We start from the raw sequence: 71750 nt of genomic DNA, 5'->3' as shown, positions 1-71750 counted from the left end.
GAGTAAAGCCAAAGGCAGCATTAATGTGGTGGCTTTAACAAGTTAGCTCTCAACACAGTTTTTGTTTGTTACGGATCAAGTTGACAAGATTGTAATGCCGTTCTCCAATCACTGTTTTGTGATATTCCTCTCCCTTCTGTTTCTCCTTTTCATCTTCTCTCTTAGTTCAGTTTGCCTTTGAGGTTTCAAGGTTCAGGACTGATGGATGAACATTAGACATACAGTTTGACAGCTCTTCCTTTTTCATGAATTTAAACTACTTGCTAAACAAGTCAGTCCCAGCTCTGGGCAGCTGTTTTGACTGTGTGAGTAAGGATTTCTGTTGCTGGTTTTGCTGTTTTAAATATTAAGGGTAGTAATGGGGAAGGAAAGTCTGGCTCTTTAAAGAGAGAATGCCATGCCGCAGGATTCTCAGTCTGTTCTACTTAAACAGTGAGTGGCTGCTTCAGGAAAAAAAGATTGCACCATTTCACAATAGTCAATGGCTGCTAGTGCTTGGCAAACTGAATCCTAGCTTTGGGTGATAGCCTGCTGCTGTAATATGTGGCTTTTCTCATGAAAATGTCAAGTTTTCTATAATTCATTTATAGTGGGATACTGTCAGCTACTTCTGCAGGCTGTAACTCTCCCTCTGCCATCATTAATACATTACCACAAAGTATAATGAAGAAATCTCTGTCTGAAGACACTGATAGTGCAGTCTTCACCTGCCTTGCTGGTCAAATAAGCAACATCCTGGTTAATACTTTAAATTTCGTCTGTCTCTTCATGGGCACTGACAGTGCACATGTACATACTTCAGGGAGTTAAGTGACGTTCCTGGACGCTGTAGGAAGGATTTCCTTTCCTCTTTGCTCATACTGCTTCCTCTTATATTTCCGTGTATCACCACAAAAGTAAGCATACATTCTGCTGAAAATTGGTGGTTTCCTGTATGTGTGATGAATATGGATATTCAGGTTAGCTGTTAAATGACTTATTTCTATCACTAGTGCCTCTAAATTCTCGAGATACAGTGCAGCATCACAGCAAGAATGAATGTTTAGGCCTGCTGGTTTTGCCTAGTCTGGCAAATCCAGGACTTCATAGGTGGTGTTTGAATATGAGAGAATCCCAAATGAGCTGATGCTTGTCCTTTTATAACGCACTACTGATGTAAGGAGTATGGAAATCAGATAAATACTACAATATCATCACTGTAAGGGATTTTTCTGTATTGTTTAAAGCTGCCAAATGAGTTTCTGCTGCCTCCTTTGAAGCCCCAGATGTGTTTGTGTGGGGGAAGGAAGATACATTGCTAAAACAAGCCATGTTCTTCTCTCAGCTGTCGAGCAGCTGTTGGGGAGTTCTTGCATCTAAGTGCTAGAGAAGCCCTGAAGTTATTTGAGATTGAAGGGGTGAGAAAACAGCACTAAAGCAGTTTTGCGTACCCAGTTACTCATCCTCATGAATACTGTTGTGGCAGGAGAGGGATTCTGACTTGCTACAAAGGGATTTTAAATCTAAAAATTGGTCTGTATCTTTGATGCCAAGCTCAATGTATTTTTGGGCTTGGTGCAAATATTTGCAGTTACTTACTCACATGACCTAATGAGAAATGATGATGAGCTTTGGGGAAAGATGGGGAATAAGGGAAAGTTGCTCTGGGGACAGAAGCGTTGGAAGTAGTTTGTTAAGATAATTAAATAATCTGTTGGGCAAATTACTTGAGACTCTTTAGAGACAGAAATTGAATTTCCTTTCTGTTGGGAGCTAGAATAATCTAGTGAGGAAAGACTTAATTCTATTTTTATCTTTTACTCAAGAAATATTTGACTATAAAAGTTTTGTCCACTATCCCAAACCATTTGAAACTGATCATTTGATGTGGGAAACATGGCTTTTTTTTTTTTTAAAACCTCTAGACAGGTTGGATGGAGGGTGTGATCCACAGTGGGAAAAGTCTGCAGGAGAAAAGGTGGGGGTTTTTTGTTTGTTTTTAAGAACCAGATGCTACTATCTATTTGGAAGAAGTTCCAATCCTTTGTTACAGTAGCTCAGCTTTAGTGATCAGCAAGGGGAGTTGATACAGCTAGAGGAATAGTGCAGTTATTAAGAAAAAGGACTGGTAAAGTTTGAAGAAAAATGACTGATCTCTCAGTAGAACGTATGTTTTTGTCCATGTTGTTTCGAAGCTGAGGATGTCTGCATGTTTATGTTAACACTGGATCTCCTTGTCCTTGGAATGAAATTGCCTCATCAGCCAAGCCCCTTAGGGGATTGAAAGTCTACCCAAGACGTCATCCTCTTTTAAAAGAGGAAAAAACTGCCAGTTTGAGTGTCTCTGACCCCTTCCTCCCCCTCCCTTTTACTTACAGAGCATCAAGGGGCGGACCTTACTTCTGCAAACTACACATCTTGCATTCTCCTTTGAGTATTCATTTTTCTCCTAGCAGTAATTTGATTCTGGGCTGTTCTAACTTGCCTGTAGTGAATAAGCAGAGAACTGCATGTTGAAAGACTTGAGTTTTCTCAGTAGGCACAGTTTTCATCATATAAGGATGAGAATTTCATGCAAGTTTTGAACGAGATTAAAATTGAGAGATCTTGAATTTTTTTTAAAACATATCTCTATCTAGCTATCTGTCTATCTGTATATAAAGAAAGGTCTTTAAAGGATTGTAACTGTTGAGAAAAGGATCAACATGACACTGCTGGAACCAGAAATGCAGATGACAACACTCCAATCAGGTATCACCCCGAACATATCCCCTGGGTAAATTTTGCTAGTGAATCATGTGCGCTGAACTGTGTAAGGAGAACCAGGAGGCTATGTGGCTTTGAGTAAAGACAAATTAGAGAGCTGTGGTAACTTCATGTGCAGGTTACAGATGGATACTAGTTGCATGTTAAATACTGATCGCTTTAGAGCTTCATCAGAGATAAAATTACCTTTCTGTTCTTCATTTGTTGGTCCTTGGTATTAAATTCAAGTGCCTCATGAAGATTAGAAAATCCCAGTCAAACCTAGGACTTGTTCTAAATAAATTTCCCCTGTTTAGCTTTTGTCTGTTTCATGAGGTTTTATTGTTAATTATTTTTCTATGAAAAATATTCTTGATACTTTGGAGAGATTTTAAATTGTGTATTTTGTGAAAAAATACTTCTGCTTTGAAACTTCCCAGTATTTGTTTTATATCTTGAAGGACTGTTTCCTTGAGAATGAAAATGGTATTGTGTTTATATGTTTTTGTGCTAAATACTATAGTCTTTTTGTGATCCTGCGCTTACCTGTTAGATACATAGAGAGTTGCATTTCTGACATGTAAGACATGCTAGAGTGAGAATTATCTGTTAATGACAGTATGATGTACTTCTGTAGAACATTTTTATCTGAGGCTTTAGAACATTCTGTAGTCATGAAACTTAACAAATATGTATAGATACAAATGTCTTCTGTTCTATGGATGGGAACAGAGACTATAACCTTGGTAAGATCCGACAGCAAACTAGCAGTAGCCTAGGAGTTTGGGTTTGCATTTGTGTACTCTTAATCTCTTGTACAGTGTTGCCTGAAAAGCAGCACATAGGTAATGCCAAAAGTGTTAGGACAGACTTCTTCCTGAAAGTTAAATGCTTTTTATTTTCCTTAAGTAGTGACTTGGAAAGAAACAAGTAAACTAATGACTTCATAGTTTAATATATGTTTTTTTTCAGAAATTGCTATATTGATTTCCCCAACTGAGAGTCTTATGTTTTGTAAAATATCTGTGAAGATTGTGTATAGTCTATGAAGATCCTGCATGAACTTTATTTCATAGTTCTGACATATGGTTGTATTCTCTGTTGTTTAGAGAACCAAAGTACTTTTTTTCACCTCCTGTTGTAGATAGGGAAGGCAAGAGAGCTGTTATGGCAGGGCTACATCTTACATGGCATACATAGTTTCTGTCTCAATGCAGAAAGGTGTTTGGACACAATACATCCTTCCTCTAGTCATACTTTTGCAGTCTGTGAATTTTGGAGACAGGATTTAGACATTAGCAAGGTGTTTAGTATTGAACAGGATATGTATGCCAAGACAGTATCTAATCTGTTGTAAAGAAATTGTTTTTTTCTGGATCTGACAGTTGTTAGGTAAAGGCCTGAAGAAGTTGTTTACCTCAATGCGCTTTGTTTCCGATAGGTTTTCTAATCATGCTAATTTTTTTTGCAGACGAGGAAGAGCCACGGAATTTACATTTCAGGGTTCTTGTAACTGAATTTTTGCATGATATTCTGGGGAGACTTACAGAATAAAGTAAAATGTATTAAAATTAGGGAAACAGCCTTCATATTACTTTTGTCAAAACTTTATTTGTGGCTGTGTTTCTCATTTCTTGCAAATTATGAAAACTCCTGAGGCTTGCATTTAATTCCTGGGGTGAGAGTCTCTTCCACTAAAGACTACTGGTATGTAGCTTTTGCTTAAGTCAGCTAACCCTAGTCCTAGATTATGCAGTGGTGTTCTGCAATGTTGAGGCAATTTCCTGGCAAACTGAGCTTACCTAATGAGAGATACAGATTTATTGCACCTCTTCCATCAGTGGCAGCTCTCTTTTCTCTTGGATCAACCACTGCTGGAAAAATATTAAGCAAGAAGCAGGCAAATGTTTATGTAAACGGATTCACAAGATTGGCGGGGAAATTAAGTATGACAACAGGATGGAACCATGTGCATAGTAAGTTTTAAAGATCAGTCTTTAATGGCAGTGTATTACAAATGTCTAGATAAGGCAAATGGCTACTTGAGGCTGAGACCAAATTGCTCAACATTTTTTAGAAAAAGAGGAAAAACAATACTTAGTGACTTCAGCTGCTGTTGATTGCTACTGTTATTTAGCTTAGTGAGGTAATTAAGTTCTGTTGGGCAAACTACTTGAAACTTGTTAGAGACTGAAGTTGGATGTCCTTTCTGTTGCAAGCTAGAATCACCTAATGAGAAAACACTTAACTTCTCAAGGCTTCTTGGTCCCTCTCTTCATCTCCAGAAACCCTACTGGAAAGACAGAAGCTGGAAACAGTTGTCCCAGTCAACTCATCAAGATTTCTGAACAAACACTGAAGAATTAGGAGAATTATGGCCTAAGCTGGGTAAATAAATTTTCCTGATAGGCCTTACACAGCTTGCACTCCATAGACATAAACGTTCTTGAAGCATGCAGGTCATAAGACTGTGCTTATTTAATGCTTGGGTACAATGGGAGTCCACTCAAGAAGCTGTAGTTGACACAGGAAATAATGTTTGTATTCCATGTTGTTGGGAACATAAAAAGCAACACCTTTGATTCTAAATATGATAAAACATTCTTAGGATGTAAGAGAAAGAACTGAGGGGGAGACTACAGCTTTCTTCTGAGAGCAGAATAGCTTACGCAGGGAGGGACTGTTTCTTCAGAACAAAACATAAGTGAAGCAGGAACAGTATGACTAGCGAGGTGCATGTTGTATTAACCAGAAAAAATTAATCACACCTGTTAAACCAAAAAAGGGAAGAGTAAAAAATCAATACAAGTAATTAGAGCTGGGGAAGAAAAAGTGAAACTGAAAATCAGGCTGAAAAGACATTTTAAAAAGGCAGTAGACCCAGAAAAAAATGTGAAAATAAGAGCAGAAACTTAACTGCTGTATTTGACATCTCATTGGACTACTGAATTTGAATACTGTGGTATTACTGACCCGGTCATTCAAAAAGTGGTCATACACAAGTGAGGCAAAATTCTACATTAATGTTCAAGAATACAGGTTTGGAAACAGCCCTGTGCTGGTTTGTGTGTTTTCCTTCTGTTGAAAATGAAGCTGATGTGCAGGTCTATACGAAGTTTTTAGCAGTGGGAGCTCCCTCAGTAGTGTTTTTCTTCAAGAGTCACTTGGTCCTTTTTGCTGCCTTGACTCTCTCAGCATCTGACTATTTGTTTTCTTTATATGTATTTGCTGAGTCCAAAAGCTTGCTGTTTTCTTCCATTTATCTACTTCAAACTAATCTCCCTGTGTAGCCTCTTCTTCTGTTCCCCTGAAGCCTTTGTGTTATTCATGTCACTACCTAATTATCCCATATGGATTTCTTGCAAATTCTTTTGCTGTTAGTCACTGTTCAATCAAGATATGGACCAAATAGTTTGTTGATATGACCTGGGTTTGTTCTGTAACAGACTGTTTGGCCCGCTGAAAGAATGAGTCATGAATATTACTTTATTTTTTTCTTTTTTTATTAAGAGAGAAGAATGCTAGAAGAATACTTTTTTTGACACAATCTACAATCCAGTAACACTTAAAACTGGTTTTGAACATATGAGGGACTTGTGCAAGTTAGGGAAATCTCAGAAGTCTTGGGTGTGCTTCTGGACTCTATATGCAAATTTTCTGCTTAAATGGCAAATGCGAACTTTCAAAGACAATTTCACTTTCATTTTTATTTTAGTTATTATTGCTCACAAGTTTCTTTTTTTGACTTCTAGCAGGTGGCTGGGCAGAAATGTGTGTGGAGTACAATTCAGAGGTGCAATCAGCCAGGCAGATAAACCCTAAATTTCAGATCATATTTTGCAGACATTTTGCATGGATGGGTAAGAGTTATGGCCACTTAGGGTCACTTAGAGTCTAACATTGCATTGCCAAATTAATGGATGTTAGCACTCGGCCAAATGGTTACTCTTGTTAATAAATTCTATTTTGCCTCAATATTACTCTACTTAAAACCTTCTTCATTTACTGTTCTGGGTAGCATTGGTTTGTTTCTGTGCACTACACTGTGGTTTGCACTGTCTTATATGTTGCATGTTAATAATTGTCTCTGTGTAATCTTAATGTTTTTCTGTGAGTATACTGAAAAAAAAATGAAGATCTCTCCAACATAGTGATCTATTGGATAGCATATTTAGGTTTTGATATGTTGTTCCAGTGACCTGCTGAAAAACATCTTAAAATCTATTAGAGATCAAGCCAGATATGCAAACCAGAAGCAGGTTGTTCTAAACTGTTAGAAGTGCGGTTTAAATGAACAAGAGGGCTTTTTCCATGCATCTTTAGAGAACAAAAGAAGTCTTGTTTTGAAGTCAGTGCTGTAAATGAGCACAGAAATAATTCAGTTCTCTATGGTAGATAAAACTTGACTTCTCTGGTCTATTTTGCTTTGTATCCAGCTCATTCTGAAAAAGGAACAATCGTTTCAGATGAAAATTTAGTGTCATCTTGAATCAAATGTAAAACTTCACTCATTTTCAGTGGAAAAGTTGCATTTTTGAGGTGCTTTAGCAGATCAGGGATATATTAAACTAATTTTAGGACAAATGGATGCTGATCCCATTTATATTTCTTTCAAAACACAGCTCCCAGGCTCTTTATCTTCCATCTTTAAAGGATTTAAGTTGAAGTGCTTTAGGGATGTCAGTTGCTAAACTACTTTTAATGGGAAGAAAGGGCCCAGCATGTCTGTGTATTCATAGAAGGGAGGCATCCCCCTCTTCAGCTCTTTCAGGAGTGGCAAATGAGAGAGCTGCAGTTTTGTGGTTGGTTTTCTCTTTTTCCTGTTTTAAATAAAATTTAAATTCAGTGCTGGCATTTGTTACTCATAAGAATAACGTCTCATTCATGCACTAAAATGCCTTCTAACTTCATATTGTCTTTTTCAAGCACCTGTTAGAATTTTTTTCCTTATTGTTTTCATTTCCTAGTAAGAGGTTTTTCTAGTTGCAAGTTTTTTCTTCTAGTTTTTGGCATTTCATTTTGTTTGAATAGTAGAACTTAAAATACTGTTTATTTTTTTCTTTTTCTTCTCCCTTCCCGTCCCCTCCACCCCCCTTCCTCCCCCAACTTGGAATTTCAAGATTGCAATGAGTTGTTCAGTCAACACAATCAGGATTTTGGTTTTGGATGGAGGGTGGAGGTGAGGGGAAAACATGCCTAGCTTTATAGTTTGCATCATCAGCACTTTAAAAATAGAACTTCTGATTTCAGTTTGGAATCTATGGCATTTGGAAATGTAACCTTTTGTATCTAGGTAGCAAGTTCCCGGGGAGTGTAAAGAGTTCCCTGGTTGCTGGTACAGTTCCCTGAGGTGTGTATATTCTGAGTAGTGATAAAATGACTCTTCACTGGCTTTTAACCAGAATCCTGCATGTGATCCAGACTGAACAAAGCTATGTGAGCTTCATCGTCATCATGCAGTGGGAATTCTTTCCGAAGCAGCAAATGGGACGTTCCTGAAGTCAGCTTTAAATATGGAAATTTTTATGCCAGAGCTACTAACTGCATGAAGTTCTGAGTTGGCTGTTACAAGACATGGAGTGAGGAGTGCACAACTGTGAGCTGCACATTACTGAGTTATGCCATTCATGAATGATTTTAACATAACCTTTTGCTACCTTTTATCCCTCTGATTAACTCTTGAGCAATCAAAAAATCACTGTGGTGTTGTGTGAGCCAAACTAGAGTTAAAGGATTGTACTGAAACAAAATATATAAACTATGCTTTTTTTTTTTTTTGGTTGAGAATGACAGCGTACAGTAAAGACTACTCATTAGAATCACTCAGTTGAGCAGTACCTATTTCTGCTGATAACTTTAAACAAGAAACTGCTGGAAATCTATTATGGAAATCTGTTAAAACCTGAAGTAAGTATTTGTTGAAGTATTAAATTACCTTTTAAAATAGTAAATTTTTTCTCTGTCTGCTTTTAAGAGACTCTCTTCATTCATTTTATGCAGTGGGTGTTGCACTACAGGTTGCAAAAGAGGAAGTATGAAAAAAACCACCCAGACAGCTTTTTGTATTTATCTATTTTGTGACCTAAGATGAACTTGCAAGGGTGCACACAGATTGCATTTGTTCTAAAACAGCAAAGATGTGGTAGACGCAAAACAATTTTTGTCAACTGCTTTGTTTCTTAACTTTTCTTATGGAACCAGCTTACATTAAAATGTAACTATTGAGAAATAACTTTAAGGGAGGGATGTGAGTGTGCATTTTAACCAGTTTCCAGTCTACATATTAAGATTGTCATCATTATACTGCATTTTTTCGTATTATTCACCAATTGCTATTAAAAACTAAATTATTAAATTGCATGTAAACTCATGTCAGGTTTTATATGCTTTAACTTTAATCAAAGCAGAGTCTTTCTTGCTGTGAAATTAATGCATTATAATGGGCCTTATTTATTTTTTGTTATGATATTGTGTAAATTACCCATTCATTTACATGACGAATATGAATCAGTCTTTCTTTAGGAACATAGTTCAAGTGCATGAGCAAAATTAAGTGAAAAAGAATTATTTAAATCAGCTGCTTATTTGGTGTCTTTAGGTACAATTGTATAAAAATTCCTTAATGATTATTTATATAGGCTCAGATCAATCATTGTTATTTTTGTGGCTCAGTCTGATCATCGTCTTTGTGGCCTGCCACTAATTTAGGTTCTGGATTAATATCTGAGCGTGTGTTATGCTGAGTTACACCACGCATGTTTTGCGTAAAGGGATACAGTGCAGACACACATCCGTTCTCTCTTCCAGTTACCTGGTTGCTCCTTGCTATCCACTGTTTGACAGATTTAAGAGATGACTAATGTTTAACAAAACACTCAACTTTCCATTCCTGTGTGATAGCAGAAATTTAGGGCTTAGAATCAGGATTTTTTTTTTTTATGGGATCTATGTCCAGTCTACATGTTGATTATAGCATTAAAATATGAATTTCTTATATCTAAGTGTCAATATGAATCAGTCTGTAATGTATGCCCAGAGCTGTATAGCTCAGTGATGGGGATCAGAGGTGACTGTTAAGATTTTGGGAATTTTGCTGCTGCTGCTGATTGATGTTATGTGGAAACTGACACAGATAAATTTTAATACTTGCCATCTGCTTTTATCAGTCTCAAATGACTTATGCAGCATGCACACACAAAAAACCCCAAACCGAACAAAACTGAAACAAAAAACCCGACAAAGAGACAAACCCGAAAACCTGAGGAAACCTATAGCTTCGTGTGGCATCTGGCTGCTCCTTGCTGCTGAGCTGATGCACCTCAGTTCAGCCTTACAGCACCCTCTGCTGTTCTGACCTTAGGGTTCTTCCAAGAAAAGACTGACACTTGTTTGCAGTTGTCTTTTCAAATGGAGAAACGTCAGCTGGTTATCTTCAGGTGGTCTGAACTTTTTTTTTCATTTGTGACTAAGGAAACATGAGCCTTACTTTATGGAGGTCAAACTAGAATCTTTGTCTTAATGGATGAAATATTGCCTCCTTCTTCCCTCAATTTCTTTGCCAATAGCATTTTACTAATAGAATCAATATAGGAAAGTAGTTTAATTACATTGGCACAGCTCCCTTTTGTGATTAATCTTAGCATGGTTTAAGAATGTTGTATAATTTAGCAATAGTTTAAGTAGGTAAGGAGTCATGAAGAAACAGAACTGGGATTACCCTTCAGGGTCACAGAGCCCACTCCCCTGCTGTTGCAAGTAATCAGGCCATATACTCCCCTTCATAATTTTATTGAGCACCATTTCAAAAAGTGTTAGATTTCTCACTTGCCAGCAACTTATACTGGAAAGCTGTCCTAGAATTTCTCTCTTTGGTTAAAAATCTTCTAGTTTCCCATATTAAATGAGCATGTGTGTCAGTGTCTTGTAGTCCAAATAGCTTTTTGTTGTTAAACTGATGCAAACCTTAATGTAGGTGAAATATTTTCACTAGAAGAAGCTGCATCCACTTACAATATCCTTAAGTATGCAAGTGCTAAAGTAGTGTCTGCTAATGTGACCTGCTGAATACTTTTTTGTATCTTGCTATGATACTTATTTTAAATCATATCTTTTAAGTAATGTTAATGATACTTCCTACGCATTATGCACAGCATTGGAATCCCAACAGGTTAGGGGCCTATTTAATTATCTAGTGTGAGAATTAGGTTGAGAATTGTATTTATGGTTCTTTGTAGTCTTTTCCATTTTCTTTGCCCTGATTGTTTTTTCTCAGAAGCGAGTGTATCCCAAATAAAGACTCTGCAGCTTCCAGCTGGCTTGATCAGCCTGTAATGATAACTGACCTTTATGAGATTTTTTTTTTTTTTGCCTTTTAAAAAGATTTTTTTCAGCTGGAGATACTCTGGTTGAAGCTGGTTTTCCTTGTCTATGTCTTTCAGTATTTGAGATTTGGCTTTTGTGTTCACTGATGACAACTCAAAATAAATATTTTAGAAATCAATTGAGTAGTTTTGAGTTACTAAAGTTAACTGTCTGACACTGAGGTACTACTAGTTAAAAATTACAGCTCCCACAACTTTTGGTTAAGCTCTTCAGAAAGTACCTTGAGCTTGACTTACTGTAAAACACTCCCAAGGCTTAGGGCCTTCAATGTTCTTTCACTAAAAGCTGAAACAAACAGAAAACACTTTGCAGCACGCCTTTGCTGACCCCATGTTACCTCACAGTAAGCAGGAACAAGATCCAGATTAGTAGGCTCCTTATGGAGAAACTTCTATTGCTAATCTTATCTTGAAAATCCAGAGACTAACATGTGAGTGTCTGAAACAGTGTAGTGTATGAAACGTGGTCTCAGGCAGAATAATTTCAGCCCATTTAAAGGTCAAAGCATCTTTAAGTTTAAGCTAGAAAGTTACCAGCAACCTAAATGGACCAGAAAAGAATAACAATTTTAAACAAAAATGTATTCTGCAGAAGTTGGTTTTTTTTTAAAAATTATTTTATTTTTATTTCCATATAACTTTAGATGTACTACACACAATCTCATTTCTGGTTTTTGTTGTCATTGTTTGGTTGGTTTTTTTCCTTCTTTTCTATTCTTATGCTTTGTTTTCTTTCTTGTACTGGGCTTTTGCATTATGGTGGCAGACTAGGTGACTGCTTATAATAAGAGAGTGCTCCACTCCCAGTCTTCCTCAGAGAGAGGCACTCACTGTTTGCTGTGGTTGTTGATTTAGTGCCTGGGAAGAATGAGGTTTTTTGGAACATTTCCTCATCACTCTCTCGCTAAGGGAGCCTGCGTCATTGAGAAATGTTTAACCTTCTGGCCCTGAAGCGGGACTGGAAACTTTGCTGCAAAATCTAGAAGCTAAAACTGGATCTTGAAAATGTTATTTATGAGAATTACTCTTTCCTTTGATTTAATTAGGACAGGAGATTGCAGAAATTGATTTAGAGGTTTGAATAGTTAATGTGGAGAGTGAGCAGGAGGGAGAAATTAGTTCTTTAGTGGAGAATGGTGAGTAAATGGTTTAGGGGAGGAGAAGGGAAGAGTTGGGGGCAGAAAACGGAAAAGTGTGGGAGGACTGCATGAGGAAAGGATGTCTTAAGATCATAATTCTGGCATTGTCAAATGCTTAAGTAGTTCTCTCTGTAATTTGTGTAAGGAGGTTGCTGTGCATAATTTTATTCATAGAACGTGATGGTTTCAAGATACTGATAGCAGAAGCACAGCCTGAAAAAGCATCACAGAACAGGAGTTTTCAGACTTAACTTTGAAGCATGAGTTGGTTGTGGAGAGCTAGGGGCCTAAACTGTGGTGGAAGCTCTTATTTCTAGAGGTTTGAGCTAATAATTGATACTGCCTCTCCCATCTGGACCATGGGGCTTCTTCGAAGACTTGTGCAGAATTTCCAAATGTCTGGTTAGCCTGCTGGAACTACACTCCAGTAACAGAGAGGGCAGAGAAGACATTCAGAAATCCCAGACATTTCTGCAGCATAATCATAATAAATCTGACATATCTTGAAAATGTTACACTTTTGCAAATCAAATATATAGTGTGCTTGTAGTACAAAGAGTAATCCCGGTATGTCCACAGAGTGTTGGATTTATTGTACGTGCTTTGGCAATCTACTCAGCATGTGCTTGTATGTTTATCTTCAGGATATTCGAAACAGAAATGTGGCAGCTCTGTCTCTTGGGGTCCAACCTCTTTATGGTAAAGAGATTGAAACTAAAATGAAGAAGTTTGACTCAAGGACGAAATAACAGAAAACTGTTTGAACTGACCCAATGATTTGTCGTGACCAATGGAAGGGAGGGGACTGTAATTCTCTTCACTTCTGTTTTTCATCATTAGCAGCTCAGTGCACCTGCTGCTTAGCCCCAGCTAGCTTAGATGTCAATTGGACAATTGGACTTTTTTATGAGTAGTTGAATTCACTTTTGAAAATAAAGCCATTAAAATAAAAAGTTTTCTGCTGGATCAGTGAGCTGAATTAACTCACTGAACTTTCTTATGAAACCTAGAGCCATCAAAAAGAAGGAATGATGAGAAGTGGAGCAAGATGCTAGATTATTTCATCTGGCTGGGGTAACATCACTCAAACTGTACTGAATAGTGAAACTGAGTAAGGTAGAACAGAAACAATTTCAACTCTGAAGTTATCAGTAGGATGAGAAAACTGATGAACACTAGATCATCAAACCAGTAAACAGTGGCAATGGCTGGGCAGTAAGTCTAGGAGAGAGAAAAGATCAGGCAGCAAGGAAGAGTATGCAGTGTGTTATAGACTCATAATTAAGAAATGTATGAAATTAGAAGTGGGTGATTTTTTTAGGAGAATATTAAAAATTTCCCCAGTATGAGGTTTGTTATCTTAGATTTATTTTGTTGTCATTTTGTTTTTACTCTGAGATTGTTACGTATCTATGAATGGACCAGCAAGCCACTGGAAAAAGGGTGGTTACACACCTATCACAGAATGGTTGAGGTTGGAATGGATCTCTGGAAGTCATCTTCTCCCACCCTCCTGGTCAGTCAGGGCCACCTAGAGCCAGTTGCCTAGGACTATGCCCAGATGGCTTTTGAATATTTACGAAGATGGAGACTCCACAACCTCCCTGAGAAACCTGTGCCAGTGCTCAGTCACCCTCACAGTAAAAAAAAAAGTGTTTTGTGATGTTCAGAGGGAACCTCCTGTGTTTCAGTTTGTGCCCATTGTCTCTGGTCTTATTCCTAGACACCATTGAGAAGAGCCTGGCTCTGTCTTCTTTGTACCCTTCCTTCAGGTATTTATATACATTGATAAGATCCTCTCTGAGCCTTCTCTTCTCCAGGCTGAACAGACCCAGCTCTCTCAGCCTTTCCTCATAGGAGAGATGCTCCAGTCCCTTCATCATCTTTATGGCCTTTCACTGGACTCTCTCCAGTATGCCCCTGTCTCTCTTGTACTGGGAGCCCAGAACTGGGCACAGCACTCCAGGTGTGGCCTCACCAGTGCTGAGTAGAGGGGAAGGATCAGCTCCTTTTACCTGCTGGGAACATTCCTCCTAATGCAGCCCAGGATACCGTTAGCCTTCCTTGCCCCAAGGATGCATTGCTGGCTTGTGTTCTACCAGGATTCCCAGGCGCTTTTCGGCCAAGCTGCTTTCCAGCCACTCGTCCCCCAGCATGTGCTGGTGCACCCTCTGGGCCCAGCTGTTCACTGTCCATCCATCTCACCGTCTCCTCATCCAGCACATACTTCCATCATCTTCTGTATGAGGATCTTACAGGAGACAGTGTCAAAAACATCACTAATTCAGGGTAGATGATACCCACTTCTCTCTTCTCTTCTACCATGTCTATCTTTCCATGTTGTAGTGCAAACCTGAAGACAGTTTTCCCCAATAGCTGTCTTGCTCAAGCAAAAATATTTTCTGATAGGAGAGAATTGTGAATTTATAGTATATTCTGGACTCACTATAACATGGTTGCCAAAAGTAAGCATATGGCAGTGTCTGTACTGTTAAAGTTGTTTTTGTTCTAAAGAGTTTGTTTGTAAGTGACTTCTGTTAAGCCAGCTGTTAGACGTATTGGGAGTGAGCATCCAGGCCCCGTCAGATTGTAAGAATTGGCAGGCATATAGAACCATTGCTTTTTCAGTCGCATGTTTGTTTATTCAATCTGATCATCAACCTGTTTGCTTTTATGCTGTCCCACTTTAATTGTCCCTGTCTTGTGTCTGGATTCATAACATAGATTTGGTAGCCAAGGAAGGATGCTAGGATTTCTAATTCCAGTTCTGACACATAGGCTCTGTGTTACATGCAAATCCCTCTACTTGTTTTAGTCCAGTTTGCCAAGCCAAAAGGTTTTTAATAGAATTGAATTGTCTAGAATCGATAAATACGAGGTTCTTACTTTGGTAATTCATACCAAAGTATCGAAAGAAGATCTTAAAGGGATGCCAGACAGCTGAGGAAAGATAGTGACCAAAGAGGCTTCTGTGCATGTTGTTTCAGGTGAGCTAACAGATTTAGGAGGATGGAAGCAGAACAGAAAGCTGAGGCCCGAATCAGAACGTAATGTTCAGTTATAAGCACTTAGGCTACGTGCCTTTCAATGCTTTTAAGCCAGTTGGGGATTAAAACTCATAAAATTTGGCAGGCGTTGCTGAGGCAACAGGAGAAGATATACCCTCCCAGTTACTCGCCTTTTCTCTTTCATGTCATGGCTGGGATTACCAGAACTGTTGGATCTGAGATCAAATTTGTTTTAAAAGTAATCATCCACCTTGGAAAGGAGGCCCGTGTCTTTGCTCCCCCCACCCCCTCGCTTTCTTTTGGGTAACCACATAGGTCAGATCAAACCATGTGCAGTATTTTATTGTACTTTCTCTACCTCTCAAATCTTTTCTGCCTTAAACTTTTGCCAGTGATGGTAGTATCACGGGCACTTAAAAAACTACAGTCTCACCTATGTGGAATGGTCTTTGGGGCAGAGATTGGAACATAGCTAAATGCAGGCTAAATTCAGGATGTAAAGCCACAGTGTTATATTTTGTGGCAATTCTCTGTATATGTGACACTGAGATACCAAACAGTAAAAGTAAGGTAGCTGACCCTGGTTTTCACTGCAGGCTCTGTCTGCAGAATTACTGTTTCTTGCTTGAGCCTTGTTTTTGGTGAACTTTTTTTCATCTAGAAACAGTTCTTTTAAATACTTGAAAAATTAGATTTCTCATTAAGTGCATGAATATTTTAGGCCAAATCAGGTTCTTTGGGAAAAACACTATGTCTTGGTTTATTCCTGTGAATATTGTGACCAAATCACCGGGGAGAGGTACAAATGATGGGTGAACTGGGAGAAGTTGTACATTTCACACCAAGAGTCTGTCCTCTGTTATAGCCTTGAACAGCTCCAAGAAAAAGAAACCTTTTATTTTGTTAATGCAGAATACAATTTACTTAAAAATGTAGTCTATGAAGAAGGAAAGGTCTGAAATGTCTGCACGTATGGAGGGGCCATGAGTCCACATTAGGCCCTGGAAGCCCTTTCCAGGGTCAGTGCAGTCTGCTCCATGAGAATAAATGACTGTGTGCCTCGATGTTGTCTTAGAGTTATTTTATGTTGTAGCTGAAGAATAAAACTCTAATGTGCTATATGTTTTTATATCAGACACATAAATTCAGTTGTTGATGCTGCTGTGAAAGCTTGAGATTGGCATCTACCCAGGGGATGAGCTGAGAGTTTCGGCACAAAAGGAGGAGTTTGAGCATTTGACATTGGATGTGATTTATAGATCTTTAGCAATGCAAGCACTGAACTTTATGCTCTAAGGACAAAATAATTTTCTATCTCAAATAATCCTGACAATAGTTATTTTTTACTGTGGGGCGGGATGAGCATCTGTGACAATGGAAAATGAGACTAGCACTTTCAGCAGCAGCTAACCACTGAATTGGCTCAGAAGTATCATAAAACTTCCTCTCCTATTTTACCTCCTCCGAGCCTCCACTGCTACCTAACAGTAACAAAGCACTTGAACCATTTTTAGAGAAAAAGTTAACAGTGGAAAAACCCCTACATCTAAAATTATTAACACACATTAAAGGAATGGGATAGTTTATGGTCTTTTTAGAATTATACCTTCATTAGTGCATAGTTGTTTCAAGTTGGGAAGTAGTCTTCTGCAACCATAAAGGGTAAATAGACATTTTAATAATAATCTAGATTCTGGGATTGCAATTCTGTATCAGATTAACCAAGGATAATTGTCATATTGAGCCTCAACAATGTTGTTATTGCCCATGTAGCTGATGTGTTTGGGGAAGGAACAGTAGCATTCTGGTCAAAAGTCATAATCCTGTAGTGAGGGTTAACCTAGTTATTCTGCTAGTATAAACTGCAAAGCAAATGAACTAATCCTTTCACAAGTAGTGCATGAACATTGAGTACAGCCTGGCTGTTTCCTTTCTTGCTTATGTAGTTTAAAAATAGACTGTATTTTCCAAGTGTTTGCAGGTAGCCCTTTTGTGCAGCAGGAGGGTTTGATAGAGAAGGAACCTTTTATTGCCAGAAGCTGAAAGGATGTGGGAGGGAGAAGTGCGAGATATCTTCGGCTCAGCAACCACAGGAATTAGTGACATAACTTCTCAAACTCTTAGACATGCCTTAACATGAGGGGAGGGGTATCTGTCTCCTGTCCTTTCCCAGTTTTTCCCTCCTAAAAAGAAATTGCTGTTTTAACACAAATTCAAATCTCCTTTGTTTCCACTCTGTCCTGCTCACTACCCTCATTGGTCTGGCAGCCAGAACTTACTCTTTTTTTCTGCTCTCAAGACTAAAACCAAATGTTTTCAGTTTTTCTGTTTTCACTTGTTCATAGTGGTTTAAATTAAAGCCTGGAATATCTGCAAGAGGAAATGTTTTGAAAAGTCTGGTCTCTTGTGCTCAATGTTTTTCACTGGGCATAGTGTATACTTACTCACTTGTCAGTCTTCCTGCGATCTCTGGATGGTCCTGCCTGTGTGTGGTGGAAGTGCCCATCTGCATGTGAGGTTAAAGTTATTTGGGGTGCATGTCGGTGAATTAGCAGACCTAACTCTTAGGTAGGAAGGCTGGTAACTTTGTTGAATCTCGGGTGACTGTCTGTGGCTTGAAACCTTTGACTCTTTTAAACAGGTAAACTATTGGTATTAGGTAAGAGCAGGGAACTATTACTGTTACCTTAAGTAGTTGTTTTAGAGCAAGCTGGGTAATAGCTGAATTAAAGGAATATACAGGAATTCTGTTGCAATTCCAACTGGAGCAGCTCTCAGTGAAGCTCCTCCACTGGAGATACCCACCCACCCCACATTTGAGATGCCGTACTTGATGTGTGAGCTCTCACTGTGAAGCTCGTTGGCTTAGCAAAGGTAATTTGAGCTAATCTTTCTAACTTTGCACTGGAACAGAGTGAGAGCATTCATATAACTGGTTCTGGGGGCTCAGCAGGGGGTAGTAACTTGAAGAAGGGCTAGTAACTTTGAACTATAAAGAGGTATGTGACAGTGTTTGCATCTATCCAGAATTTATCAACCAAAATGGTAAAAATAACAAATAAAATGTGTTTGAGTATGTGTTTTTAATTTACTTGCTTGTTTTTGTTGGGTTCATATACACAGTTGACTGCAGTTGTTTGGGAACTAAACATAAAACTTCTTTCTCTCAATCCCTCTGCTGTCCTCCTGCCCTCTACCATGAAGTTTTCTGTTGTGGACAGAGTCCTTCCACTACATTAGCCAGAGAAATCCACCTACTAGTTATATTTCTTCTCTTGGATAGAAATCTCTACATAGGCAATACCATTTTGTAGTCAAGGAGTGTATGTGCAGCTTTCTAGAGGACAGCATTGACAGAACTGTTGCCAGTGATTTTCAAAAGAAAATCCAACTAAAAAAAAAAAGTTAATTTAACCAACTTGTCTTTGAAAGTTGCACCGCTTTCTTTGGCTGTGTAGACAACACGTTCTGAGCAGGTGTAACACTCCCATGCGGTAATATTAGGAGCATGTGCTGTATAATACTTTTGTTTTGGTATGATCTAGAGTAGGGTAGACTTCTGGACTATTTCCTTCTCTTTATCACCCCCGGGCTTCCTCCGTACAACAAGTCCTGGAGGGAGGGAGGAGGAGAAGCATGGACCACAAGGGAACTAACATCTCTTGCTTCCCCTCCTCTCTCTCCTTCCCCTCTTTTCTGCCCTTGCAGCAATACTGCCACAGTCTCTTTGCAGGTGACCTTTGGGCAGCAACAGTGACCAAGTGAGTTCTTGGTTTGGGAAGGGAGAGGTGGGAAAAACAAAGCTTTCAGCTTCCTTCTTCAGCCTCTCCTTCCTCCTCAGGTCTTCAGAGCCTGGGAAAGAGCCTCTGAGGTGTGACCCTGTGTTAGTGGGAGGGCCATGGGGCATCGCCCTGCTGTCTCTCCACACCTCACTTACAATATTTACTTGCCTTGCTGGTTGGAAACTGCTTATCTGTGGAGTTAATCGAATGCAGATCAGTATTGCATTCCTTGGGCTGAACTAATTCTTCTCACTCCTGTGTTTTGCAGATAGGGATCGTGGATTTCGTGCGTGTTTTCAGGGAAAGGCAAACTGACATCTTGGCTAAATCCCAAGGAATGGGGTGGGTGGCAGAGTTTATATATGTGCTGGGGGTTGATTTGGCTCAAGCTCTGTGTAAAGTTCACTTTGGCAGCTGAAAGATGCAGAGAGAAGCACTTTCAGAATTAGAGACAGTGAGGTAATGAGAAAGTGACATAGGAAAGGAAGTAGGGGGGGGGGGGTTTTGGTGGGGGGGATGGGAGGGCTCAAAATGTGCCTTGACATCATCTGATAGGTTTTCCAGCCTGTGCAGCAGCTATTTTTATGCTTTCAACTCACAGTATTTACAGCTCAATGACAGCCAACTTGCCAAAAGCGGGGGTGGTGGTATATCCCAGAGTGGGTTGGGGGACTGAAGAGCCACTCAAAAGCTGCAGCAAAGGTCCAGGTTCCCAGGCATGCATGCTGCTGTTCCCTTTTTTTCATCTGCATGATAGTTTACCTTTGGCTACCTGTCATGTCTAGGAGTTTTCTGAATGCTGACTGGCAGCACTAGCTGTCACCAGCTAGTTGAAAAGATCAGAGTATGTACACTTCAGGCTCTTCCTGAGAACTGGAGAAGCAAGAATGTACAGTGCTCCCGGCTTGGTGTTTCTGCTTCTTCCTGAAGGTCACTGTTGGTGGGAGGCAGGATCCTGGGAATATCCAAAGCAAACTCACATTACATAAATGTGATCCTTAGCTGAGAAGAACTAAGCGACACAAGTGTCAGTGTGAAGTCTGTATTTATTTTGAAGTATAAAGTGAATAGAGTCATAAGACATTGAAGCTTTGGACTGATGTAGGCCCAGCGTTCTATTTTTTTTCCAGCTTTTGTCTGCTTGCTAGAAATATCAGAGACAACTCTTCAAATATAGTGGGCTAATAATTCTTTCTAAGGGTTAATCTGGTTTAGACCTTGACTGAGGTCTGTCTCATGTTGCCTGAGTGTGCATAGAATGCAGCTGTTTGCCAATTTTTAGCAGCACGGTGTTTGGATTTCATCACTAAATTGTGTGCATGCAGATCCTTGCAGGCATTGTGTTGTCTGAGAACATTATTACTGGGGGAAGGAAGATGGAGAGTCTGCTGCAGGGAGGACTGGAGGTGAAAGGAGGAAAAAAAGCACATTTTAAGTTGTTGTGAGTGCATTGTCAGGAAATTTTCTGTCTGCTCATTAATTTGAATTTCTAGAATACATTACTTTTGGGGGATATAACTAATGATGCAGTTTTGTGTTACAGTTATGCTAATCCAAAGTTTAGCCTGTGTCAAGACTGCTGTAGTCTCTTCCCAGCTGGGTTCACCAACCATGAGCTCTGGTGCTCATCCCACCTGTTGGTAATGCTGTTAGTAGGTTGAATCAGGTCACTAAGATACCCGATGACTATCAGAGCTGGTTTTAAGGAGGCTAACATTCTTCTAGCACAGAATGGGAATTTGAAAAAGCTGCTGCTTATATGCTGTCTTGGCTTTTGAGGATAGAAAAATAAAAGAAGAGAAAGTTAATGAATTTTTTCAAAATAGTGAGTAATGCTAACTGGCATTGAAATACAAGTATTGTGTTCTGTGTCCACCAGGCCTCAGAACTAGCAGCAGGATCTGTGCAAGCCATATGTGCACCTGATGTGACTTTTTATTTTTGTGTGAGGGTATAAAGAGTAATGCAGCATCTTGAGGAAGAATACATTCCCATACCCCGTATCTCATTTCACACTTGAAAGTCAAAGGATGTAAGGCTCAACAGATGTCTCATGGACAGTTTATGAAAGTCTGGCCTGATGTTTTCCAAACCAGAAATCTACCTAGGGCAAATACCTAGGTCCTGTTGGTAAAGGTGATCTTTCTGCCAATGGCACTGCTGCCAATTCCAGAGTAACAGTTGTGCATGACACTAAATGTTGGACACGTATCGGTTTATCCTACTTTTCTGGAGTGGTGAAGCAACTTGAAACTTTTGTTGGAAATCCTACCTCTGCCATGAAATGGACCCTCCCTTCTACCCTGTTGATTTCCAAAGTAACTGTCAAAGTTGCTCATCAGGCCTTACTTGTTCTTACAGTGCATTGACGTTTCTGTCCGTGTGATCATTGATCAGACTTTTGGATCTCTTACTAGTACATCAGGATCCAATAAAACAAATTAAAATTTTGTTTAACTTTTTGATGCTCATCAACATCTGGCAGTAGCGTCACTGTTTCATACAAGACAGGCTGCTCTTGGTCTTGTCTTATGTATCAGAATCCATATTTTGCAAGGAGGTACCCCACAAGTGCTTGCTTGTGTGTTGAAGATACCCTCCAGTCCTCAGAGTTTGTCTTCTTACAGCATGGAGGACGTTATCCAAGTCCTTTTTGGAGTGTTCTGGCTCATCTTTTTCTGTTTTGGGTAATTGCTCCTTCTTTCAGAACACTGAATAACACCGTAGGACAAATTTGATACTGTAGGACAAAGTTTTAGAATATCTTGCTCAGGAAAGAAAAGATTTGTCTTCCTACCATTGAGCCACCCAGGTATTTTACTTTTCAAGCTGTTTTCTACATGGGAAGAAAGGTATATCTGCATATATATCTGCAGCTCTGGAAGAATACACTGAGAGGATCAAATCTCTATCAGGTTGGAGTTGTCAATTATAGCAGTAGAGAATTAGTTATATTATCAGATTGCCAAAACTGGCAATATATTTCGTGTGTTCTTAGCTGTTTGGTGCCTCTCTTCTTTCAGTTCTTAAAGTTTTCTTCATCAGAACTCAGGCAGCTTAGGGCTGTTTTGGCAACACCTGGGTATCTCTGAGTCAGCTGGATAGAGCTACCAGCTCACATTTCCCAGGCCTTGTACACTGTAGTGAGCTGCTAGCTCAGAGGCCCTGGTTGGCAAAGCAATGGCAATCTTTGGCCTCTGTGGCTGGATCTTGTCAGTTCCACCATCCACATGGTGTATGGCTTGCCAGAAGAAGTAGGACTCAGTCTGGCGCAGGATAATTGCTCTTTTGTTACTAGAGTACTTACGGGACCTGTCTGCACAGAGTGTCAGGCCTGATTCAACGTACAGTTGTGTGTTGCTGCTGAAAGGGGAGGTCTGGGCAGTGTGCTTCTTTCTGCCCTCCTTCGTCCTGCCTTAGCACCCTTGTGGTCTGCCAGGTCAGCTTCCCGAGGCAGCTCGCCGCAGTGTCACGCAAAAGCAGGCTCATCTATTTACGCAGTAATTTGACCTTATTGGCCAAAGTTCATTGTGAAACTGAACCTTTACCTGACTTTTACAAATCCTAAGTTTAAAGATGAGAGTTTTTGTTGAGTATACGTTGGTAATTTAGGAATAATGTGATTATGGAGCTTTATATTATCACAAAAGGTATTTTTTTACCCACAGGAACTTTAAAGTTTGGATTCTTTTCTCAGTGAAGCTTGAACATTTCAAAGTACAAAGAGTACTGTTGAAGATACTCAGAAATGTCATTGATGCCATCTAGCATCATTATTTAGTAAACATGTAAAATTCTGTATATTAGTTTTTCATTTGTAACTTAAAAATATGTTAGATTGTTTTGTTTGTCTAGTGCAGCTTACAGCAGAGCTCGTCATACTTTTAAAATTTGGTTGAACAGCAGTTTTCTTAGATGTTAGCTTCATTATTAGAGACTTTTTTTTTTCCCTCTGGTTGTTATTCCATCCTTGCTTTATAAAATAGCCTGGATGCCTCTCAAACTATTTGGAAATGAGAAATTTTTGTCTCGATTGGGGGAGAGGGGGGGAGCAGGCAGAGAATATGAAATGGGGACTATGACTATTCCAATAGTGTTTATACTATTCACCTTCTTATTTTTGTAATGTCCATGTGGCTATCTTTGCTTCAGGCTTGTAGGATGACACTGATTGCTATTAACCGTTTTTTTTTTCCTGGAAAGATACCAGAATACTATTTATACTATTTTTTTAGGCATGTGTATTCATTGGACAGCTTTTTTTTTTTTTTTTTTTTTTTTTTTTTTTTTTTTTTTTTTTTTTTTCTCAGACTTCATTGCGCCTTTTATGATGCATGCTTAGCAAGACTGAAAACGAGCAAAGCCATCATCTGTACTATTGAGAGTATCTTCTGGCTGTTGCTCGAATGGTGTGTTTTTCCCTGGCCACTTCCAATTCCAGTACCATGCTGGGTAGTATGTACAACCAAAGTTTGTCAACCATATGGCATCTGTTCATGATGCACATTAAATAAGCTCCAGGTGAGATGACTGCCTCCATACAAGCATAGATTCTGAAGTTTTAGCACTTGCAGTAGAGGGTTATTGATTGGGGGCTGCTGATTATCTTCAGGTAGATGTTTCTGCTAGGCTGGAGAAAGGATTTAAGGTAAGAGGCGAGAATGTGTGCTTGTACAGAAGTAGCTTGCTGCTACTTATGTGTGGTCTCAGACTAAATGCATATGAGAACTCAGTTTCCTGGATTATCAGTTTCACTTCCTTCACAGCTAAAATTCCATTTCTAATAGTTTAAACAAGAAGGGACAAAAAGCCGTGTGGCTCCTGCTCTGGGAGCCGTGGTGTTCTCCTAGCTGTGTGCACGGCGTGCTTACAGTTGGGAGGTGCAGGGGGAGAGAGGGCAGTGCTCAATCACATGATACTGCCTGTCTGGCAGGTGTCTGTGGTGTGAGTAGAGAAACCAACTGTTCACTATTTTGGGTGAATGAGGTTGGCTGTTACTGCGAGTGGCCCCACGAAGAAGTCCACGCATCTGTTGATAAGCACTGCCCTGCATACTGGGATCCTGAATGCTTATAGCCGCTTGCTGAAACCGTGAAGTTTCTGTCCGAGCTTTGAGATAGTAGGAAGAAAGGTTTTGCCAAGAGCCTTGCTGATTTTAATCTTTAGATGTTGGCTGTCAGGATTTGTCTGTGCCTCGAGTACCTCTCTGTTCCTATGCAATCACAGCCTTGGAATCGAGCAGTAAACTGATTTTTTTTTTTCCACTCTCCCACTTGGTGCAGTGACCGAAACCTAGTAGAGAGGGATTGCAGTTGGGCCTCTTGTGAGGATTAAGCACCCTTTCCACTAGCCTGGGACGCCTCCTGTGTTACAGAATCTGCCTTCAGGTCCAGGGATTTCCTCTAATATGTTGGATAAAGCCAAGACACTCCAGCCTGCCTATGTCGGGATTGTGCCGCTTGCAGAGACTGTGTCAAAGCAAGGGAAGACCTGTTCAAGCACATATCAGGATTCATACCACAGCTTACGAGAAGGTTAGCAGGCTCTGCTTTCTTTGTTGTAGGCACTGTGTAATTGGTTTATGGGTTGTTTTATTTTCTTTTTTTTTTTTATTCCCCTCTTGCATATTGAATCTGCCTGCTTTTTATTTTCTGGGCAGTAGTCCAGATTTTGGGTTTCCCAGTGACTCCTATGACCTGTTGTCCCTGAGGGCGCTCATAAGTACGACACAGGACGAAGTTGGAACTCTGTATGTAGTGACTTACAGTGCCTGGACCTTGGGACAATTTCTCTTGTGTTTGGAAGTTTTAATTTCAGGGTTTAAATTTATTCCTCTCCTCTATGTCTATAAGGCTCTCATGGGACACATTTTAAGGCTGTTTTATTAGAAGTGTAAAGGCTTGTTCTGGAGCAGCAGCTGTGCCTTGAAGGAGATGAGAGAGTATCATGTTTTAAGTTTCAGTATGTTGTTGTTTGGAGAGTATGGAAGGAGAGGGGTGCGTATATCTAAATGTGATAATGGTATTCTCCTGCAAATATATGTGATTTTTTTGAGGAGTTTGACAATTCTGAAAGGTTATGTAGAAAGAGGTCAAATTTCAGGGAATGATACCTACAAGGAAAGAAGATGATCTAGAAGAATTGAGAAAGATTGAGAAGATGAAAACAGACAGTGATCCATTCATAGTGTGCAGCATAATGAATAGCAGGAAACAGGAACAAGGAAAAGATTACAGGGAAGAATGGCAGAACATAACAAAATGCCAATGGCAAACATAACAAGATTTATGTTTTACTAGATCCTTCTGGCTGCAGGTGAAATTTCAATAGGAACTTGCAGGAGTGAACAAAGATGTTAAGCACAGTGGCCTCAGAAAAAAGGGGATGACTGCTTTTGAGAGCAAGTAAAGTGACCTGAGAAGAGCAGAAAATTACTTTTCAGTGACATTTTGTACAGAAAAGTAAAGGTTGGTAGGAGTTGAGGAGAAAAAGCCAGATAGAATAAGGTCATGTTTGCTGTGGAAAGATGGCCAGTGTGTGGAAGACTATTTTAGCAGTTGCATTTAGAGGAATTTTCTCTCATATGCAGCTCTAGGCCTGCTGAGTCTGACAAACAAAACTCTTTTCTGCTCCCTGTTGTCACTCCCCTTACCAAGTCTCTTTAACAGTTATCAAGAGTTAGCTTGTTATTAGATATTTAAAATATTACTATTTTTGTTGCTTGTTTTCATTGGAATACTCTTTGTCAAACAAATGTGGAAAAGGAAAAGAAAGCTGAAGTCAGGGACCTCAAATTCAAGTTTGGGAGTCATAAATCCATTAGTATAGGCAGTATTCCCAGATTACTTTGTCTGCCCTGGAGGCAAAGAACTGCAGCACATAAATTTTAGGAGAAAAAAAAAACCAAACCAAAATAAAGAAGCGAGAACTTGCAGCTGTCTTGTATTTGCAAGGCATTGATTTTCACAGAAAGTGAACACTCTGCATTTGGATATGCCAGGATACATCTTTCATCTGGTCACAAAATATCACAGGCTCTACAGTGGGATAACATGTAGAACGAGGAAAATGCAATTCTGTAGCACTTTAATCAATATGAAAATGTTTGCTGCTGTCTCAAGTTTAAGTGAATTAAGGTAATTGAATTATTGTGTAATTCTGATTATTTATAAAGCTGTGTTGACTCTGCAAAGTCTAGCAATATCATCAGCCTACTCCGTGTAATTTATGGTACTCTAATATCATACGTGTTGAGGAAAGTTACTTTCTACCAGCTACCAAACAGGAAGGGTAGGGAAGAGAAATAAATGCTGCCTGCTTCTTTCATGTCAGAAGAGAAAAGAGTAAGTCCTTAGCTTTGCTGCTGCTCTGTTCAAGTCTCCTGCAGTCTCAGGATGCATGTTGTATTTATGCTGTAGCATGCACTGTATTTTGCAGAGCCAAATCGTAGAGGCAGTGGAGAAGCAGATGCACTAATGTGTAAACCCTCATGGAAGCTCTGGAAGTCCAGAATTAGCATTGAGCTGAAACTATCACAGCTATTGTACCTTACTTAGTTTGGTCCCTCTGAAAATGGGACAGCTTAGTTTTGTTATCACCTAGGACAGAAAATTCATGCACTCCTCTTCCTCTTTACCACACACAGATGAATGGCTGCCAGTCTGCTTTCTCCTTTTTATAAAGCCAGGCAAATAAGGGGTATCTGTATTATGCTGACAATGCTCATACCTGTTCTTTCAATGAATCTCATGGGAAGCAGTTATCTGGAATAGACTTCATTTTGTTTCCTTGCCTCTGGAAAACAGATGGTCTCCTAAATCTGATTTTTTTTTTTTTTGAATTGGGATTGCCATTGAAGTTTGGGAACTGCTGGTCCTTTCCACACAGAAATGGATTTGACATGGGGAAGTCAAAGAACATATGCTTGTATTTTTCAAAGTATGTGTTGGGGCAGTTATTTGTAAAATTCCTAGAATTCAAGAATCCATAAACATGTTTTCTATTCAAGAATGCCTTGGAATTATTTAGCTTTCAAATACCAGAGCCCAGTTTGCAGTTCCTAGACCAGTTAACACAACAGTGTGGTAGCCCCTCATGGAAGACAGGAAGAGGGAATTGCAAACTTCAGAAAATTTCAGAAAGCTACTGAAAACCTGGTTGGCATTTATGTGAGTGTAGCTTAGAATTAAGTACTTCCAAAAGTAAATTCCAGCTTTTCCACCTCTGTGCAACATCTTTCATTCGTTGCTATTAAACTAAAGACTTAGAAGAAGCGTTAGGCAACCCTTCCCTTCAAAAATGTTCAGTGTGACTCTGGGGCTGCCAGTGAAACTCACCTGTCTTTTTCCAAGATTTGTGCTCCAGGGCCCAGACACATGAACAAGTTCTTGCATGCCATCTGATCTGCAGTAACTGTGTGCACATTCTTGGTCCACAGCAAATGTGAGGTAATTTGAGTTAGCTGAGCCTTTGATTAAACTATTAATATCTGTTCAGTACTTTGAAGAGATCAGGAGCCATGCAAGTGCTTGTTAACATATGGCTTTCTCCACAAGTGATCTGGCCGTTATTGTCGTCACACCTCCAGGCATCTGAAGGTAAAGCTGGTGGGTGGCTGTACCGCACCCAGTAGAGGGCAGAAGAACCTGCACGTGTAGACTTGGAAGCTCTCGGCACCAAGGAGATCCCCAGCAAGAGGGCAGCCCCTAGGTCTGAGGCATCTCACAGGAATGCAGGGCGACCTTTTTCTGTAAAGGCTGATCTGCACCTTCCTAGTTCAGAGTAGACCTGAAGATGCTGTGAGAGATGTCAAAGTGAGGCCTCATGCACATGTGTGGGTAAGGAACATCAGAAACCAGTCACAAAATGCAACAGGCACATCTCTGAATTATGTCCAGATACGTCCCACAATTCAGAATTATTTATGCAAATAGTGCTCTGGCACAGAAAAACATAGGAAATGTGTTGACCATGCGGGGAGCTAACCTGCTGTCATTTCTTATGACAAACCCAGAGGCACGCCATACACACAGACGTACGTACTTAGACTCCCTGTAGCCTCGTGCTGCAACTGCCCTTTGCAAATGTGTGGCACAGTGATGGTGACTATGCTTAAAAGGTAAGAGGTGCAGTGAAGATAAGATGATGATATATTAATGTGAGGTAGCTTGAAGCTGGCATTAAGATGACATTTAAATTTATTTTTGCTTAATTCTCAGTGTGCCTCATTAGATTGCGAAGACTCCAGGTGTTTCAGGGTAATTGTTAACTTTATGACACGAGTGGGAAGCTTAGGGAAAGGGTTAACACTGAATGACTGGGGTTTTTATAAGTCAGTTGTTATCAGTGGAAGGAGAGTTGTAGCATTATCCCTGGAGTTGAATTCACTTATTTTTTTGGTCCTGCTGCCCTAATGTGTTTTTGATTTTTTTGGATATGACATGTTTTCCCTTCTTGGAGTTTACTGAACTATTCCTGTCAGTGTAATGATCCCCAGCTGTTGCTTTAGCCCTAGCTATTTTCATGCTGGGAATGGGAAGAGGAGGAGGAGAGGGACAGAGGCTAGCTTGTTTACCACACTGTGATCTACTTCATTTGTCAAAAAACAGCTACTGTAATACTTTCTTTAGCACAAAATAATACTAAAAGGAAAGAGTTGTAGACTTGGACCTGCAAGAGCAAGGAGATGTAAGGACTCAACACATGCACAAACAAAAAGAATCGAAACTGGGTGTGGTGCACTAAGTGCAGCTGTCAATAGCATTTATGCAGACAATGCTTTGAACTAGTAATGGTCCCAAGTAAAATTTGCACTAAGTGCTTTCCTGCCATATCAACTGAATTTTCTTCACAGCTCAACTGAGCTTTGTATTCAACAGTAGTGGTGCTAGGGTATTAATAATCCCAGCAACTGGAAAACATGTTAATAAAGTTTGAAAAAACTTGTGTGGCTTTGGAATTATTCAGTATTTGATAATTTTTTTTTTATTTTTTTTATTTTTTTTTTTTTAAGAAAATACCTGTATCTGTACTTTTAAATAGCAAATGACTGGTGCTTAGACTTTCTGGGAGCTTTTGAAAAGCAGATGCTTTTTTTGATAACAGAACTATGATACTTAAACTCAGATTGCCTGTTTTGCATCCAGAAACAACTTCTGCAGTTAACATTCTTGTTCAGAGTCCTTGCCAGACAGATGTCACTGTGACTCTCCTGCCCAAAGAAGATAAAGGTCAGTGGCAGTTGTGGTTTCTGGTGGTGTTTTTGGAACCACATCAGGCTGCCTGTGTAAATCCTATCTCGGTACTTTTGTAATCTATAAGATCTGTCAGTAGTCACCTCAGATTTTTCAGCATTCTGTCACACCTGCAAGTCATTGATCAACAACTTAATGAATATCTATACCAAAAATATCTGTCTGCTTAGATCTTTCCTTTCGTGCTCCAACTCCTATCTATCCAGTCTTTTCTGAGCATTGAATTACTGATCTTGTCACCTGCTGCATCAATAAATTTCAATCCAAAATGTTAAAGCAGCATATTTCTTGGCAAGAACCTCTGCAGCCTATGGTAGAAAATGGGATATGGGCCCTGGCGTAGGTTAAGTTTATCAAACGAAAACATGCAGTGAGCCTATGGGGCAAATTGTGGTCCTTTTTCTTGCAGGAGGCCTGTAAGCAGATACATAATCTGCTGAATGGCATTAACATAGAGTAGAACTCATGGTTTTCTTTCTCTTACTTGGGCTAGTGGAGTTAGATACAATATTTTTCCCTGGCAGTTTATAGAATTTCTTAATTTACTAAAATTTTACTCTCCAAACTAAGAGCAGACCTGCAGAAGCTGAAGTACATTGCAGTATGATGACTACTAATAAGAACTACAAAATGTTTGTGGCTCATCAGTGTATGCAGGAGTTTTCCCCCAGTGTTCAGTGAGATGGGTAGAAGAACTGTGCAGGTGACATACTGTCAGAGTTTGTTGTGTATATAATATAGTAAGCATTCTTCCGAGAAAACAAAGATTTGAATTTTCTAGTCTGCAGTTCTGCCATCTAAAGTTAGACTAAGCCTGATGAAGCTAGCAAGAAATGTGTCAGAGGTCAGTAACAAGGAAGAGGACATACTGCTTTGAGACATGGATTCTTTCCAAAACTGACAGTGAGAATTGGTGAGATCCAGTCTTTCTGGACAATATCATTTTAATATAGCCTTTCAGAAGCAAGCAGCTGTAAAGAAAATCTTTTGTAAAAAAAATAGCTACTTAAAATTTTCCAGCAGAAGTGTTCATAATGGATTGTTCTCCACCTTAGGGACAGGGATCACCTGTTGCAGCCTTGCTTATAAAGACCTCATTTTGTGGTCTACATCCCCAAAGGGGCAGCTCATGGAGCTGTAGAGTCTGAGGGCCTGTCACCATTCTGAGAGTATTTCCCATAACGTCTGCTGCACCCTACCAGCTGACACATTTAACATATTTTTGGTAACCTTCACCTCTGCAACACTTGTCATTGCACAAAAATTGTGCTGCCCCCCACTGGATTGTTTGGGGGGAACTGAGTGATGCCCCCTGAGTGACAGAAGGAAGAGATCCACTTTTGACTTTCTCTGCGTGGATTTTCCCCAGCTTCATGCTGCTACGTGCTTCTCTAGTATTAAATGCATGGAGACCTTAGCTGTGTTTTTGGTAGGAATTGAATGTGGCAGTAGCTGTGTTCTTTGGTTACTCATCTCTGCAAATTTCACAGCAGTGCTGGAAGATGGGATGTACAGACTCTTTGCGTAATTTAGTCAGCCGGCATGTAACCTGTCCCTGCAAACAGTTGTGGGTTTTCTTTCTTATTTTGGTGAATGCTCTTTGTGATGCTCTTTTGATGCTCTTTCTTCACTTTCACTTTTCTGCAGTTTCATGCCTTTTTCTGCATTATACTTATGTGTCAAAGTCCTTCTAAGCCTCCTTGCAGCTCACATGCTTTTCCGTCCTCCAGTTGCAAATTCTCCCTTTTCAGAAGTGGAAGATTACATTTTAGAAGTAGATGCTACACTGGTAGTACCTTTGTGCCTCACTGAGAGACTGTTTTGCTGCTGCTAATAATAGCTGTCACATTTACTTCAGGCAGTTTAGAACGAGGATTGTGTCTTCAGGACTGACGTGTGACCGTGACTCTAACTACAGCAGCTGCAAACACTGTCACCACGTAGCTACCTCCCCTGCCTCTTTGCTGGAAGGAGCAAGAGAAAGAAAACCTGTCTGCCCTTCACTTGCTTTTGTTCAGTATATTAGCAAAAGCCCTCCTCTGTTAGAATCTTCCACTGTGTATAATGAGTGTGGGAGTACCTGCTGCTGGTGGCGATCTCCTCTTGTGCCCTTCAGTAGAGGACTGAACCAGCAGTAAAATTTTAAACATGTGCAGAATTCGTCCACCAGTCTGAAGTCAGTGGTCATGCAGGCCATTCTGGACTGCTGAGGTTTTTTAGTTTGCTGATTGACCTGTTACACAGAATTATATTATTTATATATTTATAGCTGTGATAGCACTTAAGAACCACATTAAGCCTCATAGCCGGATTTGTTTTCAATGCTGTGGCTCTTCCCTTGTGGAACAACCCAAGAAAGTTGGTCCTGGAGATCTGTAGTCTAGAGTTTTGAAAGAAAGTACATATCCAAAGAAAAAGGAAATAAAAAGTTGTAGATAGATGCTGTACGATCGCGGTTTAAAGAGTCTGGGGGATCTGATGTGCTTTTTATGTGTAACGTAAATTTGAGTGATCAGCTTCCATACTGGGCTACTGTGAAGGAACTGATTTCTCATGTAGAGGGATATGATGGCTTTAGCTGAATCTTGTAACTGTTTTACAAGTAGAATCAGAATTGTAATAGAATTTGTACTTAAACTGTAAAGAAAGTGTCAGTCTGTTGCAGTACAAAGGCTGGGATTTTTATTTGAACCTCAAATGCCATGATGTGACATGTGTTCTTTGCAGTCTTTGAGAAAGCAGCAAAGATGTTTCTCATTACCATGAATTAAAGAAATATGATAATTCCTTGTAGCATCCACCTGAAGTTCTTGCTAAAAGAGGGTGCTGGGGCTTGGACAAAAGCTGGGGAATGCTAGCCATGTAGGGAATGCTGAGTCTTTATTTTGCATGTAATATGCATGTTGGGGAAAACCACTTTTGTTCCATGTCCCGTGGAATAACTGTCAGCACAATCAACCAACCGAAGCTGGGAGATGCTCAAGCTAGCTAATTTAAAATTTTAAGGGCCAGCTTTCTGAGTTCTATGTAACTAGTTAATTGCTTCTTCTAAAGAACTGCTGGTTTTGTATTTAAATTTGCATACTTCAAAGTCCTTTTTCTGCCACTTGTGGAAAAAACACATTTGCTCTCATTTGCATTTGGTTTCAGTAAGCGGAACTTCTTGAGGCGGTTAAGAATCTGAAATGGTCTTGGAAATACAGAATTCTTCCACATTTAAGTGGAAAACCCAGAAACACAGCTCATATGTCGAGGTGTCCCAGCTTGTGCCACAGAAGTTCTGTGGTATCTTGACCATGAGATGATTTCTGTCAAGGGAGCTTTTAACTTCTATCTATAGAGGGTGCCCTGTGGCAGAAGGAAGGCTGAATCATTGGACCAGCATCACAGTAGTTGAGAAATGTTTGAGGAAGTTTTTGGCCATGATCTGAGAGGCTGTTAGTACCCTGGAGCACTGTGCTGTAGCAGAAATTGCGGTATGGGAGGTGAGCTATGAAGGAAAAATGTTAGACCATGTCTCTTATTGCTGAAAGAGGCGTGGAAGGATTTCCTCATCAATTTTAGTATAATCAATCATGTGTTTTATGGATGTGCCTTGGCACTGTCTCAAGACTTTTGATTTTTTCTGCTTATTAGAAACACATGAAAACATATTATCCCTTGAACCCAGAGTTTTAAATAAAATGGTTCAGATTCTGATGTATCTCCAAAAAACGTTTTTTTTCTTTTTTCTTCTGTATAATTTTTCAGAAAAAATATGAACAACTCATCTTTACAGAAAACAAAAAGGTTGTAGTTCTTTTTTCTTATAAGCAGAGATACCTCTATCTTTCCAAGAAGAAAATTAAGAGTTCAAACTTGTTTTTCTCTTGTGTAGCTTGCCTTTTGTGTTGTCACATTAGTAGACAGTTGTGCATCTGATTGGCAGGATATATCCACCCATTCCGTCTTTTTCCTTCATTTGTCCCCACCTGCCACATCCTATTAAATTATCTTGGAGAATTTATTTCTAGGGTCTTCTTTGCAAGGTGGTTAAGGGCAATGTTAGTTCCTCCTTGATAATTGTTTTGTGGAAACACATACATCAGTATAGACTGTGACTCAAGTTTACACAGGGAGTTGGGAAATTCTCTGTTTTTCCCCCCCTCAAGGTTTCTCTTCCAGCTGTAGACAGCAAAAGTGGATATAAAGATGGCATCAACAAGCACTGATTACAGATAATATTTACTGTCTTATGATGGTGGTGTGTCAATTTTAGGTAGACCTTTCCACCTAGGTATTTTGTTAGAGGTCAGTCATCTTGTTGAATCATGTATGGAAGCCAGATTCCATGATATGGATATATGCCTAGTTATTCACATGCTAAGTTTTCACCTAACCAGTATTACTGGGACAAAATGATTTTATATGAGTCAGTACCCTGCTCAGAAAGCAAACCAACTTTTCTCATTAAGAAGCCTGTTGCACATTTTTACATATTGCATCTTAGTGAGTATGTTACCAGGTTGCATGTATTTTAGGTTAATTTCTTCAAGTCCTATTTTAACAGTTTCAGCAAGTGCTGAAATGGACTATTAGGTGTACCAAGATTTTATTGTAAGAGTGGGCTTCTATGTGTTCAATAGAAAGACTTAATGTACTAATAGCAATACATTTATCTAATTTTTAAATTTTAGTATTAAAGAACACAAAGCTGACATTGCACTAAAAAGTAGCAATTATTAAAATGGCATTAAACCCCCCTAAATTTTACATGTTTAGTGGAAATGGCAGGAGTTAAATAATGAAGGAAGAATGTAAAGGTAAATGCTGTAAAATGCACAACAACTGCAAGTCTTTATTTTAAATAAACATAAAAAGAACCCTGAAAAATTCAGCCTAACTTTCATAGTAATGATCAAGTTTGCATATATTTAGAGTATTACATTATTTGCATATACATGAGTGGCACCCACAAAATAAACATGTTCAGTTGTGTGCAATATTGAGGACTGAAATTGTAAACAGATAAGACTATGAACTGGTTCTTCCTTTTGCATCTGTACATTTTACCACCCCAGAATGCCAACACTGACTTGAGCCTTTGAGAACCATGGACAGGAGGAACTATTCTCTGGAGGTTAGATCCTATTATGTTGTGATACTTGGACCATGCTACTGCTTTTGTTTGTTTTGTAATGCTATGTCCTAACAAAACTAAAATTGCTGTAAACAGTGGCTTTATCTTCTAAGAACAGTATTTAACTAAAATTCCTTTGATTTCCCCATTGTATCACATTTGATATGAAGCCTCAAAAATGACTTGCTGTGGTAGGTGCTTGTTCCGTGCTCACGGTGTGAGCCAGCAACCTTGCAGTAATATGTGAGGATGGAAAACAATCCTTTTGCTTTTGAGTGTGTATTTACTTCTGATTCCATATTCTTTGGGGACCGGTTTGTTTTGTAGGTTGAAATCTTTGATTCTGCTAAATTAAGCATATCAAAGAATCCGTATTTGTCTGTGTCCACTAACAGAGCCATTTAATGCCTCACAACATTGACTCATTAAAAGAGAGTACATGCAAGTATTTCATCGTACTTTGAAAACATTTTAAAAAAATTATTCTTGTTTCATGTTTCTCTTCCAACAGCATCCTCCCAACAAAAAGGGACTATTGCCTTGTATCTGGTTTTTTTTTTGTTTGTTTCTAGTAGCCAAAACTAGTCTTCCGGAACACAGTCATAAAGACAATGCTTTTAATATGTCAGCAGCCATGTGTAAGCTGTATGCCATGTCAATGATTTTCTATGACCCAAGAACATTTTGAGCTGTAGAAGCTTTGAAGAGTGTCATTTTATCAAGAAACAAGTCCTTCTCACCCTGAAGGTGACAGTTAATTTTCTCTCTTCCTCCTCTTTTTGTGTTCTTAAGTGAACAGTCACTCCTTTTTCTGTACTTTTCAGCTGTTTTTAAAACCTTCTGGGCATTTGAGACCCTGAAGGCTTTTGGAAGTGCTGGTCTGGAAAAAAACAACCCTAGTTTTGTGACCCACATTACATCCTTGGATTATTACTAGCACATCTACTGTGAAACATTTTGAAAGTTGTTACTTTGGAGGTGAAGGATCATGATCTATATCAAGTACTCCTGGTCTCACCTGTACAAAATTTTAATGCTTTCAAAAGCTTACTAAGAGTATAAGAAAGAAAAGGTGGTTGTGAAAAAAGTTTCAAGTCCTCTATACTAGATCTACCTTTGATGCAGCTGTATGGCTTTTTTGGTTGAACCTTCTGTTTGGCTTTGTGCCTACAATCGTCTCTTGGACAAGCACAGCTAGGTAAGGAGTTCATCAGTGTTCCCTAAACTGATATGAGACACCTGCCCATCTAAGCATGTTGTGGCAGAACATGCTGATTTATGCAGTGCTGTTAAGATATCCACTTTCATCATTCATGTGACCTGCAGTAGGGAACTGCTACTTTCTTGTTCAGGATCTGCTTCACAGACCCTCCTCTTTGGTTGTAGGGAGAGTGATCCCAATCCTACTTCTCACAAAGAGAAGACCACAGCATGAAAATAAATAAATATCTTTTGCCTCTAGTGTGAAAAGTTCTTGTGATAGTTTAAGAGACCAAAACAATTTCTCTTTCTATTCTTTACCCTCCCAAACTCCATTTTCTCCATAGTATGGTTGCTAAGGAAGAGATTAGGAAACTGCCTGCATTTTAATAGCAGCCGTTGTTGCTGCAGTAGAGAAAAGAGGTAGTGGAATGTGAGATAGTATCAAATAGTAAAGAAATAAACTTCTGCTTAACTGTCCCTTTGCCCAGGCTTACTCCAAGCTATTCTTTAAAATGCATTGAGATGAATAGACCTGTATGGCTGCTATTCTCAACAACAGTGAATGCTTGCAAATTGTGAGGATCAACAGTCTATCTGCTGCTTCTCCTTCACCCCACAGAGGGACATGAATTTTTGGCATCCTCTTCCTAGGATAGCAAACTGTCATATAATCCCTGCAGTTTGAGTGTCATTTACAGTCTGCTTCACTTAAATGCTTCTCTGTTAACTGCACAGTCTGCTTAAATGCAAAGCCAGTGTGTATTCCCCATCAGCAGTTAGTGGATTAAAATGCTGTTAGGCTCAGAAAATTGCCTTTAAAAAAGGCCCGAAAAGTTGGCTTTTCTTTGTTGGTAACCCCCATTCTAGCACATTCTGTGTGATGTGGGGGGTTTTGACAACAGGACCAGAACAACACAGCTCTCGAGAAAAAAAAAAAAAAGTCATCCACCTCAGCAATTTGAGTTTTCAGAATTAATTTTGACCATTGTATACTCACTCATTGCTCACAAACTATCATAGCTGAATTTTTCTTACAGCTTCTTGCGGATACTGCAAAAAATTTGGTAATACTAACCACCCTTTGCTGCTTCTGTACAGAAAGGTGTTGCAACTGGAGTTTAGCTGCTCTTACTGGTGTATAAACCAGAATCTAATCTGGTTTCCCATCGGAACATGAAAGAGCTAATGCAAGCCAACATTAGTTTTGTAAGCAGGCACAGCTGGAAAATGCTCAGAGACCATTTTTGTTGTGAGGGAAAGGTTTTCTCACCACGTCTCCAAGGGACTGAATTCAGTCATAAGTGTAGGATAAAACCTCCACTGAAAACAACAGCTGATGTTCTGCACATTCCAAAACTGAATTTGGTATTGGCTATTGGTCAAGTGTGACTATTGATTCAGAAACTAGGAAAAAAATTCTCAATGTATTTAGAACAGCTGATGCTGACTGAGTGGTAAGTGAGAAAGGTGGCTTCACCCTTGAAAGCAGTAGTTACATGGCACTGTGATATTTACGTTAGAGGCCCCAGTTGTGTACAAACAGCTGTGATGATTTTGTTCAGCAAATATCCCATGTTGTCAAAGTAATCTTTTATGGTTGCATATTATAATTAAGTTGCTTGCATATAGGCTGTTGGTTTAATGTAACAGTGCTGTACCCATTGTACTGAAAAACAGCAGGGGCTGCAAATGGCTCAGTGCTGTGTTTCCTTAGGCTGTGGTCTCTGACCCCTCACAAAGTAAACCCAGTCAGACCTCCTCAGTGCTAGGCCAGTGAAAACTCTCCTAAAAAATCTTTGTCACTACTAAAAGGTAGAAGTGTTGATGAACTAACTGGCAGGTTTCCATCCCAGTTTATGCTGTATTAATGCTTTCTTGTGAGTTAAGTGGACACTGTAGCACAGGGTTTTAAAATGGGGTGTGCAGAGGTGCTGAACAGCATACAAATAAATGACCATGAATCCTTATGAGCATTAAAGTGCATCGTTTGCTTTTTATTGCTTTTCCTTATGCTTGCACTTTCCTCAGCGTAGATAATGAAGTTAGGCTAATTTCACTTTTCTTTGGTAGTTTCTGAGTTTTCTAATTGCGTGGCTTATTGATTGGGCTGCAGGGATGAATTTTTCTATCTGGCACACTGCTCTCACGGAATTTACAAAATCAATAAATCACGTCTGTGAGCATCATACAGCCTATCTAGTTCATATGCGGTTTATGTCTTGCACTCTTCCTTTTGGCACGAGTGTCCTCGCCTGAATTCCAGGGAGTTCTGCCTCCCTCAGCCCCGCTATGGGGTTTGGATTGGCTATAGCAGCCTTCCTCCCTTGCTGCTCTGTGCTACTGCTCGTGCTGTCTGTTGTAATCTACCATATGGCTGTGCTTAATCATTACCTTGGTTGGGCGACCTTGAGTATCACTTGGGATTCCTTAGAAGAAAAGGCTTTGTAGAAATGTGAATGCAGAGCCCCTTTAGCAGTAAGTCTGTGTTCAACATAGCATGCACAGGGCCTCACCACATGCTGCAGTTCAGAGCTGTGTGCTTCTCTTCACTAGTTTTCAAAAACCAGGAAATGCAGAATATTTTTTTAATTTGTTGTCGTAAACGTGTTCTGGTATGTGACATAGTCTCTAAAATGAGCTTTTTTTTTTCTCTTGAGACGCTGAGAGGCGGAGGCTGCAGTCTAGGTTCTGTAGTAGTTCTAACCACACTGTTAAAACACGAAGTGTGGTTTAGAAATGGAAAGGTTTTCAGGTATGTATGTGTAAGGGCAGGCATGCTGTTGCAGATTTAGATGATGAGGTGCAAAAAACACCTTAGCTCAACATAAATATTTGTTCTTGCTGCTGCTTACTACTAATGCACCTCTGTACTACAACTAGAGTTTTAAGTGTCCTGAAAGTGCCCTGAAAGTCTGCATATGGGTGCAGCCTCTGTATATCGGGCATATACTGCTCACGAGCCATGAGTAAGCAGGAGTAAGCTCTGGTCTTGGAATATGCCTGTGGGTTCCCTGTTAAGGCAGTTCTATGGTAAGACAAACAAAAAATAATCATGACTTGCTGTATTTCACTAACAGTGTAATTCTGTTGATAGTAGCTGTATTGCAATGTTATTTGTCTCTTAGTACGCCGCTGTCCCCCCGCCCCTCCATCAAATTCTTCCCTACCCTCCCTTCCTTTTAAACTGCTGGCAGCAGTCCTCTATACCAGCTCTCAGATTCTCTGAAGTGTTTTACTCATTCTTGGAACAGTTTGTTAGAAATATAAAAACCTTGTTTGAACTTTATTTCAGAATTTTTCATACTTGTGAAATAAATGATAACCATTTTCAGGTGGGAAAGTCAGACAAGCATGCAAAGCCCATCAAATGTTGCATAGGTACTGACACGAGTTGAGAGAACTGGATAGAAGGGTACCAGTATGGAACTTATTTTCTAGCCAGCAGAGAGATCTCTCCTTTATATGACCTGATTTATTCCTAATTTGAAAATTAATTTAAAGAGTAAGTAGAAGGATAAAGGAAACAGAAGGTTGTTGGTTTGTGATTGAAAGACTTAACACTCCAATCTGTCTTTGAGTAACTTTGAATTTTGTATTTCTCTGGTCATTCTAGACCTTTGGCTGAGCTCCATGTACAACAGCCTTGGATTGGCTCTTGGGACATCTGTTAATCTATATATAGGATTCACACACTTGCACACGTAAACAGGTGATCTCCTAAATATATGAAATGGTGTTGGGAACTCCAAGTACTTATTTAAGCCAAAATGAATTCAGGAGTGAACTGAAGTAATCCTTTTTGCCCTCCTCCCAGCCACAAAAATAAACTGTATTGGAAAAAAAAGTGCATTATGTGCTGATTATGACTTGTGCTTAATATGTATTTATATACATTCATGAATCCCAGGAATTACTTCGTGCCTATTAAAAGTATCCTGAAAATGACCTTTTTCCTATTCTCCAGTCTAGTCCTCTTGACAGTTGCTGGTTTCTTTGTTGTGAAGGGACGTAGTGTTTAAAAATAAAAGGTGCATATAATGGGTAGAGAACAAGGGTAGTAGATGGTAACTGATATAGAAATAAGATGTATTTTGAAGATTGATAAGGGAAGCTGAAGTCAGGAAGGGAATTTTAAGTCATTTGATGGAGTCTGTAGCTGTCTCAGGGAGACTTCAGAAGAGCAAAAGGCCAATAATATTTTGCATCACTACTGAAAAAGGGTGAGTAAAGAGTGGCTAAAATGGTATCAGTTTCCAGGAAGAAACTATGGAAAAATTTGATAAAGAATTTAGATGGTATAAGAATAGCAATATAATCACACTATTCAGCTTTTCAGTTTGTGAAAACAGGTCTGTTCAAATGCTATTTTGTTGTTTGGATACGTGAAATTTGGTTGCTAGGGGTTTTGTCTGAGTGTAATAGACTTTTATAAGGTCTTAAACTTATTAGTATGGTATATTTTGGTTTTAAAAAGTATCTTTGAATTTAATGAAGTAGTGCTTAAGTGGATTAAGAACTGACTGTAGTCAAAGAAAGCAGAAAAGCATTTCTAGTTGGGATCAGCCTGGTGTTGTCTGGAAACAGATGCAAGATGGTAATGGTTTAGATCTTTTGGGCAAACTGAGACAGTTGGTAAAGATGTGCATAAATACAGATGAGGGCTGAGTTATGCACCAAGGAGCAAAAATGCTAGCCACACCCTGTGTGGGAGAGTTTTTTGATGAAAATGCCTGACTCTGGGAGGTGAAAGGTAAATAGTAGGTGTACTTGGTAATGGGAGGGAAAGTAGATGGTCTTAGCAAGTAAATAGCAAAGTGTCAAAAAGAGCTAATGTACATTGCTAGCTCTGTAAGTGAGAAGACATGAGTATTAATGAGATTGGCTGCACTTAAAGCTGTGGAGATAGACCTGATGGTATAGGTCTGTGCCTTGCCTCTGTACTTTTAGTGACATGTGCTAATTTAAGGTATGGAAATGAGTCCCTGAAATGGCTCACTAGTGGAAATAATGCCACATAGTGAGAGATTTAATGTGCTGTTACCTAATAGGGCTGAAATCACTTAGTGGCATACTGCTGCTGGAAGCATGAAGTCTCACTCCCACCTTATGTTAGTGTTAGCAAATACCTGGCTATACTGTTGCTTCCTCAACTCACTAATGAGAAAACTGTTCCTGTTTCAGTTGGGCTGTGGACTCTGTCATATCAGTGAGTCCCGCCACCAGTCAGGAGAGCATGAGAGATGATGTGAAGAGTGAAAGATTGTACTCCATTGCAGCAAGCTGTTAGATCAAGTGCTTATGTAGATGTGTCATCACTTGACTCGGGTTTTGATCACCTCAAAACAAATCCAGCAAATTAAAAGCTTTGTGAACAGGCCAGCCATGAGACTGTGTTAGCCTTTGCGCTTGCACAGAGTAGGAGTGTGATTGCATGCTGGGTGGGAGGAAGAGTCTGGGACTGCCACTTCTGTTTCCAGTTTCATGGCCAAATGAAGGGCCTGTTCCTTCCCCTCTGTATTCCCTCCTCCTCATGCTGGCTCTTGGATGATCCCCCACAGAATTAGCATGGTGCTCTGTATGCCCTCCCTTCCTCTCTCTCTTCCCTGTACTAAAGGAAGTAGTTTCCTGTCCAGGGTGCATATATTAAGAAATCTTAGTTTGGTTTAAGAAAGAGAAGAGAGGTAACTTAGTTGCACACTGTGTACAGAAGTACCTCCACAGGTAGGAAATATATTCTCACTGTCATAAACCTGTTAAAGAAAGGTACATCAAGAGCCAAGGGAGTGGAAGCTAGACAAATCCAAGTGAAAATTTAAGTGTGCATTTAAGTGAGGTTGATGAGCCACTGTGCAAACAACTCAGGAAGAGATGGATCTCTTGTTGAAGAGGTGAATCTCTTGTTCACTTCATATGAAGACAAGAACCCTTATTAGAAAATGGATCTCAGTCAAATGCAAACTGTAAATAGGAGGTTGAAAGAAAGAGGTGAAATGTGATAATGTGTGTAAGTAGGTAAAGTGGTATCTATCTTCTTAAATTTTTTGACCCCTACTTTAGGGAGTGCACAGTATAAATTTGGATATAATGCGTGAAATGAAAGTATTGGACAAGAAAATTCATGAGAACGGAAATAAAGGGTTATATGTTTAGTAGGACTGTAGAGTAGTCTGGTTGTCTGGTGATTCTGCTACGCTTGTGTGGACTTCTCTTATGTGGACTATACAATGGACATAAGCTTGACAGAGAAATTGAAATGAAATCAGGGAAGATGCCATGCCATTCATTCAATTATATTTTATGTTGAGTATACTTAGGAGCTTGGGTTTGATTGCAAACAGGATTCAGTATCTATTGATGTTTGCTGGGGTTGTCCTAAATTGAAGTGTGTGTGCGCACGCGTGCATGCATGCACATTTGTGTATGCGCACACATATGTGATTTATCTTCATTGGTTTTGTAATGTCCCTTTCATATGGAAGCTATCTTTTACTGTTTGTAAAAACCATCTCTAGAATGTTGCTTTAAATGTGTAGTTTAAAGGGAAACCGCTGTTACAATATAAATGCTGAAATTATTACTATTCCAGAGATTTACATTAAAAAAAATTGCATTTCATACAGGTAATGCATATGTTCTATTACTCTAAAATAAACAGAAAAAATTCTAGTGATAAGGGATTCCTTTAGCTATGGAGCAAGGACACTTCTAGATATAGCCATGATCTTTCACTTTCATGAGATGTTTCTGAAGGTGAATTTCTGATTTGAGCAAGGAAATCAGCCTTGTAATTTAGAGTAATGACCAATAATTTTGTCATATCAATTTAATCTACACATGGTAATTAGAGTTTTCAGGAGTCATTAGCAGCTGGGATGTCACTCTGTGTTTATTGAAGGACTGTCAACCACTGTTTCTCTTTGTTTGTTTTTGAATATTAATGGTTTGGAAAGAAGTTGGTGCTCTAGAAAGAATTGAGAAACAAGGCTGGCTTTGCGGATTTTTATCACCCTGCCAAGACCCTGCGCAACTTCCTCTCCGTGTTGCCCACAGCAGAATACGGAAACCTGACTGCTGAAGGCCACTTCTGCAATTGCAGTGGTGCAGGGGAGCAGGGTGGGAGGGAGGGAGGTCTTTTGTTCTGCTGTTCGCTAGCGCCTTGGCATCCAAAGAAGAAAGCAAGATGCATTTGAAAATGTCTCTTCTGTTGTTTCTCACACTGATGGGTTTCCTTCTCTTCCCTCTCTTTGCTGTCGTGCAGTGCTGCAGTTGAAGCTCCAGCAGCGACGCACACGGGAGGAGCTGGTGAGCCAAGGGATCATGCCGCGTAAGTATCACTTAAAATTTTTGTCTTGGTGTTTTTATGCATATTTTTGAGTGGAGAATGGTTTCACATATGATCAGATTCTCTGTTTCTGGATGAAAAACATCATCTAAAGAGCCCCACCCTGTCCCACCCAACATGGTCCTTCTGAAATCTTGGTACGCTGAGGTATGGGGCCACCTCTAAAATGGAGGAAGAGAGTAACGGCTCCATGCATAACTGTAGTCCAAAACAAAGTTTATATTTTATCAAGTGGAGTCTTCTGGAGAACATGCTATGCTAGAAGTGCTTTATATACTTCACACATGCTGGTAATCACTCTACTAACAGGCTTCCTGCCTCTGCAGTTTCTGTTCTTGTTTGTCAGCTCCCCAGACCTCTGAGGCAGTTGTAACTTTGTATGTACATATTCTATAAACAGAGTGAAAACAAGCAGTGCGTACAAGATGTTAACCAGCACGGGGCCATGTTTTATGTTTGTAGCTAGAAAACATAGCTAGAAAGAGCCCTGTGGGCATCAGCCAGTCAGTAGTCCCCTTCCTGCAGTGAAGGGGAAAATCTGCAGAGCCAGAGGACTTTTATTTGTCTGGGTGGACACACAGGGTATACCCTAATGCCAATTTAATAATTTCACTATCAGGTTAGTGTTGGAGAAGGTGTTTTTTGGTTTTGTTACCCCTCTTCCCCTCAAAATGCAGAAAGATATCTGACAAATAGTTTTGTCATGCTTTGGTACCTCTGAACTAGATGACTTATAGGTAACAGCTTGAAGCAAGACCAAAGAGCAAGTGTTTTATTTTTGAGGCCATCTCAGTTTCACTTAACAGCTTTAGTAAAAGGCAGTGGATCAGGTCTATGTTTTCTTCTTTCAAAAACTTTTCCCCCTCCTCCATTTCACAAACCTTATTTGAAGACAGTGTAGTAATGAGGAGTTTCTCGTTCCTTCTATTTCTGGGGTGCACACTGTAATATGACACAGGGATGCGACTTAGACTTTGCTAAAGGCGTAAGGTTAGGCTGTCAGCTCTCTCTCTGACTGAAGAGAACCTGTCAGCAGCACTCTGTCAGCTGAAGTGGCTCTCTGGAAGGTAGTGACATGTTCAAGATGTTTCTGGGACCCCTACTTAAAATTCTATTACCAAATCAAAAAGGGAAGATTTTCCTATCTTCTTATTTTTACTTGGAGAACTCGTGTACGTGCTTCTACAAAATATACTTACTTGCTTTTTGATGAAAGACTAGTATCCCAGTGACTGTGCCCTTTTATTAATACTTCCCAAAAGAAAATGTCCTGACTTCTTTGTGGTCTCCTGCTTTAGGTGGATATGTATGCAAATACTGTATTAAATTTTGTTCAGTACTGGCTTTCCTCAAAGTGTGGCTGGCCAAACTTGTGATTCCTGGGAAGAATCTGTTTTACAGTCTCTTTGAAAATGAGGCCCTTGCAAGTAATTTAAGTAAGGTACTCAGAGTAATTAGTCAGTTTTAAATTTGCTTAAAATGCAGCCTAAATAACTAGACTTTGCAAACTTGTGCCCTTCATTGCTTCATTTATGTCTCTTACATGTGAGTTTTGTGACAGACCAAAGAAGAATGCTCAGTGAAATACCATTGTGAAAATATTGGCAACACATGAAAAGGTCCTTTCTGGAATGGAGAAAAAACACTTTAGTAGATGTGTGCTAAACATGATTTGAAATTTGTTCCCTCCAAGTCATGGTACCATTTACTGTGGTGGTTTAACCTACAGTAGGACCATGAGGTCCTGCAGTCACCCCGCCCCCCGGTGAGATGGGAAGGGAGTCACAGCAAAGGGAGCACAGGATTAGGAATGAAGGACAGGGACGGCTCCCTCACCAGTTATGGTCATGGGCAAAACAGACTCAATTGGGGAAGAAAAATCAATGTAATTTGTTGCTGTTCATCTGAGTAGATGTAACAACCACATCTTACAACGCCTTCCCCCACCCCTCCCTTCTTCCTGGGTTCAAATCACTTGGTTCCCAATTTCTCTACTTTCCCCCTACCCAACGGGACAGGGAATGGGGGTTCAGTCAGTACACCATTGCCACTCTTCCTGGCATGGAAGTCCAGTAATAAGACATTCCAACATGAGCTTCCCATGGAGTCACGGACCTCTTTGGGCTCAGCTCCCGGCTCCGGCATGGGAACATCCACGGGCTGCAGACAAGCCTCTGGTCCAGTGCCCTTCCTCACCCCCTGGCTCTGGCATTGAGTGACTCTTGTGGTCTCAGTTCAGTCACACTTGCCCTCAGGCTCAGCTTCTTTGCACCAGCATGGATTCCTCCATGGCCTACATGTGGGTATCTGCTCCACCATTGAACTTCCATGGGCTGCCGGGGCCTCCTTTGCTTTCTCCTAATCCATGAGTGCTGAACTGGGTGTCTGAGGTTCTCTGTCCTCCTTCCTCCTGGCAACAAAGCTCTCTCTCCTTTGTTTTGGCCGATGGTCACCTTTTGTTTAGGTGGCCTCTTCTCCAGCTTCACTCCACCTTCTTCTTTTCAAGACAGTCCTGCCCCTCACAGATATGGATTCGCAGAGGTGTTTCTGTATTGCTGACTGGTTCAGCCTGGGCTGGGGGGGTACACCTTGGAGCCACGGGAGCTTTCCGCTCTCAGCACAAGGTAGCCCATTTCCCCACTACCAAAAATGACACCCCCACTCCCCAAACGCAACACACTTGCCCATACGTGCCAACTGGAAATAACCATACATAGAGAAATGTTTAAAACATTATTTGCATGGGCCATTTTTAATGAGAAGATCAGAGGTGAGATAAATTGTGATACTTAAAGCAAAAGTCCCATTTTTAACTGAGAAGTACAGAGGGGCTGTGTTCCTCTTAAAGGCGTCTCAGAGCCATGACAGCTTTGCTTCTACTTTCAGCAGTTCAGAACAGACATTTTTACTTACTACTGGGAATGTGCAGATATCCTCTATTCTTTCATCTCTCTGCCCTGTAGCTCCTGTCTGTGACAACATTTAGGTACTTAATCTTGTTCCTCTGTCATCTACTACTAAACATGGCTGTACTGGGCCCTGTGTTTCCCTCTTGAGTTTGTTAGTCAGGAACCAAGCCCCACACAACCCTTTATGATGTTTAACAAAAATGTAGAAGTGGGAATCCGGAGGATGGTTTGATGCTGCATTAAATGAGCTGGAGCGCTCTTTCCTGTGTGAAATGCTGGTTGGCTTCTAGACTTTATTTCCCACCTGGAGAGCCTTCACTCTCTTGAAAGAATTGTGGTAGTTGTGGTTGTATCTACATTAGCATTATAGCTTGCATCAGGAAGGTGCTTTTGAAGTGAAGCTCTTGATTGCACCTTCCTACTGTACCTTGCTTTGAACCATGAAATGAAGTTTGAGAGTTGGATTAAGCTGAGATGAAAGTAAACTGGAAAATATTCTACCTACAGCTAATATGCATTCAGTCCATGGAGGCAGACTGCAGCTTGTCTGGCACCACACCTCCCATTTCACTTTCATGTATACAAGTGTGGATGTCAGTTCCTCAGCATCAGCTGTTACTCTGTGCAGATTTGGGTTTACTGTGCTATCCTGCATGTTCATTAGATTAGCCTTTAATACAGTTCCTGGATCTTGTAGCCAAACTGGCGTGCAGAAATCCATGAGTATGGGAGAAGTAAAAGTTTTTGGTTTACATTAAAAGCTTTCTAGTGTGCAAACTCACTTTGGTACCTTTGGTTCTCCTGACTGTAATGTAAGTCTTACGTGGTGTTTAGATTCAGCTTGGTGCCCTAAACGAGAAATTATATTTCAGGCTTCCATCAACACAAGGTTTTTGGACACTGTAAACCTGAGGAGTGGGAGAAGACACATTGATGTCCCAATAAAGTGAGAGTGAGAGTCACACCACTCCTGCTTTGCTTGTTCAGAACAGAGCTGGGAGTTGCTTACTTTGTCCCCATGTGGAATTTTGTTTATGTGGTAGAGAGGAAAGGCAAATGTTTCAACATTTTTTTACCAAGTACACTTAATCTCGCTTGAATAACCTTTCCAACCCACCAGCCACCTACAGTAGGGCTATGCTTCACTAAAAGATTAGCATATTGTAATAAGAAATAAAGCTTTTATAAGCAGTGTCAGAGGATTAAAAATAACTAGGTTTCATGCTTCATTAATTCCTCTTGCTTTTCTGTTATCACTTGGTGTAACCTTTTACTGGTAGCAGGGTTCATTATTTGAAGATTAAAATTCTTGATTGCTCATAGAAAAGATGTGGGAAGCAAGTCTTCACCTGGATCTGACATACCTGTGATTTGAGCTAGAAGGACTGTATCTAGGAACAAGGAGAGCCGAGTTTTCATATTTATTCAGGTTTTGTTCTATTTTCTGATAGTGCAAATAGAAAAGCTTTTTTGCTATCTGCATTTTTTTGTAGCTACGCAGAAGAGATTCTCATCTTCTTGTCCTCATAAAATGCAAGCTAAACAAAAACTGCTCTCTGTGCTCAACTCTTTGAACTCTGTCGTGCTGTAGAACAGTCAGATGCTGTCAGTTTTTACAGTGTTGAATTTGAAGGTTACAGCTATTGTAAGGTTTTTGGGGGGAGTATTAAACACACAGTTTTCTACCCTTGAAAAGAATGTTTAAAACAGTAGCTAATGTGCATCTGAGTAGAAAGACATGAAGTATATTCAACTAAACCAGCAAATTTTTTAAGGGAAAGGCATTGGCAAAAATAGCAGTACTCTGCTTTACAGAATATGTTGTGCTTTTTCTGTTTTGCAAGGTTTAAAGCTTCACATGCCCATTGTTTTATCCATCGAGATCTTTGGCTTCTGGTTGCAAATACAAAATGTAGGCAAGCATGCAAGGTTGTCATGGCAGAATCCTGCGGGAAAGTTGTTGTGACCGTCAGATTCACCTAAGCGGGCAAAACAGAAGTAGAAGATAATTTCTGGGAATGTGCCTTGTGTTGCTCTATAGCACTGCTTTGTGAATATCTGAAAGATGACATAGGCAGCGTCTCGACTGAAAACTAGGAGGAGGGTGGCTGCAGTACGGGCAGAGAATTTCCAGGAGCTTCTTTTTCACTTCAGTGTATCGTCTGTTTTCCAGTTTTTGTGCCCACATCCAACTACTCTGACTGTTTGTGTTCCAGGATATGATATATGCAGAATGCATGAATGTATGTAGAATCCAAACAGGATGGAGTTTGTGCTGTTTTTCTAATGTGACTGTTTTCATGGGCACTGAGATGTTTCCATACTACAGGTCTGTGTTACCAACACTCTAACAGTTTTCTGCTCGGACATATGCAGCCTCTTAGTTGCTTGAGCATATTTTGGAATACAAGATTTGTGAATCTTGTGCTCCTGAGTTTCAGAATCTCCTGAAGAGAGTGTATTTTATCTCTGGACTACATGAGGGGGGTGTGCCATAGTTCAATTGCAGCATGTCACACGATTAGGAATGATTGTAAGACAGCAGGCGGTCTAATGACTATAATCTCATTAGGCCTCTCATATCAGTAGCTGCATTTCTTTTTGTAGCCATAAGGTTAATGGGAAAAATTTAATATTTGTTATAAAATTAAAATACAGTATTTGCTTTTTGGGGAGGCTTAAGACATCACTTAGAATTTATTCTAAAGGAATTGCCATTTACTGGAGACATTTGGTGATTTCAGGATACAGAACACAGGTTGTGCTTTGGTATATCATTGTTGATCATCATCTAGACAGAGCTTGTAACTGGTCTTCTGCATCCAGCACAGCTACCATCACAAGAAAACAAGGATCTTTGAGGTATTAATTTCAGGAAGTTAAGTGCTTGCCACCTGTGAGTTTCTAAAGTTAAACCATGACTCTGGACTTTAACACCTTAAAACCCAAATTTGACCGTACATCCACACTTGTGTTTGTGTAGAGTTGCTAAAAAATGATGTTGCTGCTTTAGCCTTTACGTGATAGTCTATCCACTTCTCAATTTTAAAAAAGTAATTTGATTGATGAAAATTATGCATTTCCAACTTTATTGCATAGTTCTTTAATATTTTATTCTTGTTCATATATTCTTACTAAGCTGCCAGTTTTAAACCTGAAACTTGTCAATACAGTATATGCAGTGATAGTTGAAGGAGACCTGTCCTTTGAGGATATAGTCAACTTCTGGTTTCTGTCACAAACAATAGGTACAGCAGAACATATTAAATGTCAGACACAAAAGAAGACAAATAGCTTTTTAATTGTTTAACTGTTAATGGTGGAATAGGGGCATCTTTCAATGTATGTCAAAGAAAGGAGAGAAAGTAAGCTATTGGAACATACAGTTATCTACATGTGCAATATTTTTCATGTTCAGGCATCGTTCTGCCGTCATGCTGATGACTTCAGGTGCAATTCTTAAGGTCTCAACAATGTTTTATCTTCTACATAAAGGCTAGGATAGAAGATGTGGAGTTTTACTGGTTCAGAAGTGTTGCAGTGTGGCTATGCAGTTGACATTTAGAGATTGTTGTGTGTTATATTTGAACTGCAGATGAACCCCAAAAGAGCTCGTTCTGCTTTACCTGTCTCTGCTGCATAACATGTTCCCTTCATTCTCTTGCTACTTTGTATATATGTAGTGACATTCCCTGTAGTTTTTGGAATATATTTATATTAACAAAACAAAAATACAAATTTTTACTTCCCTGCCATCTGTTGTCTGCTATTCTGCCCATTGGTGACTACTTCATTTTCATACCTTTTTTTCCACGAAACAAGCTGAAACTGTATTGTCGTTTAGGATAAGGAGTTAAAAACAAATGTATGGACTGTAAATATAATTACTCCCAGACTTGTTTAATAAAATGTCTAAACCTGTCAAGTCTTTAAGATCTAAAAATAATAACAACTTGTTTTAAATACTCCATTTAACCTCTGAAACCTTGCTATTTCTTGGTTAATTGTGTACAGAATGGAACCTCAAAAATAGAGGCTGCAGCGAGACTTTTGATATACTCGATGTTATGCTCCGTGAGTGAGGCTGGAACACTAAGCAGGTATCATAAAACAAACCAAAGCTGTAGAGGGCACTTGCAGCTGTATTTCTGTTCTGTAGCACAGAAATCTGTAACTGCTTTTATTTTAATTTGATCATCTACCTGTTACTTGTCTCCCAGGAATTATTTGCTGGTTCTTTGACTTTGATCTCTTCTCTTGAAGCACAATTTCAAAGCCTTGAGGCTTTGTGTGAAGAAGGAGTCTATGCATTTAAGCTGAGAGCCTCACTGTCAGAGGCCTAATAACTGCACCTGGTTTGTTTATATTTTGAGATAGCTGTCTGTGTTTGTTTTCCATGTGTTTATATCATCTGTGATTAATGAGACATGATTGGAGTAGGAAAGTTTGTTTTGTTAGTAATAGAAATGTGCTGTTTGCCCTTTTTGAAGTTGTTGAAAGAAGAGGCCATTCTCAGGGGCTTGATGGGCTCTCTTTAGTGCTCGATCCCTGCAATGGTAAAAGATTTAACTCTGCCAGTTGCAATTCAGGGGAGTAAAATCTGACGTGTAATACAGCTTTTTCCCCTTCTTGTTCCCACAGTTGCTTTGGGTTCATACTTACTCGTTGGCTGGGAATGGTCTCTCCTTTTTCTTCTCATGGCCCCATGTCTCCCGTAGTCTGGGCAGTCTGTAAAGTTGTCAGAAGAGTTTGCAAAGGGCGATTATCCACCCAAGAAGTGGGCATGAAGTCTGATCTAGGAATGCATGGATGAAAGGGTTCTCACTAGAAGTTCCTCATCTCCCTTTTCTTCTTCAGTTTGGAGGTGGTATAATCCTGATTGTAATGAAGCTTTCTTTTATCTTTTCTATTTTCAGTTCAGGATTTAGGTAATGTCTTTTGGATGCCAAGATTTAATGGGGATGGACAGAGTGAGTTATACCATCTGTATTTGGTGTAAATGTTCTTTGACACAAAGCTGTAGCCGTAGTCACCCAGAGATCTGATAACTGTTACTGTGGCTGACAATTTCTTTTTTCTCCTGAAGAGTGTGAACTTTCTGAGAAATATCTGTTAGCATTTAAAATAACTCACTGTTGGGCCTTGAAAAATCTTAGCCCTTTCTGTCAGTAATTTCACCTATTTGCTGTGACAAACCTACACTTCAGGCGCTTCACACAGTTAAAACTAATGAAAATCTTACACTTCAGCTGTATGGTAAAGGAGATATCGCTGTAATAAAGTTACTGACAGTTTTGCTGAGTTGTCGACGTGGGCTCTGGAGAGGTGCTTGGTTCAGGCATTGCAAGCAGCTCAGCTGATGTGCAGCTCTGTGGTGATCTGAGCCGAGGCAGGGTACCACAGTCCCACCTGTATGGATGCTTGTGCGACCAGGGCAAGCCCAGTTCCAGGAGCTGGAAAGTGGCTTTTTTGGGGAGCAACAGTTCCGTAAGACGGTATGCTGCGCAGGTTGATGAGTGTTGATGCAGGAGAAGGGGTGGCTCTATGAGGTGGGGTGTCAGGGAGGTAGGACTTACTTCTTCAGCTCTGGCTGCCACAACAGCCTAAGCCTCACCAAGCAATCTGGCTGACAGGGCCTTTATTTGGCTGCTGTCTTCGGTGCCGTACGTCTATTGATTGGAATAGCTCAGTAACAGGGAAGACTCTGTAAAGTCCTAGCACTGGAATGGTAATGCCATGCTTTGGCAGTGCTGGCAACAGTAACAATGTGCAGAAGAACTTTTCTCCAGCCTTTCTTCAGTTTGAGTCTAGAGACACTTGTAATTCTTCAATAACAATGACATTGTGCTTGAAGAGTGTCACTGAAGGGCAAAGCTGTATTTGTTTGGGTGCCAGAGATGCGTTTCTCACCTTCATAAAATATTTGGATTGTTTTATTTAATCTTAATTTTGAATTAATTTAATCTTAATTTTGAATTTTTTGAGTTTATATATTTTGGGATTTGAATAGTCACAGTTTACTAGTTGTGTCTTCTTTTCTTATCCTTAACTTGATACTCAGATCTTAGCCTTAATGCAAGGGCTCTTACCAATGCCAGGGGTGTGAAATCAACAAGAATTCTCAAGTACAAGAATTCTCTGGTACACAAGATCAGGTCTGTGTACCAGATGTGAAACTCCCTGGAGCTGCATAAGGAGAAATGGTGCTGATGGAGACCTCTTTTCTATCACCTGTGTATTCCTCACCCCCTTTTCATATTTCTACAGCATGCTGCTCCTTGATACTGCCCCACTAGCAAGATGATGGCTCCTTCTGTGCATGTGACCCAGTTTGTGAATACTTTTTTTCTTACATGCTGTGAGAAATGCTTTTTGGAAGTGGGGTGAAGATGAAGGGGGGAATAAAGTGTCATCTGCCCTGAGCTGTAGTTCAAGTTTTGCGTCTCTTAACCAAATGCTATGGAGTGGGAGCCCCACCCTGAACTGACAGGAAGTCATTGAGCCTATGTGCAGCACTTTTATCTCATCTTTTTACGAAAGCATAGTAAACAAGAGAGAGAAACTAGAATTTGGTTGAGAGCAGAGGTGAATAGCTGCAGCAGAAGGCCTTCTGCCGTTCTGAATTAAGTCAGTATGTCTGAGATTGGTTTGGACATGACACGAGCTTCTCTTTGTCATAGCAAAAGAAGATTTTTACTTTTCCCTCAGAAACTGATCTAACTAAAGAGCAGAATACTTGTATCAGTAGTTTTTCTACAAACATTGCCTGTTGTTTGACCAACTGATTCACAATTCAAGTATCACTGGTGTCTGTGATCAGCTAGATACTGTGGCCAAGGAAGGCTCATGTGCTGTCTCTCCTCTGTCAGCCTGCACATCTGATAGCCTCTAGTAGTGATCTTACCAATTGCAGATGGTTTTGCAGCCTTCCCCCCTCCCAAGACACTTGAGCTGTGAGGGCCTGTGGAGACCCTTGTGCCTTTCTTCCTTCCCTTTATTTGTTCCTTGCAAACCTTGGTGTCTTCTGTTGGCTGCATAAGCAAATGCAGAGTCTACAAATATTTTGACCTTTTTTTCTCAGCAGTTGGGTCAGTCCCCTTCCCCTGCTACGTTTCGTTCTTAGAGTGACTGAATTTGGTTCTGATTCAACTATTTCTTGCACTAGGTAACAGGAACTTGAAGATCTGCATATGACTTATCTTTGAAAGCATTGCAAGCCTAGAATTCGTTTTTGTATGCTGCAGGGTAAACTCTGAACATAAAATGTTTGAAGCATTTTTCCCGACTTTTTGTCTTAGCTGTTATATTGGAGATTTGGTTTGATTCCTGGGCCTTGATTCTGTCTGTTTATAGCAGTACCAGTTTGATGCTTTGCAGCAGTATCTCCCTTAACTCATGCATTGCCATCTTCAAAGTGTGTCTTGGACTGAGGGAACACTGAATTCATGCATTGCAGTTTTGGACCCCGTTTCATAGGAATTTAGTACGTTTCTTTGAAGTGAAGATTAGCAACTTCCCTCTCCATGCTTTGTATGGAAAGATGTGCATCAACATAGAAGGTGCTCTGTACTTCTGCTTAACTCTGAGGGGTCTGATGCAAGGAGAGTAATTGCAACGTCTAGCTGCAAACATTTTTAGAAGCAGGGTGGAGCACAAAATTGTTGCATCATTGATATCCAGGGAGATTTCTCATGGTAGTTAAGGAAGTGACCACAAAGAAACTAATGCTTCAGGAATTCTAGTCATGAAGCATCAAAATGCTCCAGAGTAAGTAGTAGAAAGACTAAAAAAAATAGGATGTATGTGGTAGGAGTTTCATTAGGTCCTTGCTAGCCAACCTGTCTGTGGTAGGAAAATCATGTCCTGCTGTCAGTCATCTAAAGGTGAGGGGTATCAAGCTCATCCTTCTAGCAGTAGATGTTGCAAATTGACAGGTAGTTGTCTGAGTGGGACAAAAGTGTTTCCAACTCAATGAGGGGCACCTGCTGGACTGTGCTGTCCCCAGCCCTCTTGGTGATGCTGTTGTCCCCTCTGTTCTTTCACTAAACCAGTTTTAGTGCTTGTTTGGCCATGTGTAACATCAGGCTGTTTTCCTAGGGTGGATGGTGCAGCCTGCAGATGTGGAGGCTGTGGGTCAGCAGTGTGGGGGGCTCCTTCTGCAGTGCTGGCTTTAAACCCAGCCTCTCATTTCTAACTTTGTTTAGCAGGGCAGTTTTTGCTCAGTTTTGCTGACACTATTATTTGTGGAGCTGTGCTATAAAACAGTCCAGGTTAAAATAACTCTTTCAAAACAACTGTGATCAGAGTCCACAAATGGTTTTGTCAGCATAACATGCTTTGTCCCAGGCCTAGGTACAAGAACGAGGGCAGAAAGTACAACCACAGTTTACTGAGGATGAAAATACCATGTTCATGTTGTGTAGAAACACAATCAGAAAGGCAGGCAAAAGGTGTGCCTAACTGAAATTGGGCATTGCAGAAGTTACTTCTGCATTCTCAAATATCCCAGTATCAAGGATTTCTTTTCTGCATACAGTAGAAAACAAAAACTCTCAACAGCTAATACTACTGTTGTAGTTTGGCAAGTTTGTGGTTTTTTTTCCCTCTGGCAGCACTCTGTTCTCATCAGGGGCTCACCCAAAGTTTTGCTAGCAAAGCTGGCCATGCAGTTAGATAGATCAAGGATTCAAACCGCCCTGTTTGAGGCAGAAATGAGTGGGACACGGGGGAGGGAGAAGAAGAGGTCATTACTTCAGCTGGACTTACCACCAGGCTAAACATTTGTTGAACTGCTTCCCTCCCCAGGAAGTCAGGAAGTTAAATGTCTTTTTGCAGTTCTTGAGTTTAGTTAAGGTGCTTGAGGCAGACTTACCTGACAGTTTTGTAAGCAAGCTGGGACAACTCAAAAGCTGCACGTGCAACTGGTGAGAGAGCAGTGTTTCAATAAAGGCCTGGTGTCAGACTGGGAGGATGTATTGAGCAGGTCCATGTCTGATACTATTGGGTATTTTCAGTAATTTGATGTAAACAAGGGACTAGTGTGCATATTTCTAAGCTTGCAGGTTAGGAGGCTGGGAGGAGGACAGGACTGAGACTCACAGTATTTGGAGAAGCTCAGAAATAGAGGACAAAACCAAAGAAAAATGTTGAGGTTCTATATTTTGGTACATTTAGTCAGTGGCGTAAATTGAGGATGGAGAATGGCTGGCTGGATAGCAGTTCTGCAGAAGAGGTTTGGAGACCTTTCGTGGTTTGTGAGCAAAACACAAGTGAATGTTATGCATTTTATGTCCATGAAAAAGGGAAAATGGCTAGGACATAAAACTGAGAAGTGTTATTTAATAATCATTTAGCTCTATAAAAGCTGATAAAGCCTAGGCTGGAATTTATACCCAATTTTGGACAATATACTTTAAGAAAAATGCAGATCAAATGGAAGGAGTCCAAAAGAGAGCAAACAAGCAAAGGTCTGGGAAATGTTATCTGCAAGAGAAGGTTGAAACAACTGGCTTTGGTCATTTTGTATAGCAGAAGACTGTAGAAAAGCCAAAGTTTTCAAATATATAGGGACAGATGCAAAGAGGAAGATAGTAAATTGTTCTCTGTAATGATTGCAGGTAAGGCAAGGAATAATGAGTATACATTGTAGGAAGGGAAATGTAAGTTAGACATTGTGAAAGATTTTTAAATAGTAAGGACGTCTGTGCACCGGGATAATTTCTCTGCAATAATATTACATTTTTTTCATGAGTGGTCTTCAAGAACAAGTTAGACAAACTACTTACTATAAGCAGTAGTTTAGTATATTTTGTCCAGCTTGAGCAGTCAGAAAGGGTTAGGTGATTGGAGACTCTTCATCCTTACTTTCTGTGTTTATATGTGCTGCTTTAAGTACCAAGGCTGTGGACATGAATCCTATGTCAGTGACAGAAGTGCTGGCCCATGCCTACCTGGTTACCACTGCTTCTGCTCTGCCAGCCAAGCTGCTCATTTGAGTCCACCATCAGAATGAGCCAGAGTAGCTGATGTGGCTGAGAATAGTAGAGCTTTGTCAAGATGGGTCCTTTTGAGCAGAATGGATAAAGCAGCAGCTGGGTGAGCAAGGCAGGAATAGTTTCACAGGGATCAGTGCCGTGTGGCCAGCAAGGGCAGTGGTGGGAAGTGGAAGAGGGGCTTGTCTGTGTTGTGGGTTTCCCACAGAGCTGACCCAGAGCCTTACTGCTTCAGAGTTCTTCATAGGATTTTTCTTTTTGCTCCATTTGGTATAGTGAAGTTAACAGACTTGCTTCACAGCTCTGGGCTATGTGGTGATTTCAAAGCCAGAAAAATGTGCACAGCTTAGTTAACTTCAAACACACTATGACTTTACAATAGATGCCCTCTCCTGACATGTCAGCCCCATCCTAGATTGCTGAGGGAAGCAGTGAAGGATTGCTGCCCTCTTGACATTTTCAGAGGTCGAATATGAAGTCCTCTGTCGTGTTGCCAGCCCAGAGAGCTACAACCCAGTGCTTGTTTCCAGAGAACTAGTCATGAGAGACTGAAATTGTTCTTTACAAGATTCTTCCTGTGGCAGTTTTGCATTACTTGCTGTTTAATGTGTATGTGATTTGGGGGAGGGTTTTTCTTTTTTTTTTTTTTTTCTTGAGAATTCTTTGTTATTCTGTATGCAAAAGTTTTCTTGAACTACCTGTGAAATCAGCTGAACTCCCGCAGTTGACTTTCCTGGCCATTTGCTATGGTCAGGAAAATGTCACTTAAAGTTCATGTGCTGCCTCTTACTGACAGCAGAGGTAGGCAGGAAGGGGAGAGTAAAGAATTACTGCCATGCCTGCACATTCCAGTGGTAGAGAGCTTTTGAAGACTCAAGATGAGGCCTGCTTTGCTTGTCTCCAGGGTAGACTTTTTATACCAATTTATATATTACATGGCATCTTTGCCCAAGTGCCCCCAAACTTTTATTTCACTTTTCTGTGATATGTATACAATGAAAGAAATGTGTGCTTAAGTTCAAGCACGTGCATATTCACAAGCAGTTCATGTGGCTTAAAAAGAATATTTCCCAATATTATTTGTTGCTTGCTCTTCATTGAAGTAGGATGGTCAGACTGCCCAGGAGTTGATGTCTCAGCTTCATCAGCCAGTGAAGTTTTTTGTATTATCTTTGCAGTTATTGCAGAACTGTATCTCTACCCTTACTTTGGTTTATCCCAAAGTGCAATCAGCATACTGCCATTTCACAGCTTCCGTAACTTTCTCTGGTGATTTCTCTCTATAACGAGATTGTACGAAAGTAATCTGAACGGGAACTATTTGCCCCATCCTTGTAGGGGTGTGTATACTCACTCTCTATGGTTATTGTTGTTAATTTTTTCTACAAATTATTCTTCATTCACTTCTGTAGTCTGAATCTCATCTATGATGCCCTGGTGTGTTCAGAATTCCTGGCATATGGAGTAAATTCTACTTTTTACTCCATTGATGTGAACCTAGAGGGATTTTGTCTATATTTTGCAGAACGTGTGTCATGTCTTAACACTTTCTGGCTACTCCATTTTATTCTGTAGGAAAGAATTTTAGAAGTCTACACATGCATAAGAAGTAGTTTCCTACATTGCATTTACGCAAGGGCTTTTATTTTTTAATAGCCTTTTGAGATTTCATTATGAAGTTACATTTGAGAAATACTTAATCATTGATCTTAAGTGAAAAATAACAGGAATGGGCTATATTTCATAGGACCTAGATGCAATACTTAGGAGTTATTAACTGTACAAGTTTAGATTTCTGTCTTCAAAAGACTTGTAGCTTATCTTTAAAGCTGAAGTTTTTTAACTTTGCTATTTAGCTTGATGGAAATTTAGGGACTTCACCAGGCAGTTTTAAATGTAAGTATTTCAGAAATATGAAGGGAAATTATTACGTTCCCTTCAGCTAGTTCTGAATGCAAGTCACAATGTGATTGTTTTAATAAACAAGATACTTGCAGATTTGGAAAAAATGTGAGGAGCTAGTGACACTTACCGTTGCTGAGTTAGAACTAATGTCACCCTCTTTCTGCAGTTTTACTGTGGGACATGAGCTTTGGGTGCTCCAGAGGAGCCAGGCTGAGTGAGAGATTCCTCCAGGGTTAGTACGGTCCTGGACAGCAGAGGATCAGTTTCTTAGAATATGATCCATTTTGTCTCTGGTTTTATACTGGGCAAGGGGTTCTGTTATATGGAGAGCTGCTGTTAATTCCTCAAGTCTTGGTTTTCTGTCAACACACAGATGTACTTTCCTGTTCAAGTGTTCCTGTTTTCACTATAGTTTCTCTTACATGGAGTAATATATATGTCCTGTGGACCTGCAGAATTTGTAACCAGCCCTTGCATGTACACAAAACACAGGTGCAGATTAAGGAAAGACTCGCAGCTTCCTTTGACATTAAAAGGTAGTAAAGAGGATTTACAGTTCATTAGGATCCTCCCCCACCCTCCCAGCCATTTCATGTATCTCTTCAATGTTTTAGTGCCATTCCCTTACTTAAGGGTCCCAGATATTTTACTCCACGTTGAAGTTTGTAAAAGGCATTTGTTACGGGGCTGGTTTTGACTCATGTTCTTGGACCCAACTTTGTGAACAGTGGTTAGTTCAACTAGAAGTGTAGCCCATATTACTTTCTTCAGTAACCCACAAAAAGTCCAGGTCAGCTCCTGTAGCTGCTATGCTGTCAAATGGAGTATGTCAATTCACATCGCTTTATACCAGCTGGAGATGTGGTCTGGTGTGTTGAAAGATGCAGGAGGCAGTTGCTGTGGTGTATTTGCCATCTTATGAAGGGACGAGCAGTGAGAGAACTTCCATCATTCTAATTCATTCTCTAAATGTTTTTCTCTCAACAGCTCTGAAAAGTCCAGCTGCATTTCATGAACAAAGAAGGAGTTTGGAGCGGGCCAGGGTAAGATGCAATATGCTAATAAATGTTTTGGGGAAGTCAAGAGTAGTATGTCTTATGTTTTGGGTATGCTGTAGCTGTTAATGAGATGCAGAAGGAAATTCGTATTTTGGATGTAATACAGCGCTATGCAGTCAGAGATGTATTGAATGGGGTGTTCTTTAGCTGGTATGTGGTGGTGGTTAACACACAGTGAACTAGTTGTGCCTAAAAACCATTGAAGAAAGTGCCTGGATTTCTCCTGGAGTCTTCTTTCTGGAAGTCACTGATATTCTTCTTCCCCACTGTCCTTATACTTTATAGTTTTATTTTTATGGTGTATGTTTTGCCCTTAAATGCTCCTATCATGTGGAGCTCAGTTCCACCTTTAAGGAAAGTGTATGGTTTCTCTGTTACCTGCACGTGTACTTTTTTATCTAGGACATTAGAAATTGAAAATTTGGTAGAGAGGATCCCCTAAAAATCTTGTAACACTGAAATCACACGGACTTCTGGCTCTATAGAAAAAGGAAGCCAGGCGTCACACTTCATGCAGCACCTTTGCTAACTAGGGGGTTTCTTGATGATTTCTGTTCCTCAAAAGGCCCCTGGGGATAGTTTGGTTTTTTTTCTGATTAGCCTACAGGGGAATAAAACCTGTTATGACTGCTGGGCTAAGTTTTGTTTTAAAAGTGAACGCAACATAAGTAAAAAAATAACAGCTGTGATTAAAACCTGCAAGGGAGTGTTAGCACTTTAAACTCTCTGGAAGGATTGGAACAGTGGACTTTTTGTTAAGACCAGTGTTCCAAAAGCTTTTGCTTCTTCCTCCTCTTTTTTCCTATAACCTTCTTATTAAGTTAATATTTTGGTGTGGGCAATTGAGCAAGTATGATGCAGTTTTCTAATTGACTTTTAATATTTCTGTTCTCTGAAGGCCCGTTCTGATGACCAGTACTTACCAGTCTGTTACCCACTGCTCCCAGATTCCTGTCTGGCTGTGTAAAGGGTAACGTGCTCAGCCCAGACAAGGTCATCTTGGTACATTGCTCGGTAGTGCATTCTCCAAAGACAGAGCTAAAAGCAGTTCTGGAAATTAAATGGGTCTTGTCATAGCATTTAGATACTGCCTGCCAAGGGAGTGCATGGGGTCTTCAGCTTAACAAGTAATGTATCTTTAAACAAATAAAAGAGTATGCCCAAACCACAAGTCAGCCCTGAATGCAGCAGTATATGAAAGTATTTGCTGTGAAGAATGGAACTAGTGCATCTATCTTTAATGTAAAAAGAAATGTCTTGAATTTCACCCTGACACAAGTTAGTGGTGTTGCTTAAAAGGGTAAAAGAGGGCTTCAGCTCTTGAGGAAGTCCTTTCCAGTTTCTGTTCTGCGGGGCAGCAGTGCACTCTTAAACTGAGGCCATGTACAGTAGAAGGTCATCTTTAGAATAAGCTCATTCTCTGGGTGCTCTGGGACAGAAGATATGCCCCTTCTCTGTTCTGTGTTTATTAGGTCTCAGTAACAACTAAAGATGGTTGTTTCTCTTGTTTGTGCTGTCCAACATTGCCTCACTCCTGTGTCTGATCAACTGAAATTGGTTCTTGCTTGTTTATTTTCGCTGCAGACAGAGGACTATCTGAAACGGAAAATCCGGTCCCGGCCAGAGAGATCAGAGCTGGTTAGGATGCACATTCTGGAAGGTATGGCACATGCTAAACAGGAAAACATCAACAATAAACTTTATTGTAATTACTTATTTAAAGGCTTTATATTTTGCCTTTGATGCCCAAGTCTTTCTTTCATTTGGGAGTGGGCAGAAGATCATGCCTGTTGCGTGATTTCTTGGGAGGGATTAAACTCTGATGGTGTGGAGATTCTCAGAAGAATCCATTATGTGAACTCCGTTGTGCAGTTTTGTGTAGCTGAGCAACAATGAAGTGGAATGACTGTGGATTGCTCTTGTACTAAGGGAAGACACTGTAAGATATCCAAGAGGGAGTGAGGCAGATTTGATCTGAATAGTAAACACCTCCGTTTCAGAGAGGGAGTGCTATGCTGCTGCTTAATACCACATCTTTGGATACAAATGAAAGGGAAAAGATGAATGAGAAATGGGTGACATCAGCTGGAGAACAGTGAATTTGTCCTATTGCAGAGCCACAAGTTATCTTTATAGCGTAAAAATACATAATATTTGTAATGTCTCTATAGTGCATAGTTATCTATTGTTATCTGCAATTATTTTTCTGTATAGTATCTACTGTTATCTACAGTTACTTTTCTGAATAGCCGTAAAATGCTGCTGAAGTGCATAGGTTGACCCATGCTGGACTGATGCCATTTTATTTACTTTCCCCTGAACAGAGACCTCAGCTGAACCCTCCTTGCAGGCTAAGCAGCTGAAGCTCAAGAGAGCCAGGCTGGCAGATGACCTCAATGAGAAGATAGCACAGAGGCCAGGTCCCATGGAGCTGGTGGAGAAGAACATCTTGCCTGTGGAATCAAGCCTGAAGGAAGCCATTATAGGTAAGGCCAGAGGAGGATCTGTGTCGAGGACATTTCCCATAGGTGACTGTGATTTCCTGTCAGTTCACCTGCCTGTCTTAAGGGAGTGCAATGCCATGGTTGGTCTTATTTTCCTGTCTCAGAATCACAGCCTTTCAGCCCCAAGGATTCTGAAAAGCAGAACTCCCTCTGGTCCAGGTAGCGCTACATTAAATTACAGGGAGTATGGACATCTCAGAATAATGTGAAAGCAATTGCATACCCTAAAGTCTTGAAATGTTGAAGATTGCATTCTCTAGATTCTCTCATTAAAAATCCCTTGGTCAGGGAGAATCCACTGACTTACTCAGATCAGGGAGGAGACAGAATATAAACAGGTGTGATGAAACAAAAGCTGTCTGTGAACTTAAAAACTTCAGAGGATTCAACCTCTTTAAAAATAAACCAGAACAGATGTAAATCATGCCAGTGCCATTCCAAGGGCTGAAAGGAATGCTGAGGAATAGCCTTCCCACTGCCTCAGCAGTGTTCTTTCCCGTCCTCCCAGTCTGTGTGTGTCTGTGGTTGTTCATCCCCTCAAACACGCACAGCTACTTTAAAGATGAATGGGACACAACTGCGAGCAAGACAGAATACTTTTCATGGAAAAGGAAAAGGACAGTGTTGTGGGAGAGCCTGCCTTCACTGTTGCACAAGAATTGATTGAGGAAGAGAAAAAGTGAACTTGTGAACTGGAGCATTAGAGATGTGGCTTCTTTCTGACTCTGACATCTCTCTGGATTTCTGTTGCTTTTATGTTAGACGCAAATGATAGTATTTTCCTGCTTATCAGGATTAATTTGAGATAATGTAATCCAAAAAACATTAGTGCATTACAAATGTACACTCAAGTGAATTTATCTACTGGACATGTAGATAGACAGAAATGCTCATAGCAGTCAGGGCCACCACTTAATCCATAGCCCTTGTTCCTTATAAAACTAGAGGACAATTTGGGATTCTGTCCTGAAGAGGGATTCTACCTTCCACCAGATAGGATGAACACCAAAGAAACCAGGACTCAACCTTACAGTGTCTAACCTTCTTCTTTTTGGGTGCCAAATGATAATCAAATAAGCCATGACACAGATGTGAGTTTGAGCAGAGTTAAGTACCTCGTTACACTTGCTGATCATGTCTGCCTAAGAAGCAAGGGAAGTGGTTCACCCTCGTCTGCATCATTTCATTCTCCCGATAGCAGAGATGAATGTCAGCGCTTAAAACTGATCCAGTTTGGGCACTGTTCTCTCTTTTTTGGTTGGTGCTTTAAGCACAATTCAGATGCAACTCTCTCCGTGCCTTCATATCTTTGTGAAATGTCTAGTGTCAAGTGAAATAATATCTTATTCCACTTTAAAGACCACAGTTGATGTTTGTGTTTCTAGTTGGACAGGTGAACTACCCAAAGGTTGCAGACAATTCCTCCTTTGATGAGGACAGCAGTGATGCCCTCTCCCCAGAACAGCCAGCCAGCCATGAGTCCCAGGGGTCTGTCCCATCGCCGATGGACTCCCGGATTTGTGAGCCTCTCCCTACCACCACTGGCACATCACTAGCTCAGGTGAGAATGCGGTGGCCTCCTGCAGTGCCCTGGAGCTTCACAGCTACTGCTGATTTGTGGCAGAGGATCCTAAAAAGTGAGACCAAGGGATTCTTAAAAGGTATAGTCTGTAGGATTTCACAAGGGGTCTTAGCTGTGTGTGGTGTTGGTGAAGTCCTCTGATTATTTAGAAGCACTTGTAGTGGTGCCATGTGGGGAAGGGGGGCAGTCATTACCTGGTGGTATGGCCTGTGCTGGTGTGTGACTGATTCTGGCAGGCAAAGCTGGGAGATAGAGGTGTGGGATTTTGATTCCTTTTCTACCCTAAGAAGTTGTGCTGCTTCTCAGGGGCAACTGAAGGACTGGGTTAAAGGATTCTAATTAATGACTTGAAAGCTATGCTGCTTCCCTGTCAGTGGACACTTCCTGCACTCTCTTAAACTGTTTCCCTCCTCATATGTGTATTCATTATGCCTCTTTCTGTCCCTGCAGGGTTCATCCCAATTGCAGATTAACACAGACTCCAGTGAAACCCTTTTCCTACCTGAACAGCCACCCCCGCCTCTGCCACCTCCACCTCTTCTGCCTCCTAGTCTTACCAATGGAGCAGCTCTTACTGCTGCCAAGCCCCCACCAACACTCATTAAGGTACTTTTTGGCTGATTTCTTCATTGTTGTAGTCGAAAGGAGGATAAGATGATTACTCTAAAGAAGGTTTGGAGTTGGAGGTATTGTGTTAACAGATGCAAAGGAAGGAAAGCTTATTATCACTAGTGCCTTCCTCTGACACTAGTTATAACATGTTTAATAGGTTTTTCTGTTCCATTATGTATTTACCTTCTGTAAAATGGGTCCTGAATGAAAAAAACTTCTGAAACAATCAATCAGCATTATCCATAATTAGAGTCAGTGACCCTGCACTGGATGAGCAAATGATCTGGTGTGCTGGGAAAGGTGACCTGCGTTACGGTGCAGCGTAAGCTGCTGTGGGTGCTATGACTATACTGTTGCCTGAGTTAGAGAAGCATGGAAAGACCCTGAGGTCAAATCTGGAGAATTTTGAAACAAAAATCCCAGTGTGCATTCTGGTTTACGTGGGGTGTTATGTTATTTCAGTGATTCCATTCTTACTTGCTTCCTCCTTTTCTTCTAAATAGCAAAGCCAGCCCAAGTCTGCTAGTGAGAAGTCTCAGCGCAGTAAAAAAGCCAAGGAGTTGAAGCCGAAAGTCAAGAAGCTTAAATATCATCAGTATATTCCCCCGGACCAAAAGCAGAACAAGGGAGCTCCTCCCATGGATTCATCCTATGCCAAAATACTGCAGCAGCAGCAGCTCTTTCTCCAGCTTCAGATCCTCAACCAGCAGCAGCAGCAGCACTACAACTATCAGACCATCCTGCCAGCTCCTCCAAAGTATGGGTCCTAAATGGCAGCTCTGTCTTAGGAAGCACTTGCTTCCCCAATACTGTTAGCAGAGACGTGTTCTGGGTGTGAGGCTGGTGGGTGGGTGTAACACACTCAATCTCATTAAGTTACAGCGGGCTGGAAAAAGGGCTGGTGTCAGATGAATCAGACAAAAGCAGATGAAGTGAGTTGGTTGGTTGGGTAAGGGGCATGGATATACTCTAAAGCACTGTTGAGCTTTAATGTCTAGGGTAGCACTAGTGATCCAGATGTTTCTGAACGTGTCTGATTGTTGACATTCAGGGCCTCCAGTGCCTCTCCACCTTGGTTTTGATGCCCGTGTTTTTCCTTTCCCTGCAGGCCTCCAGGAGAGCAGCAGAGTGGTGCCAGTGCCCCTGCTGTACGCAATCTCTCTGCCACGGTCAGCAGCACATCTTCAGTATCCTCTGCTTCCAGTGGGCTGATTCGACAGAACAGTAACGCTGCAGTGGGCAAGCCTGGCCCTCTCCCTGCCAACCTGGATGAGATGAAGGTAAATGTCCTGTGCAGCTGCACAGCCCCTTTTTTTGCCATTGTCAGCGGAGAGGGCAGTGCTGAATGATACTGCTGCTCCAGAGCAGGGCTGAGCTGGACTGACAGGAGTTAGTGATAGCAGCTGGCACTGCTGCCTTGCAGTCTGTATCTGAGGTGTAGGTTTGTTGGCCTGCAGGAGGGGCAGTTTAGTCCTTTGCTCCATGGCTCTGGTAGCAGTTAATAGGTGTTCTGGTTAGAGTGTATGTTTTCTTAATGTTGCCTGCTTTTTCCCCCTCATCAGGTAGCAGAGCTGAAGCAAGAGCTGAAGTTGAGGGCCTTGCCTGTCTCGGGCACAAAGACGGACCTGATTGAGCGTCTCAGAGCTTACCAAGAGCAGAATGGTGCAGCCAGCCAAACAATTCCCACTCCTAAGCCCAGCACAGCAGCTGTCCTCCCAAAAGCTGCCGAGGTGGTGGTACCCTTCCCAGCTGCCCGACTGAGCACAGGGCCAGCCCTGGTCACAACTGGCATTGCACCAGCAGAAGTAGTTGTGGCCACAGTCACTGGTGGTGGCGTGATGAAGTTTGGCAGCACAGGCTCAACTCCTCCTGTTTCTCCCACTCCTTCTGAGCGCTCGCAAATGAGCACAGGGGATGAGAACTCGGCCACTGGAGACACCTTTGGAGAGATGGTGACTTCACCCCTGACCCAGCTCACCTTGCAGGCGTCTCCAGTGCAGTTCCTGGTGAAGGAAGAAAGTTCGAAGTCTGCCTCCTGCGGCGTAAATGCAGCACCCAGGTCAGAGCGCTGCAGCACTGGTAACAGCAGAGATGCAGAAGCTAGGGACAAAGACCAGATGCTGCAGGAGAAGGACAAGCAGATCGAGGAACTCACCCGCATGCTGAAGCAGAAGCAGCAGCTGGTTGAGATGCTTAGACTACAGCTAGAGCAGGAGAAGCGCTCTCAGCAGTCACTACCGGCCCCAGCAGCTGCAGGAGAAGGAACAGCCCTTGTCTCCAACCCAGTAGCATTGGGCACCCAGGTCAAGAGTGAAAACGGTTTCCTGAGTTGCCAGTTTGCAAAGCAATCCAGTGGCCAAACAGACCAATTCAGCCCTGCACCAACCACTAGCCAAATGGACACTTCAGATCCAAGCCCAGTGCCAAAGAAAGCCGTGATGGTGAAGCAGGAGGTGCCAGCTGCAGAAGCAGAGCCGCCGTGCCAGTTCCACAGCCCACGGCTTTTCCTTGGCCAGCAAGGGAGTGCCCTGAGTGACCTCATCAAGAGCACCCCTCCCCCTACCCTCATCACTGACTCCACAGGGACCCACATCGTCCTCACCGTGACCAAGCAGAGCACCGAGAGGCAGGGCCTCTCACCCCACGGGAAGGCCGGGAGTAGCTGCCCAGCCTTGCAGGTAGGCAAGGGTTAGATCACATCCCTGCCACAGGCAGTTGGGTTCCTCCCTCCCTCTTCCCACTCCTAGAATTCAGGTTACCATAGGATGAGTTAACGCAGTGGAAATTCAATGCAGTAAATACTAAAATGGCCGAGTTGCTTGCTATGACTGATGGCTGGTAGTTCCTGGCTTTGTAAAACAGAGCAGTGTAAGCTCTGTTTCAGCAAAAGGACTGGAATTTGACAGTGAGGAGCTGTGTACAGCACTGCCCGACTGAGTGTGTGCATCACAGGCTGTTCAGCATTCTTCCAAACATGTGGTTCTGCCTTCTGTTGGGCAGGATCTCAGGCTTGGAAGACAAGGGTTTGCTGCCACATTTCACTGCTTTTTGAAAGAACAGCTATGCCTGTGGTGTTAAAAAAGCGAGGTGTATTTCACCTTGCTTTGTTAGAGAGACTTGTTTGTCCTTTGTTAGAGAGATTGTAGTCGGAGTGATAGGCCACCTTGCCTACCGAGAGCTGAAATCAGGACCTGGGAGCAGAATTTTTGCTTTTTGACTGCTCTTTGTTTTAATGTGTGTCGGTATTTCAGTGTTAACAGTCTTTCGTCAGACATGATCTACTATTCCCCTGTTGGTATGAGCTCAGCACTTAACAGAAATATTCAGAGTGTTTCTTCCAGGAAGGGATAAATATACTCAGGTTTTATGGCACAAGTCAAACCCCAGCATCTTCCATGGCATCAGAGAAGATTTTCATTCTCTGCTGACATGTTTCTTGCACCTTCTGCAGAGCAAGTGGCAGCGTCTGCCATCGGGGCAGGCACAGAGTAGGCTGCATGTGCTGCATAGCAGGTGAGATATGAGTCAGCTGTCTAAATACCAGTGTCTGGTGTCACCCTGGATACCTCAGGGTATCCAACCTGAACTCCAGCCACTGCTCCAGAAGGGCACAGGTCCTGTGTCAGGTTTTCCAGCCCTTGAAGGATCTTGTGGATAGGCCAGGGATTTAGAGTGGGGCTACCTCCTTTTTTAGGACTTTGGATCACACCCCAATCTGTTTTCTCTGCTTGGTGAAACAGAACGATTGTCTGAATTTCCTAAAGAATAAAGAGGGGGGAAAAACAAACTTCATGAATGGTTTAAGAAACACAAGCCTTGCTCCATGTTGTGTCTGGGGAATAGCTGCTCACAGATACTCTTTTCTTTCCAGAGAGTACAATCATCGCCCGCTAAAACTTCCAGCCAACCGCCGTGTCAGCTACCTGCAAGCACCCCTCAGCAGCCCAAGCAGCAGCAGAAGCAGCAGCCCACGCAGCAGCAGAAGCAGCAGCAGCCCAGAGGACTAAAGCAATCTGCCAGAAAGGTAGCTCGCTGCCTGCTCACTTTTCTTCCTTGTTTTTCTTTGCCTGCTGCTGGGGTTTGTAGCAGCCAGTGGTGGGAAGGGGACACACACACACACACACACACACACACGCACACAATCCTGGTCAGAGACCATCATCACAGCAAGTGAGATCTCACAGCAGCTTCTGCCACAGCTTGCAGTTGCACAGTGTTTGGTTTTCAGCTGGAACGTGTCAGCAGAGGGGTGCCTGGCCTAGCTTCTCCAGTCCCCTGCCTGCTGCTGAAGTAGCTGCGATGGAGAGCCCGTCAGGCATGAAGTTTCAGGAGCACTAAGAGTCCATGAGGTCGTCCCCTATGGGCACGCTTGGAAGTGATGTGGAGGCTTTAACAGCAAAGAGCTCTGGGCTAAACCCTGACAGTTTACTAGCTTCTGCCCTTTGGTTCCACATCTTGGCAGAATACCAGCTGATGTTTTAAACAAGTGTTGTCTACTGATTAAAAACGATGAGAGGCCAGAGTGGGAAGCCTTGGTTCACAGAGGTGTCCCTGGTCCTTATTCTTAAAGGAGTGCTGCTGAACTGAAAAGGTGGCTCCTGCATGGAGAGAGGGTGGTGTGGGCAGTACATCTGCTACTGAAGGTGGCGTATGAGCTCGGAGAGGGACAAAAGGATGTGAGCTTTTACTCTCTGGTACTGATGAACATGCTGTGATTTCCGTTCGCATGCCATGAGCACACACCTGTTAATCTATCTCTTTGTGAAGTGCAATGCAGGTTCGAGAAAAAAAGAGCACCTCTGGCTTTACCCCTTCTCCAGGTGATGGCTGTAAAGAGGCTCTGCAATGCATCTCCTCCCTTTCTAGCCCACATCAGGGATGACTTAGGGCTCTTTCTAACATGTAATTAAGATAAGATACAGAAAGATTATGAAGAGTTTTTAGAGCTTGGAGGATCACAGATGATGAAAAGGGTATGAAGACAAGAGTCATTTCTATTGTAGTCAGATGGGATATCCACTTTGCCAAGGGTCAGTGCCTTCATTTGCTTTGAGACCTTGAAGGAAATGCAGAAGGCAAACAGAGGCAGCTTTTCCCTCAGACTCCTGTAGTGACTTTCCTAATCCTTTTGCCTCCCTGTAGAGTCAGAAGCCAGGTCTACAGGTGGCCACAGGGCAGCTGCCCCACACCACATTGTGTTTCTCAGCACCTCCAAACCTGCAGCCCTTCTTCCCCAATAGGGTTTCCACAAATTTTCCTGAAAATTGCTGCTCCTGGCAAAGCTGGCCCACCCAATGTGTCAAAAACAGTACCCTCCCAGCACACCCCAGTGGCCTGTGCCACAGTGCCAGCTTCTACCCCCTCTCAGGAAGAGGGTGGACCCCAGAGCAGCTCTGCTGGCCTGGGCCTGCAGGTCACAGAACAGCTGAACAGTTTTCCAGGGAAAACAGGGTGGGGAAGAGCATCAACACATACAAGTGTTGGCACTTGGCATTCAGCTGCTGCCCGGGGATTGCCGCTCCAGAGGAGCAGGTTTCAGCATGGATCACGCCTGACTGCTGTCGATGAAAAGACCCGATCCATGTTTCAACTTTTCTTATGTGCATTTGTGTGCTGATTCATCTGGTAAAGCTGAGTCACAAGCACCACTTCCTGCAGCCCTTGGGGTTTCCTTTGGAGGTCTCTGGTGCTGCTGAGTGCTCTGGTGCTCTCCACCCACCATCAGTCTGTGAAACTTGCTGCTAGTGAAGCTTGATTGTGTCCCCAGAGCAGGCACTGCAGAGCGCGGTGGGTAACAGATCGGTCCTGGATATACAGCGCAGGTAGGCTGAACACAGCAGGGGAAGTGCCCTCTCTCTCCAAAGTGCTAGGGGAATCCCCCACTTGGACAGATGAGGCTCTCCCCATCCAGGAGCAGCCCAGTGGCAGTTTGTGGTGTGGTTGTCTGGTTTTAGTGTTAGAAAAAATCAGCAAAAAATTTCCAGATGTCAGGTGGAGAGGAAATGTCTTCCTCCCCTGCAGCCAGTAGTGTGCAGAGTACACGGAAGAAGGCAGGCTGCTGGGAGCAGAGCAGTGCAGGCCTCTGTGCAGCCCTCACCAAAAGAGGGGGTGATGGTCTCTCAAAGCAGCTGTGAGACAGGAGTTTGTTCCAAACAGCCCTCATCGCAGCCCAGCTCGCCTGCTGTCCCTTCCCCATCCCAGATGGACCAGGAGCAGCAACAGCACACGTCGCTTTTTGGAACTCCTCCACCTCCTCTCCCTGTTCCCTCGGTCCCAATGAAAGAGCCACCAGGCTATGAAGAGGCTGTGAAGCAACAGCCAAAGGCCCAGGTGAGAGCAATTCTTCTCCCTGGTTTCTTTCCTTGGAGAGCCGGTGAAAAATTGCCATTGTAAATCTGCTCAGATTTCCATGTGGGCCAGTAATAGAGAATGGAGACACAACCGTCCCTTTCTAACTGTACCTTCCTAGCCAGATTCCTTCTGGAGGGTTTGGGGCAGACCCTAAACCACAGGTAGAGATCCCAAACCACTCACTGGCTGGCGAGTGTTAGTACAGCAGTTGCTGACTATACCTTCCTCTCCGGTAACAGCGTGGGGTTACAGAGGGTTCTGGTGCCGTGCCTCTGTGTGCTGATTCTTGCTAGATAATGGCCCCATCCCTGGGGCGAGGGGGGAGAGCCAGCAGCCAAGGGTGTTGCTGGAGGTGGAAGCTCCCCTGGTAAATAGGAAGCTAATCCTGCACTCGCTCTCCCCAGGAGAATGGCTCTTCCAGCCAGCAGATGGACGACCTGTTTGACATTCTCATCGAAAGTGGAGGTAAGGAGACAAAGCCAGCCTTTCCCACAGTCTTTGGGTCTGGGCCCAGGGATTAGAGAGCACTGAGGAGAGAGTCTGTCATGGCCCAGGTCTTTGCCCCAGCATCCCTGCCAGTGCCTTTAGCACAGGCAGTAGTCATTAAGGCACTAAGGGAGATGTCAGTAGAAAAAAACTTCTTCGTGGCTCTGCTACATACGATCTGGGCACATCTCTTCTGCGATACTGGACAGAGCTTGAGTTCCCCGCAGGTGAGCTGAAAACTCCTCATAGCAGGCCGAGTGCAGGCACAGGACGAGTTTCCTTATCCTACTTGGTGGTCAGCTATGGCTCAGTCTGGGGGGTTCCAGTTGCCCTGGTGGGTGGGAGGGATCCTTCTGGTGTTCGGCCAAGCTCTTCCTCACCCTGGCTTGCCTGGTTGTTCCCTGTACAGAGATTTCTGCCGACTTCAAGGATGAGTCGTCCCCAGCTGGGAAAGAACCACCCGTGGCCCCAGCCTGCTCCCCACCGCCCAGCAGCCACCATTCCTCAGAGCTGGCGGTGCCAGTGTCCTTAGGGCAGCCGGTGCCCGTGGGCCGACTGGAGGACTTCCTGGAGAGCAGCACTGGCCTCCCGCTGCTGACAGCAGGCCACGATGGGCCAGAGCCCCTGTCCCTGATTGACGACCTCCACAATGAGATGCTGAGCAGCTCGGCCATCCTGGACCACCCGCCTTCACCTATGGACACCTCGGAATTGCACTTTGCTCACGAGCCGTCTGGGGGCATAGCCCTGGATCTGGCTGAGGCTAACTTGGAAAGCATGGACTGGCTGGGGGTGCCCGGGGGTTTTTTCTGGCTCCCCTGAGCACTGCAGCTCCCAGCCTCTTTTCCACAGACTTCCTTGATGGACACGATTTGCAGCTGCACTGGGATTCTTGCTTGTAACTCTGTGAGCAGAGACTGAAGGGAATGGGAGTGGGAGGGCACGGGCATGCAGGGGGAAGAGGCCAGTCAACCAAAAAAAACCCAAAAAACAAAACCCCAAGCTCCTAGTATTTGTACTTCTCCCCCAACAGTGTCCTTCCTGCATGAAGCTGGCAGTGGTGGCAAAGGCAGACCTGCTGCTTGAGTCACTGCTGCCTGGGCCGGCTGCGGCTTGAGTCACTGCTGCCTGGTCAGGGAAAATGGCTGCTGAGGGGAGGAAGAGGCAGCAGGAGCTCTGGGGCTGGTGGCCTTCTGCCCCCTCAGTCCAGTTTGACCCAGCTCAGGTGAGAACGGAGCCGGCAGCCCCTCATCCTCCAGGCAGGAGCAGTGATGGCAGCACCCAGGGCACAGTGCTTCCCTGCAGTGGGACATGGCATGACTGGGCCTGAGTTGTTTGCAGAAGCAGCACCCTGCGCCTTGCTGGGTTTGGCAAATAAAGGCGGGTTGTGCTGCTCCAGC

General features: G+C 41.6%; 1 protein-coding gene across 1 annotated transcript; it reads left to right on the top strand.

Moving 5' to 3' along the window:
* Nucleotides 1-42926: 42926 nt before the first annotated feature.
* Nucleotides 42927-71346, top strand: MRTFA (myocardin related transcription factor A). The gene is made up of 12 exons (XM_029086653.1): nt 42927-42933; nt 58745-58800; nt 60400-60475; nt 61140-61301; nt 62705-62880; nt 63352-63507; nt 64017-64270; nt 64622-64793; nt 65076-66191; nt 69670-69843; nt 70269-70329; nt 70760-71346. Exons 1-12 carry the CDS (start codon nt 42927-42929, stop codon nt 71170-71172), a joined length of 2823 nt encoding a protein of 940 aa, XP_028942486.1. The 3' UTR covers nt 71173-71346.
* Nucleotides 71347-71750: the final 404 nt, after the last annotated feature.

This window comes from Antrostomus carolinensis, unplaced genomic scaffold (genome assembly GCF_000700745.2).
Source record: "Antrostomus carolinensis isolate BGI_N321 unplaced genomic scaffold, ASM70074v2 scaffold28668, whole genome shotgun sequence".
NCBI lineage: Eukaryota > Metazoa > Chordata > Aves > Caprimulgiformes > Caprimulgidae > Antrostomus > Antrostomus carolinensis.
This window is presented reverse-complemented; position numbering and strand designations above follow the sequence as displayed.

What these genes read in the sequence shown, in the direction of transcription:
- MRTFA (XM_029086653.1), top strand. An exon ending in CCCCACCAACACTCATTAAG is followed by an intron (nt 63,508 to 64,016) that starts GTACTTTTTGGC and finishes TCTTCTAAATAG; the next exon opens with CAAAGCCAGCCCAAGTCTGC. An exon ending in CCAACCTGGATGAGATGAAG is followed by an intron (nt 64,794 to 65,075) that starts GTAAATGTCCTG and finishes CCCCCTCATCAG; the next exon opens with GTAGCAGAGCTGAAGCAAGA.